This window comes from Myodes glareolus, chromosome 18 (genome assembly GCF_982192425.1).
Source record: "Myodes glareolus chromosome 18, mMyoGla1.1, whole genome shotgun sequence".
In the NCBI taxonomy this organism is placed as follows: domain Eukaryota; kingdom Metazoa; phylum Chordata; class Mammalia; order Rodentia; family Cricetidae; genus Myodes; species Myodes glareolus.
Window position 1 is genome coordinate 54,233,330 of NC_142043.1, and position 72,089 is coordinate 54,305,418.

At 41.0% G+C, this 72,089-nt stretch overlaps 1 protein-coding gene across 1 annotated transcript; it reads left to right on the forward strand.

Moving 5' to 3' along the window:
- Positions 1-632: 632 nt before the first annotated feature.
- On the forward strand, positions 633-45,899 carry Tmem26 (transmembrane protein 26). Its single transcript, XM_048451564.3, has 6 exons — positions 633-1,333; positions 17,525-17,603; positions 23,352-23,453; positions 26,066-26,286; positions 41,785-41,861; positions 45,327-45,899. The coding sequence occupies exons 1-6, from the start codon at positions 1,143-1,145 to the stop codon at positions 45,740-45,742; spliced, it is 1,086 nt and encodes a 361-aa protein (XP_048307521.3). The 5' UTR covers positions 633-1,142; the 3' UTR covers positions 45,743-45,899.
- The last annotated feature ends 26,190 nt before the right edge of the window (positions 45,900-72,089 follow it).

A 72,089-nucleotide genomic window follows, 5' to 3' on the forward strand; every position in this document is an offset into this window, starting at 1 on the left:
TGTGAATCCAATTAAGGGTGGAAAACCCTACAAAATAAATAATAATAAAAGTTCGAAGGCCATCAAACAAGGAAGCAAAAAAAATCATGCAGGACTCTGGAGCCCCGACTTCAGTTCCCTCTCTGACACTGATGCTTGAAATTTCATTACAGATTTTCATCGCAAGTGGTCTAGATCACAAACATATACCTCAAGGACTCATAATGTCCATCTCCCTCCCTCTTTCGTCCTCCCCTCTCCTATACTCCCTCCCCACACACATATACCCCATGGCAGGTAAATGCTCTAAGACTCAGCTAAAGCTTCAGCCTTCCTTTGATTTTTTTTTTTTTTTGAGTCAAAGTTTCACACTGTAGCCTGGGCTGGCCTAGAATTCACAGCAATCCCCCTGCCTCCACCTCCTGGAGTACCAGAGCCACCACCGGCTAAGTATGCCAAGGATGCACATTTCACTGAGTAAGAGGCTGGAAAAGACCAGCCTGCCTGATTGCCTCTGTTCCCTGGAAGTTTCATTTCTTCAAACTGGACAAAAACTTCGGTTCTAAAATTGCTTGGACAGCAGATTCTTTGGTTCTCTTGAGTCCCAGCTTCGCGAGTCACCACGAGGGCCAGCTGAACTCCCCTGATGTGGGAACGACCTAAAGAACACTTGGGTAGGAAAACGAAGGGGAAATGTGGGTTTGCCCTTTCCCCTTTGAGCCCTGAAGTACCTTGACAGCTCATTTGCATTTGCTCAGAGTGGGGTGGAGGGCATTCCTGCCGATTCCCTGGTGTCCTGGGGGTGGGGAAGAGGGCCAGGATGGAGGCTGGCCCCCAGCATCCGCAGGAGGATGGGCAGCGCTGCAGGAAAACACCCGGGGGAGCCTGGGTGGTGCAGCCTCCGATGCCTGCAAAGCCCAGCTGCCCGGAGAAGCTGACTTTGGACTCTGAAGAGTTCTCTGGAAGTTGGAGGGGCGGGGCGAGCAGCGCTCTCCTGTCCTACCGGAGTCCTGCGCGGGAGTGTGAGGAAGAACTCAGTTTGTAGTCTCGTAGTCCCAGTGCTGTCCAGCTACTGTCCCGCTCCTGATCAGGGGTGCACACAGGGTGCTTGCCCAAAGGGTCGGCAGGGCGCAGGCGCCGGCTTGGCAGAACGCACCGGCAGGATGGTGGGGCTGGTTTTGCTTAAGGCGCTGGTCACCAGGCTGCTGTTCGTGCTGCACTCTCTGGTCGCCGTCTGGCGAGTGACCTGGGTGAAGAAAGAGCACCGTTACTGGTTGCTGGCCCTGCTCAACCTCTTGCTGGTCCTGGAGACAGTGCTCACCCTCAAGTTCAAGCGCGGCAGAGGCTACAAATGGTGAGTGTCCTGGAAAGAGAGGAGGTAGAGGGTCCCGGGCATTGTTCATTATGGTCCTAGCAGGTGGCACCAAAGCCCTTGTCACTGCAGTGTGTGTTTTCCGCGCTGGCATTCGGGTCGGTGTGGTTCTCCTCTGAGCTCGTCAGCACGTGGGATGCGGTTACATCTTTTGGGCAAGCCAATTGTATCTTGGGTCCCAGCGTAGCGCTGGAGAGGCTGGAGTCTGGACCTTTGTACTTGGCTGATCCAGCTGATAGCCTTCACTAGAGGAGTGGAGCTGCTCACTGGGTGCGCTGCTTTGTAAGTTCGAGTGTGAGACTGACTCGGTACCAGTCCAGGATGTACGTACAAGAGTGTGCAAGAGTCGGGATGCCTTACTGGGCATCGTGATCCTGGCAGAGCTCAGCGCTCCGGAGCGTACACTGTAAGGTGGCTCCCCTGCACCCACCTTTGGTTTTAGCCCTCTTCCCTTCTTGCCAGCCCTCGGTGCGACTGTGGTTTTAGCCACTTCCAATTCCTTCCAACCCCAAACGTCCCTGGCTCTCCAGTGTGAAACCAGTTTCAGGTGTCTGCGTTTGGTGGCTTTGAAACTTGGCAGCGTACCTCATCAGGCATAGTTTATGCTAGGGATACTGGAATAGGGACCAGCAATGAATTAGTCTTAACCACACAGCATGGGAACTCAGGGTTCCTTTTGCTGGTGGCTGCATTTCCTCCTAGAGACTGAATGCAAATGAAAAAGGTTGACACAAAGATTACCCAACTCCTTGCAGAGAACACCTGCAGTCACCCACAGTTACCTTCCAGGGCAATTCCATCCCAAACGTCTCCAACTTAGGCCTTTTTCCTTGAGGAAGCCGACGGTGGTATTAGTTTCTATGTTAATTGCATACACTTTGCTGTTGTATTAAGGTGTCACATTCAGGAAGCCCCTCAGCAACGGAGGAAAGGTTGTATATTTCATGGTCACTGTGGAAGAAGATGGGCTATCTTTGAAGATGAGGTGAACATGACTTTAAACCTCTGCTTTTGAGAAATATCTAGAATTATCAATGTTCAAGTCCTTGGAGGGCTCAGGGTAGCTGGCAGAGCCAGGGTAGGCATGGTACTTCCCACCCCCCTTACCACAAACAATTTATGACGCATGAGGCTTTTGTGGTAATTTCTAAGACTTATACAGGGGAGAAAGCAAGGGGGAGAGATGTTGCGTTCACCTGCGCATTCTATAATAGAAACATTTGAGGTGTTTTCGCCTTTTTTCCCCTGAGTCATAATACACTAGACAAATCTTGCATGGCAGGAGGAAGTCTGAGGCGAAAAACTGTCCAATGTGAAGTAGTCCGGACACCAACCACGAGCGCTTCTGGGACAAATGTAGATCTCAGGAAGGAGTCAACTCAGCAAAACCTGAAGTAACCCTTTTGTCCCCAAGAGTAGGCCAGAGTCGTTCAGCTCCTGTGGTAACACCAGAACTGGCAGAATACACGTCATAGTCTTTTGTGGGTTTCCCTGACTCAGGCTGTCATGGTACTTCCAACAAAGAAGGGGAAAATAATCTGGACAAATTGTACATGGGTCAGTGAGTCAGATAAATGGGTACCAGGAGTCATGTTGGTGTTTAAGCTGTGGGCTGCAGAATTGGGCTTAAAAATAGGATAGATTGTGGGTGTTCCTTCTTACTTGCGTAAACCTCAATGGATTTACTTAGTGTCTCCAAGCTTCAGGGTCAGATCTGCAAACACGTATTTCGCAGGTTGTTGGAGAATTATGTGAACTTATATATGTTGAGAGTTAATGGATCCTAAGAGGCTCTTTTTATACCCTTATTTTTTTATTTCTTTCATATTAAAATATTCTATGCCAAAATATCAGCGAGACACATTTTATTCTTGTGTGAGTCAAAGAACTTTAACAGAGGGACTATTTACTACACCATTGGCTCAGAGTGCAAAACAGGGGGAAAATCCTTCTGTTTCAAACTATAGACCTCTGCTGTGTGTTCTGTATTACATCACTGGTTCAAGAAAAAGTTTGCTGGCTTGATATCCCAACGAATATTTAAAAGTACGCAGGCAAGAAAGTGGATACATTTGGCTCATTACAAAAGTTCATGAACAAATGGCATACATAAAGTGGTGTGAATAGTCTGCTCGCTCTAGTTCTATCCAATCCCCAGGTTACACTTTGATGTTACAGAAGGCACACTGTAAGCCAGCCTGCGAAGATTGTCATTTGCACTGTAGATAAAACCACAAACAATGGGCTGCAAAAAACATAAATTAAATTATCCTTGAAATAATATGACGACAATGGGAAAGGCTTTGATTTGGGGCCTATTTCATTCTAGGTTGGAGTCTTCTGAGAAATACACGACATATGCATTTTCTGTTTGGGAGTGTTAAGAACCATTTTCTATTCCAAATTACTAGCTGAGAGAATCAAAGAGAGAAAAACAAACACTATATCTATACTAACTATATACCATGAAACACAACAAGTATTATCTATATGGGAAATGGTAATTTTATATAGTTGTATGTGTAGATTCACATGAACTGAGATAGATAAATGGTAGGTAATTTTTTGAATCAGAGTCTTCTTTCTATTTTGCAATCTGTCCAAAGAACCAAAAGACTCTACATGTAAAGAAACAAGACAAAACATTAACTCCCCCACATATTGGTGGAAAATTATGTTGGGAAAATTATAGTGAGAAAAATATGGTTTATTCATACTGATACTATTGAAAACGGTGAGATAGAGTTTAACCACTGCAGTAGAGTACTCTCCACTGTTTATTATCAGGACAGGGCAATTATAGACTTCTTTGTTATGGCTCATTTGTTACAAGGATGGACTTGGAGGAGAATTATACATTTTCCAATTGGAAACACTTGGTACACCCATCAGAGAAGAAGAAGAAAAAGAAATGACAGAATGAGAACAATTGCAAAAAAGAAGAAACACAGGAAGAGGGGGAGAAGAGAAGAACGTATCATTTAGTTCAATGTTTTCTTGATTTTTGTTATTTCGGTTTTCTGGGAAACAGCCCAACTCATCTATGAATTGTCATTTAGATAAAGTCAAAGCACACAAGACAATGTTTCAGTCGCTTCTCAGTCAGTAGTACTAGGGAGGAGGAGGCCATCTCAGCACTAACCCTTCTTCCATATTGAAAGATGAGTTGAATCCAGTAGCATCCAGTCAATGGCTATGACAGACTGGAGGGAAGCAAGAAGAGCTCCATCCTGCAGGCAGACATATGCATGCATACAAAGGGAATATAGAAGATCCCTTTGTAATGACTATTGCATCCATGAACTTCCTTTTTACTCTTTTAGGCTAGTTTGAATATTATTCACTTTGTTAAAATTTAAACCTGGACCCTGAAAAACTTAAGGAGGGATGGCACCAATCCCGGCGTTCTAAAGGACAGTGGGGATTCGATTTCTCCATGCAGCAAGCATGTACATGTCTCCAAGGACTTCTTCCCAGCCCTTTGGAAGGGAAAGAGGAACTAGATGCTGAGCTCAGCTGCCCAGGGACAAGGAGCATTACAGCATCCTGGCTAACTTGCCAGCTGGAATGGTTAATGCTGGAATCCTATAGAATGCAGAGGGCGGACCCACCAGGGACACACCCAGAAGGAATGCCAGGGGGCTTTCTTTTCATTCCCCCAGTGTTCACACTACCTGAATCTTCATCTGTCTTTCTCCAAGTGGAAATCAGCATCACTTAGTTTAATTTGTTTCTTGACTTTTTTTTTTTTTATTTTCAGTTGTCTGGGCAAAGATCCAAGGGAATCTGTGAATTATCGTTTAGGTAAAAATCAAATACAAGACAATATTCCAATTGCTTCCCAGCCAAGAGTGATAAAATACTCCTCGGGGGATAGGAAATGTACCCAAGTTTGTGACAAGTTTGAAGCTTGTGTGCTTGGAAGGAGGTAGTAACTGAGAATAAAAAAAGAAAAATTCTAAGGTGAAATTACTGGCAAAAAGTACAGACTTTTAAACACAGGTCTTTCTTCATCAGAACATTAATAATGTGAAAGATTTGTGACCCATTGAGTTAGTGAATCCTTCGTCATCTCTCCTTTCTTTTTCCTTTATGGGTTAGTTAGGAAAAAGCTGTTTTTTGTTTTTGTTTTTGTTTTTTCTAGAAAGTTCTCTGTAGTCCTGGCATTCAACCTGTGGCATTCTTTCTTCCTCCTGAGTGTTGTGGTTGCAGATATATGCTACCTAACCAAATCGACAACGATTTGTGTGGGAAGTAACAACAATATTGTGCAAGGTACTACGGCCTGACAAAAATAACAGGGAACGAAGAAAAAAAAATAAACCTGAGAATTTTAAATAAAGTATAGCATTTTGATCCAGCGCTGTAATGTGTGGAATGAGAGCCATTGCGAATCTTTAGCGTTTATCAAGTTTCAAGGACTGCTGGATTCTACACGCGTGGTCCTATCTAATTCAACAACCGCTATGTTTTTATTGCCCTATTTTCCCCATTTTCATACGGGAAACTGAGGCACAGAGTTGCTAAATCTTTTCCCCGAAGCTTACCGAGTTGGAAAGGACGAGACAGGGAATCGTGAAGACTGCCCGCTCTCATCCTTGTCTGCTGTGCTCCTCAGTGGTCCAGAGGAGTCAGGGTGGGCGAGCATCAGTGTACAGGGCAGAGAACTTGGCAGCATCTGGGCTGCAACAGGATAAAAGGGTGAGCCTTGCATCTGGAGGGAGGGATTCAAAAATCCAGCTGGGAGGAAGGACACTCCCAGCTGGCAGAGCAGGGACCCTGGAGCCTCACCCTTCATTCAAGCACAAGACAGGCTGCCAGCACTCATTCAATGTAGCGGAGATGCAAATGTGGAAAACACGGGAAGAAACTGAAGTAAATTCCTCTCCCCCATCACTTCGTGTTTTTAATGAAGGAGATGAGAAAATTCACTAAAGAAGCACATAATTAGAAACTGGTGAACTAACATATCAAGTAAACAAAGGCTTGATATAAATAATGGGCATTTGCGGGATGCGGATGACAGAGTGAGAAACAGGCAGGTTCCGCTTCGTAGCTGAAGGGGTAGTTGGACTGGGCAGAAGTTTTCGAAGTGACATGGTCTATATTCATTGCTTTTCTGTTACTTTAAAGAACCACCATGACCAAGGCAACTTGCAGAAGACTCTGCTTTGTCTTCTGACCCCAGATGGTCAGTCCCCAATGGTGGTGAGCATGGCAGGAGGCCACGGGCATACTGGCAAAAGCAGAAGGCAGAGAGATCGCATCGTGAATCACAAAGGCAAATCAGAGAAAGCGAATTGGAAATGGTGCAAGGCCTTTAATCTCAAAGTCTGCCTTCAGTGACATACTTCCCTCAACAGGGCCACACCTCTTAAAACATCTCCAAACAGCTACATTGAAGACTGGGGGCCAAGCAGCCAATGCCTCGGGCTGTGAGAGATGTTTCTTATTCAAACCATCGCAAGACGCTGACATATTAGAATCGGACAGGGAGAAGAAATAATCAAAAGGAGATAATATTTATGTGCCTTGAGATACTAATGACACATCCCCCCAATGTGAGTCATTTTCCTGTTATGCTACTTCAGTAAAACAATTGTATTTGGTTTTCTCAGGCCTGGGTTCTGTGGTAGGTGGAAAGTAATTGGCCCTCATAATCTCTTACGGAGGACCACTATTAGGAGGTGTGGCTTTGTTGGGGTGGGTGTGTCACTGTCGGGGAGGGCTTTGAGGTTTTCTGTGCACAGGATACCTCCCAGTGTCTCTGTCAACTTCCAGCTGCCTGCAAGATGCAGGATTCTCAGTTGCTGCTCCAGCACCATGTCTACCTGCATGCAGCTGTGCTCCCCATCATGATGACAATGGACTAAACCTCTGAAACTGTAAGTGAGACACCCGAATTAAACATTTTTTTAAAAAGAGTTGTCATGGTCATGGTGTCTCTTCACAGCAATAGAATTGCTAACTCGTTAAGTCAAATCAGATACTGGTGTTCGTTTTTAATCTCACTAATCTTTGGGACCCCAGATAGGATGAAACAGACACTTTTGAAGGGAACCCCAGTAACTTCCACGTGACCAAGTCAGGCCATGGACATTCTCTCAGAAGCTGGACTGTGCTCTGCCTAATCTCAGCCTCACTGGCTGTTCATACCTCCCGAAAGTTCTCTGGAATTTTAGCTCTTTCAGTAAAATTTCCACTGTGAATCAGGTTTTCCGTCCCCGTCTGCAGTGAGTCAATGTGTAGCCCAGATCTCATAACATTATCGTCTCAATTTTCTCTTTCTTCTGGTAGGCTTGCAGGGGTTTCCGTGCTGTAGCCTGAGCCTCCATCTCGGTAGAGAAAGACGAATGAGGTGATAGCGAGTTTGGAATCACACACTGCATACCTCCCCTCCAATTGCTTTGTTTTGCATCGTTCATGTCGAGGCTCAGTCCTGGTTTTCTCTTAGAGCACTTCTGGGATGGACTGTCAAGCCAGGGGTCTCTCCTTTTCTTCCATGATGGGCTGGGGACAAATGTGATAATGACACCCAAGTTAAAGTAGGATATTAAGGAAATTGAAGCCCTGGCTGATGTCCAAACTTAGTCCGTGAAAATACACAATGGATAACTTTTAGAACTGAAATCAAGGTGGCTGATATCTTTTGATTCATTTTTGTTATCTTAGAGCAAAGCAGAGAAAAAAGAATCAATGTGGGCAGCTCAAATACATCAGCACAGACCTGGTCCTACTTCTGCATTTCCTGTTTCTCCTCAGAGCACGGAGGTTATTATGTGTGCAGCACTGGGACAAATGTGAACTGTTAGATTTTTCTATAGCAGTAGAGAAGTCCCATTCACGCCGAGGCTGAGTTTCTCGTGTGGGGGCCCCATATTGCTTATAAATTCTTCAGAAGGATTAGTATCAGGAGACTGCAGCCCCAGGTGCATCAACTATGTGGTTAGGGAAAAGCAATGTTTTTTTTTTTTTTAAAAAGTATCATTATGTATGTACCATAAGAAGTTCTTGTTTAAAGGTCACATAGAAATGATATTTAAGACACAGGAAATGGCTCATATGTGTGGTAGGGTGGGTACTGACCAGGTTCCCTTTTTCTGAATGTAAACTTATTACCCATATATATGTGTATGTGTGTATCTCCATATACATATGCATTATGTGTCTGTGTTGCATAGATGTATATAAACACACACATATATACATGTAGTACACACACACATGTATGTATATATTAGAGAATTATATTTTAGTTGTGGTTTATATGTTGGGCCTGATACAGGTAGACAATATGTAATTGACTTAATTTATGCATATATTAGAGTAAAGATTAGTCATTCTTAAGAGAATGAAATCCCTCCTTTCGTTTGCTTTCCATTTTTATGAATTCCTCTGCTTTCTACTTTCTTAGATATACTTCTTGTCTTATATAATGTTTTAGTTTACCTAAATTAGCCAACGGATAACTTGGTTGTGTTATTCTTGGGCAGTCTCTGGTAATAGTCATGAGGATGATGAAGATGGCAATCATGGGGTGATAATGGAAGTGATAACAATCACTAGTCATGGCATACTCAAGACATACCAAAGTTTTTACATAGTCATTATCTTCTGCAATTCTCAAATGACATTATCAATTCATTTTCCCTTTTTTAATGCCATCTTAGTGTGACTATCCTTATGCACAGCAAAGTGATTTGCCTAAGGTCACAGATAGTGACAATAAGCCAAGATTTCCCTTTCATTGTCTCCTCTTGCTATCAGGTATAGGATGTTTTCCATAAGGCAGAAAAGTTCATGCTAAACACATGGCTCACACATTCCTGTGCAAGCAAATGTTCTTGTTGAAACTAAATAGGTTATAAAGAAAAGAAGAAGAAACGAATTCTACATAGCTTCAGGTTGGGTCTCCAAGCAAAGACTCAACCTTGCCTGCAGAAAAGAATAAACATACATTATTATCTTTATGTATAATAAATAAATTACAATATTACATAAATAACATTCATAATATATTTTATGTTATCAGGCATCACGAAAATCCCTATAATCATGACCAACTTACTCTCGCTGATGCATTATTAAACAAACATTTATTCTCAATAAACAAACATTCCTCAGACAAGATGTCATGAGGACTATAAGGTTTGTGCAACTGCATGTGACATGTGAAGAAAACAAAAGAATATCCAACTAATTATGTCCGGGGTGCAGTAAGGCTGGAGGGTCAAGACACAATGGCACAGGCAGCCGTTGCCTGAGACTCAATGACACAGGCTGCGGAACTGTCACGACAGGAATCTTTAAGGTTTTTTCTCAGAACTGGTTCATGTAAAAAAAATGTCATGATTTCCTATGCTGAGAAATATTTTACTCTAAGAATCATACATGGATCCCCAAATCGATTCATATGCTTCCCCTGACACGGATTTAGTTGTGAGGCAAGATCCAGAAGTTCAGCTATCAGCTATCAGCTTTCAGCTATCTGATTGTAATAAAGATGGCCTTGCTTCAAACACGCTCTTGGTGATTCTGAGATTGAGTCCAGTATGGAGAGTACAAGTTTCCCTTCCCACTTACGTCATAATTTCAGGAGTATGGTTTTTATTTTAAAAATTATTAACAAATCAATAAGAATTCTAACATTCACCTCCAAAACTGTCTCTCTTAATGGAACCTCCCAGAAATCTAATGTACAAAGAATGACTTTTCTATTGCAAGGTATAGTCTAAATCCTTTCAAAAATGCCTCTTTTCTCTCTTGCCAGCATCTGTCTAGCAGACTTAAATGGGATAAATTAAAACAAATCTATTGTCTGATTGATAATCATTATCATATGCCCAGTCTGTTTCTTTGGGGATTCTTATGAGCTTATGGGCACTCAGTAATGGCTTCCCTTGCTTGTGAAAGGCACCTGTACAGCCATCTGGGAGTAGGGATGGAGGGGGAGGGTATTTTACTTTAAGAAATACAGAATGGTTTTTGGTGTCAAGACTGTGACTTCCCAGGAGTTCAGAGGCTATAGTCATGCAGAAGCCTTGGGATCACTGATGAAATGCTGCAGAAGGACAGGTTAAGTACCAAGGTGTTGACAACCATCAATCCCCTGACACTCACAGACATCGCCTGTTGAGGAGCCAGCACGGAAGTCACGTAGTCTGAAATTCATGGAGAGAACGCAGCCTACTGATGAAGATGCCAAGGAATCCTTAAATCGGAACTCAAGCCCCAAAGAAGAAGAACAACTTCCAAAAAGCAGCATTTTCAGAAATCATACTGAGCATATTTAAGGGGCCTTAACAATAGATGTTGAAATTTGAGTATGTGATCCTTGCAACTCTATTCTGTTCTATAGCGTGTCAAATACCAAGAAGTGAAATAGAAATTAAATATGTAGAAGTAATTTTTGAATGCTATTTTTTGCTTCATTTAAATATTACCCTATGTTCACATTTTTATACATGATTGGAAAGCCAGAATAAAGGAAAGCTAATGTCACAAGTGATATTATAGCTAATTTCCCTCCATGTGTGTGTATATAATGTTGTATGTCTAAAAAGGAATGGGTGTTACATTTTCAGTAAGAACAATAATTGTCATTTTTTTAGAAAGAGCAAAATTGAATCCTAATTCTAGACTAATGCTGAATTGAAATAAATAAAATCCACCCCAGCAATAAAGTGCTAAATGCCATGACATAATCATTTTATGAAAAGCGCCATAATTTGTTGAAATGACTACTTTGTATGATAAATAGCATTTTAGTTTTAGTACAAAATGAAAGGAAAAAAAATCAGCCAGTACATCTTTTGAAGAACTCGACGCTATGCTGGATGCAATGGTGCTTGCCGACAACCTCAACACCGGCAAGATGGAGGAAGAAGAAGCCAGAGTTCAATGTCAGCTTGAGTCATCCGATATCCTACTTGAATAGAGAAGAACAGAATATAGGAATAGGAAACGACGGAGCTCAGAGTAGTGTTGAGAAAGACATTGGTGCTCATATGGTCAGGAAATAAAACCAAGCCATCTAATTTATTAAGCAGCAAATAATTATGTTAGTACACATAGGAAAAGCCTAGGACATATTCCTTTGAAGAGAATTGATATGCACCAAAAAAAAATCTTAAATGAAATGTTAAGATAGAAAACACATCTGAGAAAAATAATTTGGTGTTAAAATAGTAGCACCCAACAACTTTAATTCTCTGACAATAATTGAGATTACATTGTATTTTGAGTTTCTCCAGGAAGCTAGCTCATTGGTGATAGGCTATTAGTTTTGTACAAATGTACCACTTGGATGTGTCATAGTCATTGTCCAGCAGTATAATGTGTGACATTTTCATGAAGAAGTTTCCAGAAATCTAACTCATTTGATTTCTGATCTGGCTAGGTTCTCTTGTGGCATTAATCATCAAGCAAGTTGCTTGGAACCTAATTATCCCTGAAGCTGAGACAAAAAATAAATAAATAAAAAACCAAAAAAAAAAAACAAAAACAAAAACAAAGCTCTCAAGAAAGACCATATGAATTGACTAATTACACAGCCAAACATGGGAGAAGATTCAATTTACTAATTTTAAAATCCAAACTCTCTTTGGTTCCAATACTGAATAGTATTGATGATACAAATCAATACTACAGACCTGGGACAGTAAGATGGCTTAATGGGTAAAGACACTTGCTGACAAGTCCTTGGACACGATTTCAATCCTCACAAGCCACTAAGTCCATAAATTTGTCCTCTGTCTTGCATGTATGTGTTGTGCCATGCATGCATGCAGCATACACGAAATAAATAAATTATAAAGACATTTTAGAGGATACTTCAGTCCTTCAAACTAATACAACATAGCTATCTTCTCAGGATGAGACACTGTACTTCTCCTAAGAGCAGAAAAAAAAACATTAGTTTCATTCAATAAAATTAGTTTATGGCTTTATTTCAAGAAGGTATTTCTAATCAAGTCAGGGTCCTTATCAAATCGCTGTTTGTGCTCGGCACTCCGAAGAAGCAGAGGGTGTTGCTTAATTAGGAGCAGATAGTCAAAATTGTATGTGCACTAAAATGTAGGATACTTGGGAGAAGATACATAATCCAATGATATCTAACACACTAACACCCAGATATAATTATAAATTTAGAAAGTATATGGAGAAAATGCATGAAAGGAAAGCTTGAGACTTGAGTGGCATGTCAAAGATTTCTAAGGGAGTCCCTACACCCCCACATTGTTGACATGAACTGGGGAGAAGGAAATAGTCAGGCTACATTGAAGAAAAAGAGGCAGACACATGCGCGAAAGTCTGAGACGGGGAGGTGTACGTCATCTCTAGCATTGGAAGAAGGCTGCAGAAGCTTGGTAAGGAAGAAGAATAACACAGCTCAGAAGCATGCAGGGCTCAGAGTAAGACTCATCTTAGCTAAAAATGGGCAAGTGGCCCACACACTTCTCCACTTTGCAAAGGTCAAATGTGAAGCCAGCAGTTGGGGTGTTCTAGGCCGTGCTAACTGCCTCTTCTCATTCAAGCAGCTTTAAATAGGTTTAATTGTGAGAATCATGGTTTAAAAACAGAATTGGTCCTAGGTTATCTTAAAAAGGCACTCCACTAAAGTGACCAAGTAATTGTTATGCGTCGTCACCCATGGGCAAAATTTCAGAGCTGAGTCCAGAGAAGGCAGAAGCTATGTAATCGAGCATCTGAAATGTTGGTCACATGGCTCACGTTGCTTCTCCTAACACTCTAACCAGCCTATGTCTCAAAAGGTAAAAAGTTTCCCAACATGAAGGAAACGAAGAGGCGGTATTCTGATTCAGGTCTTCCAAATGTGACCATTTCTACTGATCATTCTGCCTGAGGCACTGGACTGGAGAAGTAGGTCAGCAGTCAAGAGCACTTGCTTCTCTTCCAGAGGATGCAACTTCACTCCCTAGCCCCCATGTCAGGCAACTCACAACCACATGTAACTCCTCCAGGACCAGGAGATCTGATGCTGCATGCTGGTCTCTGTGGACACCTGCACAAATACACACACACACACACACACACACACACAAAAATGTATACCAATCTTTAAAAAACTAAATGGTAAGTAATAATTTTTCAAAGGTCTTGGCTCGAAGAGTATCTTTGGTGCTGGACTTGCAGAAATAACAGGTCCAGGTGCACGTCAGTAGATTCATCCATTTTACCCATTTATTTATTCTTGATTCATAAATACGAGCATTTAAACAGTTAAAATTTGCTGAACAAACACGAACTGAACACAAGATAGTGAGGTATCTTCGAGACAAGGAAATTAACAATCAGGGAGAGGGAAAGGTCGGGAGACCCAGGGTCTGCCTTCGGAAAGCTTCAATTCAGAATGGTGGTCTAATATCCACACCGTTGCAAAATCGCGTAGGGTCTCAGCAAGGTAGATTGTGAATATTGCCTCCCATGCCCTGCCAGAGCAAGTCCGATGTAAATGGGCAGATAGGTACAGAAGATCATTCCAAAAAAGTTTTCATTGTTTGGGGGGAGATGTCCACATTTAAAGGCATTTCACATTCTTTCTTTACAGCTCAGCCTGAGTGGGATACTGTTCTAAACCCAGGCCCACGGTTTGTTAGAGGAGGCTGTGGGTAGACTTGAGTAAATTAATTCCTCTATTGATTTTTTCTTCTCACCTCCTTCTCTATGTCAGATAACTCTACTAAAGAAGGAATGAAGAAAGGGAACCTCTCCCAAATTGTTTTTGCTTTAACAGCACTGGGGTTGGAACCCAAGATGCCAGCAAAGTACGACATCACTGACCTAATCCTCTTCCTGTTTATTTTGTTTTGCTTTGTCTTAAAAACACAGCAAGTTGGGTTATTGAATCACTAGTCTTGATGGGATGTGGTTGGGGTAAAGGAAGGTAAAACTAAAACAGATCATGGAGTCCTTGACTATCGAATGAGAGTGATTAGACTTTCTATACTACAGCAGAGAGAAAATCCTGAATCTTGAAGAGTGTGTGAGTACGTGCGTGCGAGCATGCGTACGTGCGTGCGTGCGTGCGTGCGTGTGTGTGGTGTATGTTTGAAGAGCCAGTCTCCTAATTAGGGAACATACACTGAAATGGATAATATTTTTCTAATTAAAGAAGTGAATCTAGTGCATCAAAGTCATTAAGGTCATTGTTTTATTCTCAGCTACCACTGAGAGCTAGTGTGTGCTCAGTCTAACACTTCCCCATATTACTATTGTAACAGCATTACTAGGCATTAGTCTCCAGATTAATTTGAGGGTAGCAATCTTTCACTTCAGTCAACATTCAATGCGTCCAAACAAAAACAACTGCCAGTGTGCAGCTTGCCCTCTGACCAGAATTCACTTCCTTCCCCAAGTCACATGGTAGCGCCTCCTCCCGCTTTCTGTGGTACAGAAACGGTGGTCAAACAGTTGATGGCTTCTTTCGTTTAAGAGCATGCTCAACATGGGTTTTTGACATTTTCCTGCAGCTCAGACATCTTCCATATCAGATTTTAATAATATCTGGACCCATAACCTTTTGCTTCAAAATTGGTTTTGGCAAGAAATCAAAAGTAGGAGAGTGTCTATATTAAATATTGATTTTTTAAAAGACCTCTTTCTTTTCTTGCCCTTTCTTTACAGAAGGTAAAAGAAGATAACCAAAGGGTTAATAGCCTTTTAAAACTGCACTGATTTTTTTCCCTTTATCTTTATTCTCTGGCGTATAATAGTGCAGTTTGGGTAATATTTAATCTCACTAATACAAATTTGTATCAAAAATATTTTTAATAAAATGAATCTACTACAAATTTGACTTTAAAGATACTGTATCAAGGAAGAGTTTAATCCAAAACAAAACATGCCACGTGGTGGTGGCGCACACCTTTAATCCCAGGAGGAAGAGGCAAGTGGATCTCCATGAGTTTGAGGCCAGCCTGGTCTACAGTGAGTTCAAGGATAGGCAGGGCTAGACAGAGAAACTGTGTAGTCTTCAAAAACCCAAACCAAAGCAAAACACAATGTGAAGAAATAAATTTGGAAAAAACATTTTTTATTTCACTTTATTATCACTATGATTATTGTTGTTGTTACTACTACTACTATTTGGGTTTAAAAGGAATCTTGCTGTCCATCCAAATTGCCCTCAAGTTTGCAATTCTCCTGCATAAATCTCCAGGGGACTGAGATTACAGCTGTGCATCACTGTGCCCAATTTATTATGTCAAAATTTTAAGGGTGCGTTTTCAGTGTTGTACAAGTCTCATGTCTGTTGTGATAGAAAAAAAAAAAAACACTGCCCTAAAATCAACTTAAATCAACTTAGAGAAGAAAGGATTTATTTCATCTCTGATTCTAAGGTACAACCCATTATTGTGGGGAAGTCAAGGCAAGAGTTGAATCCATCATATCCACGCTCAGAACAGAGAGAGTAAATGCTTGGATCTCTGCATGCTTTATTGCTGGCTGTCTCCATGCTGACGCAGTTCTGAGACCAGCCTTGATGGTGCTGCCCGCCACCTTCAGAGTGGATCTTCCCGAGTCAATTACCTCAGTTAAGAAACTCTCGCTCTAGCTTTCTCTCTGCCCACATACAACCTAATCCAGGCAATCCCCTGAGACTCATTCCCTGGTGGTTCCAGATTGTGAACCTAAGGAACACAGGCACAATTTCATAATAAACAGGAGTATAACCCACTTTCCACTCAGCACGTTCGCCTGCCAGACACCGGGGCCTAATGATCCCTGCCAGGTTAATGCGGCGACTGGGTGCTACCACGGTTCCCCTCCGGATTTCATAGTCAGAAATGGGACGGGGTTTGGAGATTGAATTATATCATACAAGTGATGCTAGTGCCATGAAACCGCTTTAAAAGGGGGAGGGGTGTGGAAGGGATCTTCCGGCATGTGTGCTGAGAAAAGGCTATGCAATGTCAACAGCCCAAAGTTCTCCTTGTAGGAGCCAGAATGGGAGCTGCAGCCAAACTCCACCTTGCTGACCTGCTATGGTGAGCTTCAACCTCCAGGGCTCTAAGAAAGTCAATTCCACTGACAGAGCCGTGGGAATTGACCCCTGACATTAAGAATTGACTACCAAACTTGTAGCCATTGTGTGAACTGGGACACAAATGGGTAGGTTAACAGCACAGGTCATTTGAATCTAAGGGTGTCTCTATCAGCCCACTCCTCAGCCTTCCCTCTGAACCAGGAATTAGCAAATATTGAACTAACCTCTCGAAAGTTCCCAAACCTCCGGCTATGGCATTTCTTTTAATTTTCCAGGTTTGGCAAATTCGCGGGATACCAATGAGCCATTCTCCTTTCTTGTCCTTGTCATTGGGATTTTGTGTTCTAGCGAGGAGTTGTCATCTAAGATCTCAGAATTCTACATTGAGAATAGAAAGAAAGAAAATTCCTAAAACACTCCCTGAAACTGCAATGTCGAAATAAACCCAGGATTTGTTCTGGCCGCATTTGCGTTCTGTAAAACATCTTAAACACAAAATAAGCAGTGTTGTGCCTGAAACTAATTGGCCGTGTCCCCAGTGCAATCTTACAGTCAGCTTCTATTAATTGGATTAGGGATTCGGTGCAAAGGCAGCTGGTAGAGGCTTTGCAGTTACTGTGGCTCCTCTCTGTAATCCCTGCAGCAGAAATCACGACGACAGACAGAGAGTAACCATGGTTGGTGATTGCGCTTGGGTGTCTGTTTTTCTTCTTTTGGGAAGGCCCGTGTGTGTGTGTGTGTGTGTGTGTGTGTGTGTGTGTGTGTGTGTGTGTGTGTGCGCGCACGCACGTGCACACATGTGTGGTACATGTGTATTCACATTATGGGAGTTCAGTTTAGGAGTGCGTGTGCACACGGAAGGCAAAGGGTTGATATTAGATGTCTTCCTCAGTCCCTCTTCACCTTCTATAACGAGGCAGGGTGTCACATTTGAACCTAGGATTTGTCCATTCAGCTAGCTTAGCCAGTCCTCCTGCTCAGAGAGTCCTCTGGCCTCACTTCCTGCCTTTGGGGATCACTCAAGGTCACCTGGCATTTACATAGTGGGTTGTAGCAAGCACTGTATCTGCTGAGCCCTCTCCTTGGCCCCTTCCTTATGCTTTTTTCTTGAAATTTTTTTTTAAAAAAAAAACAAAATCTCAACTCACTTTCTCTCCTTTCAGGCTTTCTCCAGCCATCTTTTTATACCTGATCAACATCATGCCGTCCTTATGGCTCCTAGAACTGCACCGCGGAAACCAGGTATGCATTCCTAAAAAGCAAACGATGATGATGTTCAGCAACATTCCACTTTCAGAACAGGACAAGATCTGTGTCATTACTGTGCCTTCCCAAGGGGTTGGAATTATCTAGAATTGAAGAAATAAGAGGCCCGGGGCAGCGGAAAGTGACATCCTAATCTATCAAAAATAAATTAAATAATCACAGTGACCTCTGAGTTGCAATTATTTAACTAGCACTTGCTGTGGGTGATTGTCTCAATTAGCTTTCTATTGCTGTAGTTAAAACCATGACCCAAAGCAGCTTGGGAAGGAAAGGGTTTATTTGGCTTTATAAGCCTGATCATAGTCCACTGAGGGAAGCCAAGACCGGAACTCAAGCAAGGCAAGAGCTTAAAGGCAGGAAGGCAGGAACTGAAGCAGAGGCCATGGAGGAGTACTGTTTACTGGCTTGCTCATCAAGGCTTGCTCAGCCTGCTTTCTTATAGACCCAGGACCACCAGCCTGAGAGGCACACTGTCCTTAGTGAACTGGGCTCTTCTATATTAATCACCGATTAAGAAATGCCTCACGAGTTTACCTACAGGTCAGTCTGATGGGGCCATTTTATCAATTGAGTTGGTCCTAGCTTGAGTTCACAGGGGGCTGAGAAAATGATCTCTTTATCTGCTTATGTTTGTATGTCCATGTGTGGGTGTGTGCATGTACATTTCTGAAACTTGGTTCTTCCTGAAGAAGCCAACAGAAGATACAGGATGTTCTCCTCCATCCCTCTCTGCCAAATTTCCTCATGGCAAGATCTGTCACTGAACTCTGTCAGCAAGCCCAAGAATTCTCCTCTGTCTGTCCTTGCCAGCTCTGGGGTCATAGGATCATGCAGAAAAACCTAGCTTTCCCATGGATGTCATTAACCACTAAGCCATCTCCCTAACTCTGTGAGTATGATCTAACACTTGTAGCTTCAGGGTGTCCCAAGAAGTTATGCTAAGAGTTTCATTATGATAAGGCCTTGATCTAGCATTACTGGGAAGATGTTCTTAAGAAATACCAAATATAAAACTACATTTTAAAAAAAACTTCTATCTGTGTCCACATGAATACTTTCAAACTTCTAGGGACCATTGAAAACACAAGGGAAGCAGATTGCAGGGGACACACTTTTGGAGTTTCGTGGGACATCATAGTAAAACAGAAATCTTTGGGTTGAAGAGAAAGCTCGGCGGTTAGGAGCACTAGCTGCTCTGGCAGATGAGTGCAGTTCAAATCCCAGCACCCACATTCGGCTGCTCACAACTGCCTGTAACATATCCAGGATCTTTAATGCCCTCTTCTGGCCTCGACAGGCACCAGCATGCATGTGGGTGCATGTGTGCGCACACACACATACATACACGCACACACAATTAAAAATAAAAGCAGAATAAAATGTACTTTTAGGGCCATGATATTAAACATAAGGGGGTAATATCATGGAGCCCAGCACAGGGAAAGGTTCCATACATATCCAACCACACCGAAGATGACCATGGCTCCTAATCCAATCCCCATTTATAAAGCAGTTCCCATCACTTATGTTTGTTTTCTCGAGTCACAGTCTAGCCTGGTATTTGCTGTGTAGCCCAGGCTGGCCCTGAACTTGAAGTAATTCTCCTGCCTCACCTTCCTGAGTTCAGACATTTCCCAGCATACCTGGTTTATATAATGTTTTAAATATCGACCTACTTCCTCTGTGAACTTGTCTTGCTCATAGACTCAAGACCGAGCCTGTCATTTGTTTTGTTAACTCTCCTGTACCAGCCTTGAAAGCTTCAATGATAAAACGCTTTAGGCAAGATTTGCTCAAAATTGACCCTGTATAGATTTCTTTACTGTGGCTGTTATTTTATATCAAGGTTGAGTTTCCAATTTATATGTAACTTTATCTGAAAATGCTTCCTGCAAACTTGAGGTACAAAGAGAGTAATTTACCTTTGCGGATCGCTTTTTAAGAAACTCCCAAGCAAATATCAATCATGTAGCCACCAATAAAGCATTTCTCCTCCTCAAACCTCTTGCTGAAATTCATTTAAGTTCAAGGCAACCTCAGTGTCTGCTTTAAAGTATTTTGGCAACTGTAGATTGGTTAATTCAAGTCACCATGGCTTTGGTAAAAAAGACCACAAAAGAGCTAGAGACCACTTGACTCTCCTGTCAGGACTACGAAAATAAGCCGTGGTGATTTAAATCAATTTATCCTCTACACATCCAATTCTATGACATGGCTATCATCCACAATAACAATTCATTTCTCCCAAATGCTCTCATAACATAAATGTATTACACAGCCAATTGATATACAGGTCAAATCCCATTACAATCAATAGTATGCAACCAAAAACTCTTTTTAATGAGAGATAGAGAGAGAGAACAAGAGAGAAAGAGAGAGAGAGAGAGAGAGAGAGAGAGAGAGAGAGAGAGAGAGAGAGAGAGAGAGAGAGAGAGAGAGAGAGAGAGAGAGAGATTTGAACCTTGGGCAGAACTTCTGTGATTTTCATACTACAAAAGAAATTGACCCCCTCATTGTTGTGATTTGCCACTGGAAATTAAAATGAATACCAAGAGATTGAAGCAGGCAGGTCAAGCAGAGATGCAAGTCATAAAAAAGAGAGACAAAAATATTGGGGTTATGTTTAAAGAAATCAGTGGCATTTCAGAATCGAGGGAGAAAAAGAAATCTCCTTTGTCCTCTAGTTGTGACAATCAATTTTGTTACATAGAACCTGAAATTTCACAGAGTTTTCAGATAGATTTTCTCACGCAGAGATTTAAGGATCCCAAGCATTAGGCCTGGTGCAGATATTTCTGTTTTATAGGAGAGAGCCATGGGGCTTAAAAGACTTAAGTTCAGAACTAACATGCGGCCCAGAAGAATACACTCTCATGTTTCAGGGGAGCTCACCTAAGAATCATCTGAGTTTTTCCATGATGGAAAAGAATCATTTCCTTGTCATTTATGAAACTAGAAAAATGGATCGGTGGTTAAGAACACTTGCTGCTTTTGCAGAGAACCCGAGTTCAGATCTCAACACCCACTGGGCCCCCACGTACTGGAGCTCCAGGTCCGGGAAATCTGACACCTTTTCTGGCCTCTTCAGTCACCTACAGGCAGGTGGCATAAAAACACAAAGAGACATAAACATACACAGAATTAAAACTAAAAGATAAATCTTAGTTTCCATTCATAGTCTCCATATTCTTGCATCCCAGTTGTTCTAGATAACCAGTTTCATCCCGTCGTTCATGAAGTAATGTGCGCTACACACATGCAAACCACAATGTCCTAAGGATTTCAACTCTAACCACACGTGAGTTCTGCTCATGAGAGATCTCACTGAAAGTGATGGAAATGCCCCGTTCTTCATGATGTCCTTGTTATCTTCGAGTCAAAGGGATATTTTAGGGTTTAATGACGTAGCCATAAACCAATGACATAGCCATGCTGGTACCAAAATTACCTTCCTAAAATCCTCTGGATGATGATGCCCACTAAAATGGCAGACAGAAAAGCAGAGCAGGTCAAATCAGGGTGAATGAATCAGCCCCCTGTTTTTGGCAGCCTTGATGTCTTGCGAAGAAAAGGTCCATCAGTCTAAAACTGAGGACCAAGAAGAGGAGAGGAGCTTAGCTAGCTTCGTGAAGCACGTGCAAAGCTGTTGGCTTCCGCATTAGTATGTAGCACCCCAGTTCCCTCGTCAGAAGAGTGGCCTCTTGGAAAGCCAAGTGGCTGTAGAGTGGCCGATCCCAGAGCAGACTGCTGGTGTTCACTGACACCAAGCCCCATGTCTAGGTTCTTCTGGGAAGTCTTGCCTCCTCCCTCCACTCTTACCCAAAACTGACTCCTGGAAGCCTGCAAAGGATTTACACCCGTATTGACATTATCTTGCCGATATCAAGTTGCTGCTCTGTCCTAAAAATTAGTTGTCTTCTTTTCCAGGACTTCTCAGAAATTTGCAGGGTGATCATATTCTAAATGTGTACCAAAAAAGAGAAAGAAATAAAGGTGCAAAGAAAGTTTAGTAATTTGGTATGGTGCTATAAAGTGAAGAAGACGAAAAAGAAGAAGGAGAAGGAAGAAGAGGAAGAGGAAGAGGAAGAGGAAGAGGAAGAGGAAGAAGGAGAAGGAGAAGGAAGAAGAGGAAGAGGAAGAGGAAGAGGAAGAGGAAGAGGAAGAGGAAGAAGAAGAAGAAGAAGAAGAAGAAGAAGAAGAAGAAGAAGAAGAAGAAGAAGAAGAAGAAGAAGAAGAAGAAGGCCCTGCCTTCAAGAGTGTCATTTTCCCTAATAACGAGATGGTTATGCAGTTTTTCAGATAAACATATTAAAGCCTAATACCTCCACACTTTTAACACACAGTATATTTTTATGCCTATAATAAACAAGTGGCTAAAGTTTTGCTCTAGCTACAATTACATAGTTAGGCTCACCAACTTACCGGACAGATGATGACTGGTGGGTTGCATCAAAGATTCAGTGTTTTGGCTACACTATCTCTTCTTTAAATGTTGGTTACATTCGAGTATACACATATATGCATGTAAACACAACATACACACATGCACATTCACTAACATGAATGTGCACACACAGTCATGCACACACATATAACACATGCACACATGTGTGCATTCACATTCACATACATATGCTTACTTGCACATTCACTTGCATGTACACACATACATGCATGCACACACACATACATGCACATACACACATAGTGTGCCTACTCCTAATCACGTTATTACACTTAGAACACTAGTCACTTAAGTTGAGAGCAGAAAATAATGGCTTCTTGGTAGACTTTATTGTCTACTTGTCAAATGACTTATGGTATAAATGGTACAGTATTGAGAATAATTAAGAAAAAAACATTTCTTATAGCTCTAGCTCTTCCCCTCCAATAACTTCTCTCTAAAGAAATGTGTCATCATGGAGTATGATAGTGATGGTGGTGATAATTGGTTGTAGTCTCTCTCTCTCTCTCTCTCTCTCTCTCTCTCTCTCTCTCTCTCTCTCTCTCTCTCGTGTGTGTGTTTATAAAACATGCCAACACTGTAGATACTTAGAGTCAATCACTCTCTAAAGCCAGTTTGTAAAGTCTATGGCTGCAGTGGCTACATTGCCAAGTGTTGTCTTATAAATTTTCCCACCTATATTCTACCTCAGTTTCCCAATATCTGGCTAGATAAGATTACAGACAGTTTGCTTGCATAATGAAGAAAGGAAAGAAGGAAATCACCCTTTAGGTCAATTATCAAATTTCCCATAGCCCTAAGTTGGCTTAGTGGCAGCACTGGCATCTGGGATGCTGGACGTGCTGACTCGTTCGTGCCAAAGCCTGGCCTGAAGGGTGAAAAGTAATTGGATTATTTATTTAACTGGAATGATATTTTTAGATAGAGAGCTTTCTTGGTAAGAAAACAAACTCATAAAATAAATGTATTCTTTGAATTTGTATCACATTTGTTTCCAAAAAGATTCAAGAAAGGGACCCCACTTACTAACCCATAGATTTTACAGCTCTCTAAGATGGTTCAGCATCTGTATCCTCCATGCATTGGGGGTCAGGCAGTGAACTCTCTCCTCGGTACCTTCCACCTCATATTTCAGTCTCAGGTAATGTTTGTAGGGTCCCTGGAAATGTCCCACATCTTCATCCTCTGTTGCATGGAGTGTAGCTGCTTTGCTGTTACCTCACTGTGACAGTTTTTCCACACCTGTTCTCAATTCTTAGAATTGCAGCACCCAGGTACAGAACGTCAGCAAAGGAGGAGATGCCAATCAAACCATGATGTCCCAGAGACACACCATCGGAATGGAAAATTTCAAAGAGTGGGTGAGAGCTTTTCTCATAATTTATGATCAGTTTCATAAAGGTGCAAAAGTTTTTGGCACAAGAATTGTAAAAGAAGATGTGTTTCCTTCATTAAACCTGTATCACCTACATGCTGATGTTCTTAACATTAATAAACACATGCATTAGAAGCACAGCTCTTACAAATATATAGAAACATAACTAAAGTGTATCATATTACAGCATATTAATTATATTGTCACAAATTTAGGTACTCTAATTATGTCTATATTTAATATATAGTTGTGCATAATAACATCTTTCTCTAATCAGAGTAAATTCAAATTTGCAGCATAAATGAGAGGAAGGTATCTGAATTACCCATAAACCTCTTCCACTCATACATACATAATCTCCTTTCTTAATATATCTTGCTTCTTAGAGATATGTTAGTCCAACATCTGTATAGATTTGGGGCAGGGTATCACATAGTGCAGTTTGGCTAAAAACTCACTATGTAGCTGAGAATGACTTTGAACTTCTAATCTTCCTGTCTCCACCTTCCACATGCTATTATAAGCGGGTACCACCATATCAGGTATATGTGGTGCTGAGGGGCTGAACATGGTTTTGTGAGCGATTTTGAATATTTTAGTTCTACATAGCATCTTTAAGACTCAGTTCCTCACCACTCACAAAATAGTTTGATGATGCTATGGTTGAGCTGGCATCAAATACATGACAAGTCATGGATCACTTGACATATTGACAATGGTGAGTCTGCTTAGCAATGAACAAGAGCCGTCTCTACAGTTAGTCCATCTTCGTTTTCAGCCTGCAAGGACTGTGGACATAGCTTAGAGCTAGAACTTAGGCCTCGTAGATAGAAGGTCCAGTGTTTGACTCTCAGTACTGTCCAGAAAACAGAAAGACTGGTTTAACTCCTCAGTATTAGTAGTGTTATTATCTATATCTCTATTTATCTGATTTATATGTATTAATATGACATGTATTTTAACATAGATGTACACACAACACACATGTACTTTAACATTTTACTAGATTCATAACCAAGTGTTTTATTTTTTAACAGTGCTAATGTGATTATGAATTTTAGTTTCAATATCTATTTCTTTACTAGTATAGAAAAAGGAGATTGACTCTTGAATATCAACCTTTATTCTACAATTTCTTCTTGAGTTCAAGGAAAGTTTTTTTTTTCTTTTCCCCACCAAATCTTTAGGACTTTCTACATACAAAAGTATGTGATGTCTGAGCAAAGACAGTTCTATATCCTTCTTTCCAATGAATATAACTCTTATTTTTTTTTATTTTGTTGAAGTAGTTGGGGATATATAAATACATATTTGTTATTATATATTCACCATATTTATATATAGGATCCATATAATAGAAAAAAATATTTGCCAAAATTCAGTGACTCTTTTTCTTCACACATCTTATATTTTGCAAGTTGATAATGACCTGTTTGAAAACTGTTTACGGAGGGGACTAAAGACAAATGAGGTCACTACCACTGAAAGATGTTTTCTAAAATAAGATACACTGTTGGGTCCCAGAGGAGAATAAAGCAATGAATACATTATCACTCAAGTTCTAGTAGGACTTCCCTATGTTACTGTGAACAAGTCACTTGCTTTTCATCTTAACTAAAATAGTAATATTTATCCTGTGAGTTAAGTGAGTTGTATGCAAAGCCACACGGGAGAGAAATCAAGAAGCAAGTTATAAAAATTTTTGACCTTCCTGCATGGACTCCATCATTTCCCTGTCTTCCTTGGTCCCTTCTCTCCCTTTGTACTGTGGATTTGGTATGGACAACTGATCAAGAGGTGTATTTAGATTTTGCACAAGAGTAGCTATACCCTTGGCAGAGGTCACCTGGAATCGTTATCCTGTCTATTTGTGACATAGCTTTTGTAGTCTTGACATATTTTAGCCTAAGCCAGTAATAACATGCTTTGAAATTTACTTAGAAATTAAATGGGAAGGGTATTCCCTCCATGATCTAATAAGGGATCTAAAATTTTCTCAAAACCTAAAAATAAAGGCAGGCTGAATATTTCTTGCTGAATTATGGATTATTGTATAATATTATATGTATTCAGAGCAAAGATAGGAAAAATTACAATTATTCTCTCCCACTAAACAAATGGACAAACATTAATTTTTTTCTGGTTAGAGGTTTAAGGCAATGTGGAACAAAAGGAAAACTGTAGTATGTTAAAAATTCCAATGTTAGTAAATTCAGATTTAAAATTAGTTAAAGTAAATCCTAGATTTTTTATAATTTTAATATGGAATGTATCAAACAGTGCTATGTATTATACTGTATTGTGAAGCATAATAAAATCCACAATGATCTTTAAAACATTATTACATTGGTGCTTTAACTATCACAAGATATTGTCTTACTAAGTGTAAGATTTAAATTAGCCACAGGGTAAGTCTGACCTTAAGGACTCCATTATATTTCCTTTTTAGGGTGTTCATTTTTCTTATTAAATTAAGAATGACTCTTGGAAAATGTTGACAGAAACACACTGTTAACTGAAATCCAGGTTGAAGTAGACAATCTTCTACATATGGCTGGTCTCTAATCCTGATGTCTGTGGGCTGTCTCTGTTCAACAGACCTCGGGGTTCATAGTAAACATATCCATGGTATGTGATCCAGTTTGGACCCTAGCACTCCATCAAACGCTGCTATTAATATTGATCCTTGGACGGTGGCTTCTACCCATTGGAGGTACCATTACTAGAGACCAACTCTCAGAACTTCTTCTGATGTTTGTGGGGACAGCAGCGGACATACTGGAATTCACCACTGAGACTCTGAAGGAAGATAACGTCAGGTAAGGTCAGAAGCACCACGCTTCTGTCTCATCATCTCAAATTTGTACTTTCCATGATAAAGGTGTTTAAAGATACCTTTATATCAGGGCTCAAGGGATGAAGTATTTAGTAAACTGTTTGCCGTGCAAGCATCAGGACCTGACTTTGGATCCCCAGTTCCCACGTAAATACTAGGCATTCTGGTGTGGGTCTATGATCCCCGCACTGGAGATGTGGAGACAGGAGAAGCTGTATGGCTTGCTGTCTATCCGTTCAAGCCAAATCAGTAAACTCCAGGTTCAGCGGGAAACTCAGAAAGTAATGCTGATAGATGACCATACCCAACATAAAACCTCTGGGCTTCATATGCACTTATACACACATGTGCAGGCACATCAAGCACATGCACACCCACGAACATGTCTTCACATACACAGCACATGTAGTATACGTACACATATATATATTTAGATACATACTAGGAACCAATCTTTATAGTAAAAAGGAAAATGCAGGATGGAGACTTTGCCTGAGAAAGGGACAGGATATATCTAGCCTGGCTTAGACCAGACCACCATCTGTTTGCCCTAGCAGTCCAGGAGAGCCAGGGCAGAACCACAGTGACTATAGGTATCTGGAGACCCTCTGGTGTCTCTTCCATCTTCAGTCAGGTGTCAGTAGTATAGTCAATGGCATTTTCTCTTAGATCACAGCGTAGTTACAAAAGACATAGAGAAATTGTCCCTTTCTGCTGCTGAAGAATTTACATTTCCCAGCGAGAAGGCAGAATGGAGCAGATGAAGTTTTATTGTATGAAATTTTATATTTAGTCAGTTTTGTTCAAAGCGCCCAAAGGCTTTCTGGTGGAGATGCCTATAAATTAAAACTTATTGAGTTGGTACTTTTATTTTTGCCACAAGCAAATAAACTCAGAATCCATGATCACATCTGTTTATGGAGCCGCTTCCTTCCCATTAGGGATTTGAGTCCCCGCGCCTGAATGTACTTTAAGCTTGGGTTGTTTTGTATGCTGCTATAAAAATAAATTGGAATGAGGCTGGCTTTTAATGTTACAGTTTACTTTATCCCACACTCCTCAAACAACATAGCATAAAGGCTGAGCAAAATGCACCAACTTATTAAATAAACTTAATTTCTCAATTATAGTGCGAATCATCATTTATAAACAAGGGATTTTTTTTTACAAGAGCACTCATTGTTTTGTGCATACTAATTTTTCTTTTAGTTTATTAAGTTGGCATTCTTTTTTGGGAAATTCAATATGAATTGGAACACCCTAGTCATAGTGTTTATTTTAGTCTGGTGGTTTCAAGGCCTTACGGTTGATCAGCGCTTTGCATTGCATAATGCTTTCAAATATGCTTCAGATAATTACAATACAATGTCATTACTAGAGGAACAAGACTGGATTGTGACGGAGCACATGCAATAATGAATGTGGAGAGTCACAGAGACACGACATCATAATGATAACAAATTACCCCTGTCTGAAAATGAATGCATACATGCTAAGTATCTACAGAGAACAGAGGCAACACGGGATAGGAAAAGGACTTGGGGAGGGCTAGGTTTTATGGTGCTCATCGTAAAATGAGAGAAATGCCAAAGCCAGTTATCGTAATGGGCTGTATGAGCCCCATCCAGAAGCATCATCAAAGAGTAATGCATCCCGTGTTTACCAATAAATGTTGATTATTAAATAAGTTTATTTAATTGGTTGACCCATAAAACGGACCCTTGGAAGTCACTAGGCATGGTTTAATTGACTCAGAACTGGTTTTATTTTGTAACATGTGCCAGGTAGTGTGTTGGGCAGACCTTGGGTAGTAAAACCATAAGCAAGTTAGGAACGAAAGAGCACTCAGTTCAGCCAGAACGGGACTGTTTTGGTTCAGCAAGAATTTGAAGAGCACTTGATATTTCAAAACATCATCAATCCCTCAGTTTTTTTCTGTCACTTACAATTCAATCTGAATACTTTCTGAGCATATATTTTGGAAAAATTGAACTTGCATTTCATGCAAGTTGATGCTTAATGGGGCTGAATAAATTATAGTTGGCCCTCATATCGGCAGGCTTTTCATCCGTGGACAGAAAGAAAGCTAGACGTGATTCCATGTATATTGTAGAATGTGTGTGGATCATTTGTTAATGTTATACAATGTTTTATAAGAACTTGAGTCCTACAAACACCCTCCCACGGAGAGTATAGGATTTTGTTACAGATTCTATTTTTAAATATCATTTTCAATTGTATCTTCTCAAACTGAAGTCATTTTGTTTAGAAGACCCCTGGACTGCACCAGTGGACTTTCTCAGTTTCCCGTCTGTACCCTACCACCTCTGTGATGCCAGTCTCCCTCATTCTACGGTCAAGTCCCAGAATGTATCTTGAGATTATTCCTCTCTTCTAATAGCTTACTTCTAAGTTCTTATCTCGGATCTTATGTATTATATAAGAAATGATACCAAAAAGGCCAATTTGTGTGCGTGTGTCCCCAGAACAAGGGGCTGGATCGCATGGAATGATAGTTACAGATGGTTGTTAGTCCCTGTGTAGTGCTGGGAATTCAACCCAAGTCTGTCACTGATGAACAGTCTTTCTAGTTCCACAATTAATATGTTATGAACAGCATAGTTTTATGTAATACATTGTGCTACCTTTTCTCTTTTGGGTCATGTTTCTTGGTAGCATATACAAGAAATAATAACAAATCCAAAATCAGAAGTGTGTTTCATTTTCTACCTATGGAAACTTTTAGTTGGTGTGTGTGTGTGTGTGTGTGTGTGTGTGTGTGTGTGTGTTTCCATTTGATTTAATTTTGTGTACACTGTGAACTAAACTTTCAATTTCAATTTATTTGGCACTGACACAGAATTGTTTGTTGTACCAGCTTGGAATAACTGACTCAAAGATATTTGTTGAAAATGCTCTTTCTGAGTTCATCTGCCTTATCTACTCAAAATCAATTGACTCCAAGTGTAAGAGCGCCAAGGATGCATTTGTTTGTCTTTATACCAACATCGCACTATTGTCACTGTGGCTTATGGTGACTTTTGAGGTAGGATACTCTAGACACTGTAGCACGGCTTCCTAAAAATATTGATTCTGGTAACCCAGGGACTTTGCATAATCGCATGGCTATGATTACCTTGCAAAGTTTTATAAACACACACACACAGACACACACATACACACACACACACACACACACACACACACACGGAAATCCTTGTGGTCTTGGCAGGAAGTAAAGGATCTTAAAGACCTGTTGGGAAGGTTCAGAATCTTGACATTATGTGGAGAGTCTGAGCTTAAATACCCTACAATTTGCCTCTGTTTTTCAATTCCTTCTCTACTTTCTAAGTGGTTCTCCTGTGTCTTTTATTATTTTTTATATCCTTTCTAATGGATTTTTTAACTTTCCTTTTCTAATTTTTAGTTGTGCTAGTAAAAAATATTTACCTATATAATGATTTTATAACTAGCAAAATGACTTTGGAACACACAAAACTTGCTTATTTTGTTTTATCTCTAAGTTTTCACTACATGTTACATCATGCTATCCATTAGCAAAGGTACTTCTGATTGTCACCATTGAATGTTCTGTGAATTCCTCTTGCCTGTCTTATTCTACAGCCTAGTATCTTTTTTCTACTTAGGACAGAAGCAGTGGGACTATACATTTTAGTCCTCAGAGATGAACATTCTGTCTGTCTCTGTTAAGGATGGTGTTGGCATTAGACATACACAGGAGATCTTTATTAACTCGAGCAAATGTCTTTTTATTTCTAGATTACTGCGTTGTTCTTACGTATGTTGAATATCATGAAGTCTGTCTGTATTAATATGATTTTATTTTGGTTGCCCTTTATTACATTAACTGATTTTCAGACATTAAACCACCGAGGATGTCAATATAAACTGAATTTAGTTGAACTGCATAATCCTTTATAACACGCTTTTTGTTCTGATGTGCCAACGATTGTCATTTCTTCTATCTTGTATATGTGGTGCGTTGTTTGCCAGTATTATGTCTAACGGTGCCTTGTTCTGATTTCTGAATCAGACTAACTCTGACTTAGAGAAACACCTCAGGAAGCAGTCCCTCTATCTTTATATTCTGAGAATAGTTTTTGTATAATTGTTATTATTTCTTTGAAGATTTTAGAATTCGCCAAAGGAGCAATCTGGGTCAAACCTCTATGAGACGCTGTTTACTTTTCCATTTCCTCTTTCTTCTCTTCCTCACCTCTCTCTTTCACTCCTTTATTTTATCTAATGACTAATTCAATAGCATTACTTCCTCTAGGACTAATTAGATATTTCACATTTTTCTGAGTTTAGGTGTGTGTTGTTCTTCCTAGAATATTTTTAAATCTTCCATCTAAGTAGTCCATCTTTTCTCATGAAGTTATAATACCGTTAATATACATTTTCTAATTTCTGTGGAGTCAGGAGTGAACCTTCCTTTTCATTCCTGGCTTAAAGCGTTTGTTCACTCGCTCTGCCTTTGTCCAAACGGGGATGGGCATGCTTGCTTGTTGTGTGAGTATAGAAAGAGGTCCCTTGTTTGTTTCCCGGCTGCCTGGCACTCAGACCCAAAATAACCACACAGAAACTGTATTATTTAAATCACTGCTTGGCCTATTAGATTTTGCTTCTTGTTGGCTAGCTCTTGCATATTAATTTTACCCATCTCCATTAAGTTGTGTATCACCACGTGGCTGTGGCTTTCCAAGTAAAGTTCTGACATCTGTCTCCCCCAGGGCTACATGACTTCTCCCTGACTCCACCTCCTTTCTCCCAGCATTCAGTTTAGTTTTCCCTACCTAGCTCTTCTCTACTCTATTACAGGCCCTAAACAGCTTCTTTATTAACCAATGGTATTCAAAGCATACAGAGGGGAATCCCACATCATATGAGGATTATTGATTCTTTTTTTTTTATTATTTTTTCCAAATAAACAGGTTTGGGTTTTACTGACTTGATTGATACTCTGTTTTACAATTTATTCCTTTCTGCTCTATTTGAGTTTTTTCTTTCTTATGGCTGCCTTGGACTATTTGCAGTTTTCATTTCTTACTGAGTCCTTAGATTACTAATCTTCCTTCTCTAGCATAACTTCCAAAGCCATGTGTTTCCTTCTCAGCATTGCCATCTTAACAGCCTATACTTTCTGATGTGTTATCCTTTGATGTAATATAATTGAAATTACCCTCCAGTTGTTCCTATTCATCTCTTCTTGGCTTGTGATTACTTGTAAGTGAGGTGTTTTAAATTCTAAGTAAATAGAGATTTCTCAAATTTTTTTTCCTTTTTATTTTAATTTCATTGTAGTCTGTTAGTATCATTAAAATTGGTTCAATATTATAAATTTATTGTGCCTTGTTTTATGGTGACAGATATATTTACCTCTGTAGCAGTGGTTTTCAAGTGTGGGTCATGGCCCCTTTATGGGGTGAATGATCTTTTCACAAGAGTCACCTAAGACCATCCAAGAACACGGATATTTACATTAGGATTAATGAACTAGAAATGAAAATAATTTTGTCATTGGGGGTAACCACAACATGAGGAACCGCATTAAAGGATTGAAGCATCAGGAAGGTTGAGAACCACTGTCCTAGAGTGTTCTTCTTGCTTAAGAAGGATGTGTTCTTGCCTACACTCTACAATAGGTTGGTGCTGATGCAGTTACAGTAAACTACAACAGCATCATTTCATTGCACTGCCAGTCCAGGCTCCGTCTGCTTCTTGAAGAACCATAGTTCCAGTTTAATCTCCTCCTTTGTTCTATTACAGCAGTACATATATTATGCATTGGTATGTTATAGCACACAATATAGTTTTGTCCTTTACAACAGTTTCATTTTAAGAACAGTGAGAAGCCTTCCCATCCTGCATGGCATCATTTGGTGTTTCTAAGATAGATTTTTCAAGTCCTTCTTTAGCTGGAAAAAACATATGTTTATTTTGTCTTTGTGTTTGAAGAAGAGCTTTGTTTTATACAGAATATATGGTCAACAAACTTTCCTTTATAGCATACACATACATGATATAAATATCTACATTACTTATCTATATTACATATTCAACCATCCAATGGTTTTCTGAACATTCTTTTCTACTATCAGATGTTAGTTCTTGCTTATTCGTGGTCATCTTACATATTGAGAATCAGTCTGCTCTTGCTGACTTCAGGGTTTCCTTTTCTCCATCTACCAACAATTTGTCTGTGCTGCTAGGCGCATACCTCCACCATCATCTCTAAACGCTTGCTCTGCTTTCTTTCTCCTCCCCTTCCTAAGGTTTCTGTTGAATGTGTGTGTGACTGAATATTTAGGAAGTATTGATCTTTTCTTCTTGAACACATTTGACTCTCTGAGCTTCAGATCAGAGATTTCCTATGGCTCTGTCTTCCAGATCACTCATCCTCTCTTTTACTCTCTCCTATCTAGATGTGAAGTCATACTGTAGAGTCTTTTTAGTTGATTCTTCACATCAATCCCTTACTGTTGACTCTGGGGGAATCTTTATAGTCATTTCATCAGTTGCTATATGTTTACTTAAATAGTGAATTTGTTGAGTCTTTTATATGCCACATTTCTTTAATTTATGCACTTAACTGTTTTTTATTTCAGAAAATACTAGCTGCTTTGATGCCCTATTTTTTGCCAAATCCTCTGAGCTCTAGTTACAGGCTCTTCACTTCTGTTCTTGACATATCACATATCACATTTTCCAAACATCTCTAACACCATCACAAACTTCATTTATCACCTTTGAAATGCTTTATTTTAAGCATATGAGCTTGCATGATCATATGTATTACTCCACATGTGTTCTGTGCCTGCAGAGATCAGAAGACAGTTCATGGAGTTGGAGATATAGATGGATGTTGGGAACTAGACCTGGGTCCTCTAAGAGAATAGCAAGTGTTCCCAAACTCTGAGACATTTCTCCAGCATTCTATTCTGCCTTTGTTTTATTAATTGAAGAATCTACCAATGTTTGGGTGACACTGGTTAATATCTATCTATCTATCTATCTATCTATCTATCTATCTATCTATCTCCTATCTATCATCTCTCATCTATCAATCATCTATCTACCTATCTATCATATATCTATCTATGTCTCTATCTATTATCTATCTATTATTTATCTATCTAACACCAGAGTTACTTTTAGCTTGAGTCATGCACAGTTCCAGTAAAATGATGCAGTTTGTAGTCAGTCTGTAATTTGAGCAGAAATGATGATGAAACCTTTAAACTCTTAGAGTTGTACCCACTGAAGACATATACTAAGAGGTGCATTTAGGATCAGGAAATGTTTGTGTGATCTTTATTTTTTCATTTAAACCAGGCACTGCTGGGTCTTCACTGAACATGCCTACAATTTCTTAAACAGCTGAGTGCACAGAATTTATCACATTCCTCCATAACTTCCTTGCTTTTAGAAATTCTCTACTGAAGTTGAATTCTATTCATCACTCATATGAGTGGACTTACAGCCTTGAAGCAGAAGGTGTACATTTCTCCTTTTATTTCTAATCAAGCCCATCATCTGTGGACGACCACATTTCTTAGTATGAACTAACTTTCTTTTCCTTCCTTCCTTCCTTCCTTCCTTCCTTCCTTCCTTCCTTCCTTCCTCCTTTCCTCCTCCTCCTCTCTCCCTCCCTTCTTTCTTTCCTACTTTCTCTTTTCCTTCTTTCTTTCTTTGAGACAGGGTCTCTGTAACTTTGGCTATCCTGTAACTCACTATACAGACTGGGCAAGCATTGAACTTACAGAGCTCCATCTACCTCTGCCTCTGCTTCCTCAATGCTGGGGTTAACATACCAACATGCTTAGCCTGAGTGTCAGTCTTCATATGGCATTCTAAGTTCGTTCTGTTCTTTCAAGACTAAGTCTTCTCCTGTAACATTCTACTCTAATTGACCAAGTTGGCCTTAATACAGTTAACATTTACATAAGCTTTAGAGATGTGGCTCTCCCTCCCTTCCTCTCTCCCTTTCTTCCTTTCTTCCTCCCTTCTTCCATTCTGCTTTCCTCCCCTCCTTCCTCCGTTTCTCCCTTTTTACATCCCTTCCTTTCTTTCTCCCTTCCTCCCTTCCAAAACAGTTAGCATTACTTTCCTGTTGGCATAGTACAATACCCCAACAACAGAAAGCAACCTAGGGGCAAGAGGTGTTTATTCAGCTTACGGTTCCTGACAGGATACCATCCATCATACTGGGGAAGACATGGCTGCAGAACAGGAAGCTGGCCCAGAAACAAAAAGAAACAGAGACAGAAGAGAAGCAGTAAAAACCTCAAACTTCATCTCCAGTGACATACTTCCTCTAGCTAGGCTTCATCTCCTAAAGTTTCCACAACTTCCCAAACAATGCCATCAGCAGGGGACTAAGTGCTCAAACACTGGAGCCTATGGAGTATGGGGGGGTGACATTTCATATTCAAATCGCAATTAGCCTTGGTTTCCTCTTCCTTGGAGCCTGTCTTTAGGGAAATGGCACTGTACTTCTCTGTGCTGTTGAATTTATTCTTCTTCTAGCTCTTGTCTTTCTCAAGGACCAAGGATGTAGGATCCATGTCTTCCAAATGAATTAAAGATTCTAATAAGGAGCAATGTCATCGATAAAAACGGGGTTCCATCTTGCAGTGTTTGGGGGGAACACTTTAAATCCCAATTAGCAAACGGAAATCCTCCACACACATCAATCAGCTGCCACCCAAGGGTCCTCCAGGGCTTCCTTTCTTAGGTTTAAAATCTCTTCCACTTTTTGGTGCAGCATATTAGAGTCAGACTTCCCACCAACTCCAATCATCTGGAATAAATTCTTCTCTGCCACTTTAACACCATCTTATACAATTCTTTCACAGAACTGAGCCACGAGAGTGGATGCCACAGATTCTCACTGCTGTTAACCTGAGATTCCGCCCCACTAAGGAGAGCCAATGTTACCGAATTTGTTGCTTGTCTCCGGTTCATGTGCACAGCATGGATGGTGATCTTTGACAGCGTGTCTAATATAAGCCATATTTGTGAAGGGGGAGAGGCATCTGTTGACCTTTTCATTTGCTGTAGCTTCCCTTCCAAAATGCTCATGAGTCTAAATCCAGCATCTTCGGGAGAAACAGTTCATCACCTCTGGGAAGCACTCTGTATGGTTTCTGAACACAGATCGTTTATTAAAAAGAAAAAGTCTATTCCCACACCGTTACTATATCTCGGAAGATTGGACAATGCAGAGGAGACCTCCCCAAGTTTTCCCATGCTTAGTCTCTCTATTTTGCGTTTTTTTCAGTGCACTGTTCCTTCTGAAAGTTCTGTGCTTTGTGCCCACCCTTCTTCTTCCCCCTTTCTCTCCTTCATTATCTTAACATGTTTATCACGTTTTTAACCATACGTGAATCCCATTCACTGACTATCTCTTTTATATAAAAACACTTTGTATTCCAAAAAGAATTAGTTAAGAACGTAATCAAACTGTTACTTCTTTTGTCCATGTTGTTTTAAATTTACTTTTTGTGTGTGTGTGGGGGGTGTTTTGCTTATATGCATATCTGTGCATCATGTGTGTGCCTGATATTCGGTTGATCAGAATACAGTGTCCCATTCCCTGGGACTAGAGCTGGTTATGAGTCTCCATGTGGGTGTTGAGAGTCAAACCTGGGTCCTCTGGAAGAGTGCCCCATGCTCTTCATCACTGAGCCATCACCCCAATCCTTGGGGCTTCGAATGTTTAATGTTCACCTACTATGGTGTTTTTGTTGATCCAGCAAAAGCTAGTAACTTATTTCCCTGATTACCAAAAAGGAAAAGTATATACTTGCCTCAGTAACATTACTTCTGAAGATCTTTTGTTTCATGATGGGATGACCTGAAATTCAGGTACCGCCCCGAATATAGATTGTACCATTTCATGGGCTGAGATCTGAGGCTGAACAGGAAAAGGAAAACAAAACAAAACTAAAACAAAACGAAGCAACAAGCTGAGCATTACTGTTTGTCTGTGTCTGTTTCCAGACTATGGATACAATGCAAAGCCCATTGTATGTCGTGTTTCTTGGATAATATTTCTAAAGGTCAATTGGTATTACAACAGTAGTAGATAAATCTGCTCCATAGTCCTTTGAGATTCTTTTTTCTTTTAAACGTGTATTTTTGTTCCTTTTTTTCTTTTTTATTAAGTTTTCTTAAATATAATCTTTTCTCATTTTACATAGCTATTCCTACTCCCTCTCTTCCTCCCACTCCACCCTTCTCTCTTCCGCCTCCCTCATCCGCTCCTCAGAAAGGGTAAGGCTTCCCATGGGGAGTCTACAAGGTCTGACACTTCACCTCGCCATATAAAAATCAAAACACTAAACATACAGGGAAAAAAGAAAGAATATTAAGAGCTGCAAAGAAAAAAGGCCAAGTAACATATAAAGGCCTCAGAATTGCACCTTACTTCTCAATGGAAACTCTGAAACCCAGAAGGTCCTGGTCAGAGATGTGCTGCAGACACTAAGAGATCACGGATGCAAGCCCAGACTACTATACCCAGCAACGCTTTCAATCATCATAGACAGAGAAAACAGGACATTCCGTGAGAAAACAAAATTTAAAAATTACCTATCCACAAATCCAGCACTACAGAAAGTGCTAGAAGGAAAACTTCAACCCAAGGAAGTTAGCTGCACCCACGGAAACACAGGCAACCAGTAATCTCACACCTCACAGTAGCTGTCCTTGAGATTCTTGACTGCAGCTTAAGTTCAGCAACTTATTTACATTCCAACATTCACCTCCTTGGGTTTACTCTCTGGTCTAATAATTCATTATTCTTCTTTAGATTAATATTTTACCTGTGCCTTTCCAAAATTATTTTTTGCTATTTTTTTTTTTCCTTCGCACTCACTTTTTTCCATCCTTTGTGTGTGGACAGGTCATGTGTACATAAGTAAAGCTTTGCAGTCACTATCTGTGATTCTGAATCTTGTCTACCAACTTGATGGGACTTGAAATCACCTAGAAGATATATATTGGGGTGTGTCTTTGAGGGGCCTTCTGGAGAGGTTTAGCAGAGGAGGAAACACTCTTCCTGAATGTGGTGGCTCCATTTACTTCCTGGGTGGAGTTCTGAGACTGAAAAACAAAGAAAACCTGAAGAAACAGAATTTAGGACTAGCTTTCATCTCATCTGTATCCTGACTGTGGATACAATGTGGATACAATGTAGCCAGTCATCTTCCCCTCGGCTCTAAGATTCTGCGCAAGGCTGAATCACACCCTTAAACTGTGAGTGTATATCCACCATAATTTCCTTCTATGGACTGCTTTTGTCACAGCAATGGAAAAAGTAACTAATTTAGAAAATGATATGGTTACAGTTAGGTATGTTTAGATATAGGGGTAGTCTACAGTTTATCTCTCTATAATGAGATGAAATTGAGATACCAAGTATTTTAGACAGAAGATAGAAGGTAGCATAAAAATAAAATATTCATCAAATAAATAACAGTCCCAGCTATTGCTTATTTACTATGATGTGTTCCTGGAACTGTTATAAAGTCTTTAGGTCAATAAGTTAGTTTTGACATTCGTACTGTGGCAGACACTGTTACTATTATCTTATAAATATACGCAATAAGATAAAAGCAACCAATATGCATCGCTCCCGCATACACAGCCTGAGTCGGGTGCTGCATCAAGATACGTTTCACAGTAAAATAATACACCAAAAAAATCCTATGAAATCCATTAGCGATTGTAATTGTCATCCTCATGACGCAGACGAGTACACAAAAGCGCACAGATGTCAAGCGTGGATATGAGGAAGCTTGTAAGCATCAGGCTAGCATTAGAGGCTTTATGCCGCCTCTCCGGGGGTAGTGGAACTGATGTTTGCATTCCTGTCCCTAGGATCCAGAGACTGTGCACTGCCATTGCCCGCTACTGTCTTAGAGACAAATGCTTTGGGTCGAATTATTGAAGTTTGAGATTGCAAGAAACTTCAAAAATGACCGTTTTCAGAAAACTCCCTTTGCCTTCAGTTTTAAAAATCCTTTCTAAAATATCAGCCATTTTCTTGCAAGCTCTGTGGGATTAATCCTAACAGAGGCTATCCACCCCGGAAGTGACATGTTCCGTCTTTAGGCAATATTATTAGACATGCTAGATGCATCTCAACTCCGTTGGGGCTGAATTTTTGCTCTGAACTCACAAGACCCGAGTTTATTTTATTTCCCTCACTGGATCCCATTAAGCACAGAAGGGAATAAACATTTAGCTCCTTGATCTGTTCCATGTCCAACATCGTTCTATGCTTCCCGGCAATCATAGGCTCTGTCCTTTTGTGCAAGTTAACTTACACATTTCTATCCTCCAGAAGCATGTTTCAGATGTGTGCTGAACAGCCTAAAACACAGTAGGACTAACGATTCCCCTTTAATTCCTGGAGATGTTGCAGGAAGTTGGTGTGATGGATGGTTCTGGATTGTCAGCTTGGTGGGTTTTAGAGCCACCTAGGAGACATGTGTCTGGGATATCAGTGTGGGTACCTCCAAACAGATTAACTGAGAAAGAAGACATACTCGGAATGTGGGTGACACAGTACAGTCTCTAGTGAGTTGTTTAGTTGTTACACGAGGTGTCAGGGGACTGAGATGAATGATAACACCAAAAAATAGAGAGTGAGCAGAGCGCCAACATTCACCTGGGCCGATTTCCTAGCTGCAGAATGCCTGCCCCGCCATTATGGGTGGCATCACTCAAACCATGAGCCAAGATAAATCCTTCTTGCTTTCACGAGCTTTGGTTATCTGGTTTTCTCACAACCAGGAGAAAATGAACTCTCAGAACTAGAGCTAAAGGGCTGGGTGTGGATGTGAGAGACATCTCAGCAGTTAGGAGTGCAAACTGCTCTTCCAGAAGGCTGGAGTTCTGTTCCTAGCACCTGAGTGAGGCCGCTTGCAACAGGTGCCTCCAGCTCCAGAGGGTCTGACGTCTCCTCGTGGCTCAGTCCACGAGAATGGAAATCTGCACACACACACACACACACACACACACACACACGTGCACACAGCTACACATATATACAGAAAAATTAAAAAATTAAAAACAACTCTCTTAAGAGGATAGTGACTGAACTCTGCATCTAGCTTTATTTTTCCAACAAAATCAATTTGGACATATTTCCCCAGCTCTCTAGGTTCCCATTTCCTTCTTGATCAAACATGAATAACATATGTGCCTTCTTTGTTGAGTTACTAGAGGATTAAGTGTAATCACCGAGTTAGACACGGAGAAAATTGCCTGCTGGGTAAGCCTGAAATCAGAAACCATATATAATATTAGTTAAAAATGGGAGGTTTGCTATGTATAGACATTGACACAGTAAAGAAGAGGGTTAGTCTACTTTCTCAAAGGACTTCCACTTAAAATTCATTTTCATATTTCTTGTGAATTGACCTATGGTTGCATTGGACTCTGGAAAGCCATAAATCACGTCACGCCATGGGCGCATAATTGGATATCAAGGGAAAACCCACAAGCTGCTTCTGGGAAATGGAATCTTTTCTATTCTGTCCCACCCCAATTTAGGCTGTTCAGTCACATCCTTGGGACTCATGATCGGGTTTTCTGGAGAACAGCTCTCTGTCTCTGTGTGTTACGTGCACACGAGGAGTCTTCCTCTGCATCATTCACAAGGTCACTGATCAAACACTTGGAGGAGCAGAGTCTGGTTCAGAGCCTGCGGCCATCAACTAGAGCACTCCATTCCAGGAGTCGTTGGCTCAGTCAGAAAACCACCTAGCCTTACTCACTCACAATATGGCTTAATTTTGTTAATAAGACACTGTGGGAGATATCTGAGGGAGGCTTATCTAGATCCAAACGTCTGTTATCAATTTATGGCATTGCCCCCTTGGTAATCCCAAGTCAGTTTTTGGAAGATGGATGAACTAAGCTTATCAAAGAGCAGTTATTCTCCGAGAACCCTCACGACACTGGTAATTACCACCTTCTCTGAGGGCTCTCGGAGGCCTGCTGGAGACTCAGTTATATAATCCAAAGAGGTATTAATGGCAACTCGCTGTCTGTACCTGGAGACCTGTCTCTGTTTCATTTTGAAAGTAAAATCTTCATTTTTTTCTTTTTAATTTCTGTCATCAATCCCTTCACCACAGTAGCTACTGAGGCAGGCCAGAGCAGTTCAGAATGTTTCCTTCAGAAATTCCGACTTTTGAGGTTTCACTTCTCAAGGTCTCCTCACTCAGTGTGTTTACTGAGACGCCTCAAGACCACCAGTGTGCTAGGGATCACGCTGCCTCATGTTCCACTGGCCCTCTCCAGTCAGCACTCCCACTGGAGAAAACTGCAAGCACAAGCTGGAACCACAAGACATGTGGTCTTGGTTTTGTTTTGTTTGGTTTTGTTTGTCTGCCTGTTTCTTCTTTAGGACCTTTGCATTGATGCCATTTCTATTCTTTCGGACTCGAGATTTCCAGATTGTTCTCCTAGGTCTGTGACATTTGGGGATTTCTTTAAACACGGACCCTTCCTTTGTGTGTCCAATCAAAATTTTTTATATTATATTCTGAGTATATATCAGGGCCAGGTACTATTCCAGGCATTGAGTGTACAATAGTGAAGGACACACACACACTTCCCTTTACTTGTAGTCTATTCTCTGCTGCACATCGTTTTTAGTGAAGTTGTCCCTGTATTTTCCCCACCTGACGATGTTTTTCTTTCATTATGACAGGCTTTGGGTAGATGAACATCATTCTGCCCTTTTGAGTTGTCTCTTTGTAAGGATATTTTTAAAATGATATATATATATATGTTTCCTTGTGTTAATGTGTGTGCTTGGTACCAGAGGTCAAAGGAGTCTGTCAGATTCCTGTGGGCTGTAGTTATAGATGGTTATGAGCCACCCTAGGGGTGCTAGTAACCCAAACCAGGTCCTCTGCAATAGCAGCAAGTGCTCTAACCACTAAGCAATCCCTCCAACCCTTTGAATTATATTTTTATTACAGTCTTGGAGTCTTGGTGCTATAGTCTGCTTTTCTGGGACATCGTTATTGTAGTTGTGAGTCTGAATGCTTATGTCTGTATCTAGATGTTTTTTTTATAGCATTTCTCTCCTGTAATGTTTCTACAGTGTTAGCAGATTAGAAAAGAATTTGGGATCAGTAGGCTGTGTTCTCATTTCTGTTTATTATGATTTATTTTTTTTTTTCATTTTTCTTTTTACAGACAAGATCACAGGTAGACCAGGATGGTCTCAAACTTGCTATGCAGCCAAGGATCATATATTTTGTATGGTTCCATTATCAGGCATGGTTATTTTTTCATGGACTTATTATAACACTAGATATTTGCCAACTCCAAAAAGCTTTATTTAGTACATAACAAGCTGCAATTTAGCTGATCTCTCTCTTCTGCATGCGGTCATGTTTTATTGATGATTTAAAATGCTCTTGTCTTCCAGGACTAACCCTACACTGGTCTGTGGCATCCTTGCCGTATGGACATGGAGTATGCTACAGTTTCCCCTGGACCTGGCAGGTAAAAGTATTCATATTTACACAAAGAAACAGAAAAGTATGACTCTTAAATATAAACCACACGCGTACAAAGGAGGCAGTGTTAGCTCTTACTGTAACTTAGAAGGAGGGTAGGTTGAAATTCAGGAAAGCCAATTGTAGACCCACTTGGTGTGTGGCTGAGCTTAAGGTAAATGACTGTAGCCAGGTATGGGGATGTGTTCCTTTAAGCCCAGCACTCTAGTGGCAGAGACAGGAGGAGCAGAAGTTCAATGTCATCTTTGGCTATACAGCAAGTTTGAGATCAGTCTGGTCGATGTAAGATTTGATTTCCAAAAAAAAAAAATCCAAAATTAATAACGATAAGTGCTTGAGCTGTTGACTGTGCTGTTTTATATCTGACTCCACTAATACTTCTATTATTCATTATCTGTAATCCTGCCAAAATGTATTAAGATATGTGCCTCAGCTTTTCACCTGTGAAATGGGATGATACTCACAGCATCTTATATCATTATGACTCAATAATACAGTGAGTGTCTACTGACCTCTCGATGTGCAGCCTCCATGTTTCCAGCCAGTCACATTGTGAGATGTCCCATACAAGGTAAGAGGTGCAGTTCCAAGCCCCATGTGGGAAGTTATGATTTCCTTTCATGGCAGCCCTTATTCTAATTTTAATGAACACATCAGCCTTTAAGGGTGAGAAAGAAGTAAACCGTTTGGCTGGAATGCCATGATACTGACGTCCTATAGCTGCGCTGTCCTACGGTACGGTACCCACCAATCACACATAGCTGGACGGCTTGATAGTCAATAAAGCTCAAGGAGCGACTTTTCAGTGACGCCGGCCATATTTTGCCTTCTCCCTTGCCGCATGTGGCTCCCATGCTGGGCAGCAAAGATGTGAAACAGTCTTAGCATCATAGAGAGCTCTGTGGAACGGCTGCTGCTTGGATTCACACTGTGGTTTTTTGGTCTGCTGGAACTATGACTTGGCAGTTCTTGTCCTTGGTTCGTTACTCTCGAGGAGGCCCAGACTTTAACAGTTCTCTTCTCTTCATCTATTTTATTCTGCACAACGCTCTTTCTGCTGGCTTCAGGGTGAGACTAAGACAGAATATGTGAATTTGGGGGTCCACATTAAGAGACTCGGAGGTCTTCCGAACGCTCTAGATCTTAAGCTCAGACTTTCTTGGATAAAATTGTTTCCTGAATTGATGGAAAGAGTTGCCAGACTTTTTCAAATTAGAAAAAGAGAAAGAAAAGGGTTGGGTATGGTTGGGCATGGTTGGGCATGGCAGTGCACTCCCTTGATCCTAGAACTCTGAAGACGGTGGGGTGGGAGGGTGGGGGGCGTGCATGAGGCTCTCTGGGTTTGGGGCTAGCCTGGTCTGCTTTGTGTCTTCTAGGCCAGCCACAGCTACATATTGAACTCCTTTCTCAAAAAGGAAACAAAAAAAGAGGAAAATACCCATCCAATTAATAATCACAAACAAATATATGCAAACAGCACGCAGATGTTTCGCTGAGGTCTGCCTTAGGTACATGGTGCTCGTTACCCAGCTAGAAGCCAGCCAGCTGCTCTTCAGCTAGACTCCAGGGCTCCATCCTTTATACCCTGGGCGGGAGGGGGGGGGGAGTGTGGTCCACCAGGAGGGTTTCCCTGAGTGTGGCTTCTCAAGAAAGGCACTCGCTGACCTTAAGTTTGTCTTTCCTTTGTCATTCGCTCGCCCTCTCCTGTCTTGTGGTTCGCAGACTTGCTAAGAAAATTTTTATTCAAGAAAGAAATTGTGTAAACGTTCAGAGGTGATAACGCTATGCAGCTGTTTGGAAAACAAAGACCAAATGTCACTTCTGACTACACTGCTATTGTGTTCTCCAACAAGTAGTACATTATGCTCGACCCAATCAAAGTCGCTTCGTATTTGCACGCCCTTGCCAGATTGAGACATTCTTTGTTGGAAAACTCCGAAAGGAAGGTTTTATTATTACAAAGAGGATTATTTTCTACCCTTGACCCTGAATTAAATTTACATCTTTGAAATTAAAACAAAAGTTTCATCTGTTGATGGAGTCTCCTTTTGTTCAACTAACACACACACACAAACATCTGCCATTATTCTCAGTCTTGCTTATAAACTGGGAGACAAAGGCAGAAGAAATGGGGACAAAATAGAATAATGGCCATTATTATTTGAGCTCCCACACCAGACACACGCCATCACCAACATAGAAAATGATGTTTAATGTGAGTTCGATTTATATTTGAATTCTAAGCACTTGAGTGAAATATGGAAATAAGGGCCTGCTAGAGAAAGCATCCTGGACGGTCTGGCTGGGGACTCTGCCTTTCATATAGTGTACTTATCAGTCAAGAGAGTCCCTCATTCCTCCAGGAAGACTGAAGGAAGAAGCAGAGAGCAGAAAAAGAGACAGGGTGCTATTCCAATAGAAAGAAGACCAAATGAGGAGCAGAAGGAGGGAGAACATGAACAAGGAAGTCAGGACCACGAGGGGTGCGTCCACCCACTGAGACGGTGGGACTGATCTAATGGGAGCTCACCAAGGCCAGCTGGACTGGGGGTGATGGAGCATGTGATCAAACTGGACACTCTGTGGCTGACAATGAAGGCTGACTGAGAAGCCAAGGACAATGGCACTGGGTTTTGATTCTACAGCATGGCCTAATTTTGTGGGAGCCTGGTTTGTTTGGAGGCTCACCTTTATAGACCTGGATGGAGGGGGGAGGACCTTGGACTTCCCGTGGGGTAGGGAACCCTGACTTCTCTTAGGACTAGAGAGGAAGGGGGAGGTGGGGAGGGGAAGGAAAAAGGGAGGCGGGGAGGAGGTGGAAATTCTTAATTAAAAAGAAAATAAAACAAAAAAAGAAAAGAAAAAAGAAAACAAAAAAAGAAAAAAGAAAACAAAACAAAAAAAGAAAGAAAGAAGATGTGTAAAGAAAGAGCATGTGTAAAGGATCTATTTACACATGTATTCCAAAGAAGCTGATAAACAGAGACCCAGGTCCTAGGAGTCAGGCTTGTCGGTGTTTCAAGGGAGAAACTGACATGCTTGTAGGTTATGCAACGTGGCCAGTATCTCAATGCTAGAGAGTGAGGCAACCAAGGGTAGTACCAGGCTCCCTTACTTGAGACCCCCAAGTACAGACAGGTCTCTGCTGCCTGTTCCCCCTGCAGATCCCCAAACACACACATAGCAGTTTCCTTTGTATCTTATGTTCTTCAGTCTGTTTAATTGGTCATTCAATACCAGGAGGCTGGGAGATGGTGCAAGGCCTTTCTTTAAAGGGGATGGAAGCACAGGGCCAGGATGTGGAGGGCTGAGGTCGAGAGACATCTCCCCCATTCCTCCCAGGCTTACACTGCACAGACGTTCTCCATCCTTCACAACCAGACCATCTATATAGATGTCTCTTCCTGTCTTTCATCTCAGAATGTTAATTGTTGTTTCTTTCATTTTTCAGTCCAGCTAAAACTGGTTTGCCCCTCTTCTGTGAAAGCCAGGGGCTTCCTCAGGCTCTTCCTGTGCCAGTACAGTGCAGATCTATGGGCCATCGGGCTCAGCTTCTTCATCCAAGATGGCCCCTTCCTTGTGGTGCGCCTCGTCCTGATGATCTACTTCCAAGTGATCAACCACATGCTGGTGTTCTTTGCCGTGAAGAATTCCCTGGTGATGGCGCTGCACTTCTATCGGCTGGTGGCTTTGATCATGGCCACCCGTGCCTCCATGCAAGGTGGTCCAGAAAGGCTCCAAGCACCACCCAGTGGCCCATACCAGCCCTCTGAGAGCAGTCCCAGTGAGTGGGAGGACACCTCCAGGGAGGCTGTGCCTTTGCAGACCTCACCTGTCACCTCTGAGGAGTCCTACCCCATACCTTAGGTGCTTGTTCCCATCATGTAGCCAGGAACTTAACTCATTTTCTTCTTAGAGCCTGGTTCTCTTTCTACCCCCACCCACATCCAATTTTCACCTACAACAGCTTTTAAGGAAGCAACATGAACAAATGATCTTGGATTACAGTCAACCTACTCTTTAATGTTTCATCTGAATGGGAGAAACTGACGCGTGCCTACTGTTACAACCTCCTACCATGGTAGCAGACATTTACCCAACTCTGAGAAATACTTGTAAGTAGTTGGTTCTCATGGAACTGTTTGGAAGGTTGTAGACAGGGCTGTCATGGCACGCCTTCCAAAGATTTAGGGCTGACAATCATCAACCTTGCCATCAACCCTCTAGGGTGACGTGGTTATACAGAGCCTCTAACCGTGGTGGGAACGTCACACTCTCTCATTGGGTGTTCTCTGCATTGCCTCTCTGATACATACATATATATCAATGTATGTATCATATATATATACATATATTGAATATATATATTCAATGAGTGCAGAACAAATGGGGGAAATGTTTTCAAAACCAGCTTGCTGTGAAGTAGAAGCTGGGAACTCATGCTGTCCAGCTTATTCAGTGAAAAAAAAATATAGCCATGGTAGCTTCACAGTCCCACCAAGGAATATCCTTCTTCTGGATCAAGGTGGTGTTCTGCCATGGTACATATGTTCTTACAGAATAGTGGTAACTTCGGGCTTGGGTGCAAGAAGTTGATAGCAGGCCATTTAGGTTCGAATACCAAGTTAGTTTGCTTTTTCTGCATTGTCAAAGTGCATCACATGACCAGGTTCCAGGGAACTCCGGCAGGCAGTGATGGAGGTGTTTGTGGCCTTTAGTGTTGCCATGGTTTCCAGTGGCTGCCAACAGCCACTGCAGGAGCAGCACCTGTAGAAGAGTGAGTCACAGCTCCCGAGAAATATGGCCCCTGGTTTCAAGAACAAGGTGATGACGGCAGCGCCAGCCACATGCACAGGGTCTCCATTGATGTTGAACATCACCACAAGGCACCCCATCACCTCTGGGGATCATGGTGGATTTGTTTCCCGTGCCTGAAATAGTCTTGATCTTTCTTTACACATCTCTGGACATTCTGGGTGGAAAATATTCCAAACCTTTGAAAGCAGCTCTTGTTGTTAAATATGTGGTGAAAACTGGGCATGGCAATCTAGCAAACAACTCTAAAACTCTACTAGAGTTCAAAGCATGAATCAACCCACACTAGCGTTCCCAGGAACTCTGAGTCATTTATTCAGGGGACTTCCTAAATTGGACGTGACCATTAGATGATCAGTTGGGACATTTGTTTTTAAGGATGAATTTCTAGTATGGTATAGTATTTATCTACCACATTTGATAACATGTTTTATAAACAAGTTCTATTTTGTACACAACCACAACCATTTGCTAGTAATATCTACTTCTTTGATTTCTTGTGCTTTCCATTTTAGCAATGTCATGGTTGTAAACTGTGCAGGAAAAAAAGTGGAATGCACTCCTGACTTTTCATAATAATTGTATGCAAGTTAAGATTGTATTTATATCAAGTGGAGAATGCGACAGCTTTGAAGGTATATTATTGAACATTCTTAGCAATGAGACTGGAGGCGATGTCTCAAGGTTAAGAGCAGGTACTGCCCTGGCAGAGGACTGGGGTTCATCCTAACACCCACACCCCAGGGCCTGCAGTGTCCTCTTCTGGTCTCTGTGGGCACTGACTATGCTCATGCACACACACACACACACACAAAAAAATAAATAAATAAATAAATAAATAAATAAATAAATAAATAAAAATATTTTTAAAATAAAACACCCAGCAATGGGACACAGAAAGGGAACAAATAGGCAATACCTGAAATTTGTCAAACCGCCTCAGCCTTTTCTCACTGTGCTGCCTGCTCTGTCTTGACTCCCTTCACCCATGACATGTATGGGCCTCTCCTCACTGCCCATTTGCCCACAGCATATTTTTACGGGATTTATCTTTTTCCCCAGAAAAACAAACACTGAGCTTCCAAAAATAGAACATAAAGTAGTATGACTATTGCAAGGATATTTTTAAGTGCTTTCAAATCTGAGGCTTGGCTTGGTTTCATGAAAGACTTTCTAGTGTTTAAATAAAGTATTTTGTAATTAGCCCTCCCTCCTCAGGCCTGTCCAAAATCTGGCTTAACTTAGAATGCCAGGAAGTCAGAGAGCACCCAGGACCAGCTTTGTAATTAATGGATGGTCAAAAATAGACACGCAGTCTTCAAGGTTTTTCCAGGAAAATCTGCTAAAGGCAGCATTTAACCTAACTGCCAGTGTTTCCGTTTTCTTATGCTGGCTGCTTTGATCATAGCGAAAATGTCTGTTGCTTAGTCCAGGTTTTATCTCTGATAAAAGCTTAAAAATGTATTCAGTTAGTTGTGTGTTTGTAATTATTACTATTATTTTACCCTTTAAAATGTATGTTTTTATCATAGATTGGTGCTCATTGTAATCTTTTTTAGATCTCCAAGTGCTTGTCATAAACTGATTGAGCATCAGTCATCTCCCGTATGCCGGCATCTTGAGACGTGTTTACCTTTTATTTGTAGAGAGAAAGCTTACATCACGTAGGAAGCAGACTCCACCCTCTGCTCCCAGGCACAGTGCACACTAAGCCCCTGAGGAGGAGGGGGCTTCACTTGCAGTTGCTGGAGCCATTGCTGATTGGCTAAAGCGCAGTCAAATATCCTTCCTATAGACATGTTCTTCCACTTGTGGGAAAGCCCGGGTTCTGTGTTTACATGACGCTGTGTGTGAACACACCTCAGGATCCTCTTAGGCCTTCTACATAGTGACTGAGTCTTAAATGCCACAACTCTGTGGCATTTGATGCTCAAGACAAGCATACGGCTCTGTGTTTGGTTATTCTGCCAAGTTCTATTGCAGCTATAAATGACGGCGTTAGAAATGGGGAGGCTGGAACTGATCAATAACATTGGACGCTTCCAGGGCGATGTGTAAGTGAATTCTGCCACTGGCTCTGTTCTCCCGCCACACAGCGCTTCAGCAGCCATGAAGATGTATCCAGATGACGATGGCATTCACTACTCTCAACACCCTTCCTTATTCGACAGGAGCCTTTTGGAGCCCTGGGAAGGCACGCCTCACATGCGTGAACCCATTAGGAGGGCCACAATTCAGAATCCAGCGTGGACTCTAATCATCTTGGGTATTTAGCATCAAGAACTCTTAGCCAGTTTCTCCTGGGGAAAGGGAGAACTGTAGAGATGAGGCCTGCCGACCTCCAGTCCACTCCGAGATTCCTTAAAATAGACGTCACAGCCTCAGAGATCAAACAGCCTTGGATTGTGAGATAAAAAGACACTGTTAGCTCCTTTGCTGTCCTCTAATTCTAGGTTTTGCTTTTCACTCACGGGAACTTTTGATCTGTTCTCGGACATATCTGATTAGGGTTAGACCAGGCAGCTGGAGGCTCCACATAACTTTCAGCACGGCAAGAGCAGCTTGACAGGGACAGAGGAATGAGTGGCCATGGCCTTCTACTTTATCAGTTTTTATCTTTGAGGTCTTTTTTTTTTAATGAAATGGCATATGAGTGTATTTTCTTTGAGTATTTCTACTATTTTGTTGCAAATGTCCTTTTTGTTTTATTATAGACATTAAATGCTTGTGTACATCTTTCTTCCACTGCCTTTTTTTTTTTGCCTCCTTTGTGTTTCTCTACTGTAACTCATTTCCTTCATGGTTTTTAAGCCCTGGCTTAATAAGTAAAACTGATCTATTTAGAACATGATTAAAGTGGCATTTCCAAGCAGCGAGCAGAGAATGACCAATTTTATAACTGATGTCGGAAAATGTTGCTATCCATCTGGAAAACATAAAGTGGGATTTTTATCTCATGAAATCTATAGAAATAAATTCCAGATGGATTAAATCTCATTGTAAAATGAAAACTATAAATATTGGATGGAAATACGGAATGCGTCCTGAGCATGTGGGGGATGGGCAACTTTCTCTGAAGCAAGACCCCAAACCCAGAAACGATTGACTGACAGACTTTTCTAGGTGAAGGCTTCACTTCTCTGAGTGCTAAAGCATGACATGAACGTACCAGTTTGAAAAGAAAGAAAAATAAACCTGGGGTAGTCAAGAAAGAGAAGGGTAGATATTGAGAAGGAAGCGCCAAAGGTGTATTTATCTGTAAAAGACTGAGCATCTAAAAGTTACTAAGACCAAGAGCATACACAAGCAAGCAAAATGCAACAAACTTTTGAACAGATTTTCCTTACAAATGAATTAAGGCCTTAAAACATGTAAGTTTGAACTTCAGAATTTTAAGGAAAGTTTCCAATGATGCTGAGAGTCATAAGTGAGGAAGTTACCAAATAGACATTCTAAGAGGCACTGAAAATTTAAAGAATCAAATTCTCTTAAGTTCATCTGTAGACCTAACAACATCTCCACCGTGTTATAAGATCCCTTTTGCATGTATATATTGTGTGTACTATGCATGCGTGTGTGTGTTCAAAACTGTGAGCATGTGTGAAAGTCATCCCAGTTATCAGACGTCTCCCTTAGTTGCTTTACACATTTTATTCACTAAAGCAGGATCTTGCCAGGAACCCAGCACTAGCAAATTCAGTCAATACAGCCAGCCAGTTTGCTTGTTTCTACCTTCCAGCACTGGATTGCCAAGTGCCTGCCGTAGAGGAAGGCATGTTCATGTAACCTATGGATTCAAATTTTGCTTCTTGCTCTTTTAGGGCAAGTGCCTTACTCACTGGACCATCTCCCAGCTCTAAGACACTAATTTCTAGTGACTACTATTGATTTTAACAAGTCTTACATTCTAGTGACTGCTTCTTATGCTAAAATGTTTTATAGTGAAATAAGCACAAAAAATAGCTGGAACATGTTTTTAACAGACAAATGAGAGAGTGATTTCAGTATACTTAACTACATTACACAGTTACAATAGCCAAGAGAATTTGGTTCTGTCATATGAATAGACATGCCAAAAATTTGAATGGAATAAAGTCAATAAATATGCTGAACTACGTAAGGGATTTGGCTACATGATAAATCACAGGCCAAAGAAGTAGAATATTATGAATAGTTTAGGTTTTGTAAAATATTAAATTGGATCTTTACTTCAATCCATATGTTGAAAATACTTCCAGATGGATCAAGTGATTAAAGATTTAAAGTAAAAAAAAAAAGAGGGAGAGAGAATGATGCCTTTGTACTTAAAATGGCAAGAATGACTTTTTAATAAGACATAAAACAAGGATGCAGAGGGGATTCACACAGCGGCTCATGGAAAATTACACATCATAAGAGCATCATAAGCAAAGAAATCTGAACAACAAACTAGGTCAATAGAAAAATAAAACAATTAACTGGGTGCATGGGCTTGCAAGAAGTATGTCTAAGCATGAGTTTTTCAAGAACAAACAGCTCTCCCAAATAAGAAAAAATGTAAAATGCCACTGAAAACCAAAAACATGAGCAAAGGACTTAGCATATGATTCAATGCACAGTGAATAAAGTCATGAAATAAACCCCAACCAAATGCCATTTGTCAAACGAAACCTGAACCGTAAGTAAGAACTTTTCACATGTTGTACAGAAAAGGCGGCCACATGTCTTTGCCGGTGCTGCAGAAGGAGAAGGCTGGGAGAAGTAGGTGCCATTCTCCATGGGCAGTGAGGGTCCACACCTGTTCGCTTTGGCAACAGAGATGAAAATTAATATCTGTGATCTGACCTAGCAACACACAGCCTAAACAACCACCCTATGATTATAAGTATATAAAAATGTGAAAGCCGGCAGTCTCTGGAATAAGGGATAGACAATGGGAGTGTGATACCCAATCAAGTTTACAAAGATTGAGTGCTCTAAAATCATTGGTAGGAAAAAAACACTTAGAGATTTTGTTAAAATTAAGGATGGATGCTACATTGTGTGTTGCTTGTTTTGTGTTATCACCACCTTCATTTGAAAACTACTCATTTTAAAGATGGTAGACATTTCCATCTCAATTTTTATAGCTTTATGACAGATTTACTTATTGTTATTAAGGGTATGATTTTTGGTTTTGCCTGCATGGTGCATGTGCACCATATGCATGCAGTGCCTGTGGAAGCCAGAAGAGGGTGTCAGATCCCATGGTACTGCAGTTGCGGAAGGCTGTTGGGAACCAAGCCTGGTCCTCCAGAAGAGTAGGAAGGGCTCTTAGTAGATGAGTCATCTCTTCATCTCTTATGCTTTTTGCAGTTTAGGTTTAGGAATTGACAGATTTCTTCCATACATTATATAAAAAAAGCAGTTACCAAGGAAATCTTGCTACCATATAATTTTTGCAAGCATCTTCTCTTCTGTATAGAAATATTGATATAATTTTATGAAGAAAATAGCAATCGTTTCTTTTTAACCCAAGAAAACAGAGGCCTTACCATTGTAACCAAGAAAACAAGAAAAAAATCCCATAAAACACTTGATAAATCAAGGCCTTAGACCATATCAAATTCTGCTGGCCTCGTGGAGTATTGAATACATGAGAAATGAAATCATGAAGAGATCTATAATAGCCCAGAAAATCAAACTGACTAAAGGATTCACTTAGTCCCGATTGACAAACATCACAGAGATGGTGTTGTAATTACTAGTCTGACAAATCCTTACCCTCCGACATTTGTGGAGCCACCAAAACAAACCAGACAGCAATGTAGCTTTCAATTACACAGCAAAACTTATTTTCTGAAGAGAGGCTGAGAATTGAATAGGGCCCCGGGGGGAGCAGGCTTCTGAAAGCATCAATGTGTTTCTTTCCGAGTCTGTTTTCACAGCTCATCTACTCTGAGTATGTAGTCATTCTAGATTTGGTCAAATATTTGCTGAATGTACAATGGGTTGTGGTGCATGGTCTAACAGGTCATATGCAAATCTGATCAAATCATGGAGCAAAACAAAAATTCCTAAGCCAACCATATGTCAGATACCGTATAGACTTTGTGTCCAATGAAGAGTCTGGGCCAAGGAAAATTGGAACTATAAGACAAATATGTTTTCTCTGTGGAGACGGTGCTCAGTTCCTGCCAATCATGTGGCTGGAAAATTCAGATGGCTGTGGTTCTGGTGTCTTGGGGGTTGTTCCTACCTTCTGGCAAAGACAGCCACTCTCTATTACTTAAGGGTTCCTACGTGACCTGCGTGACAGCTGATAGCTGGATCAAAAGCTGAAATTATGTCATCAGGTGTCTCGATTTCAACTGGTTCAGATGACTAGTGGGTTTGACTGGTTTATCTAAATCAAAGCATTTTATAGAAGCCGTGCTTACTCACGCCCTGGTTGTTCTACAAGTGTCACAGATGCAACATGCACACTCTATAAGAATTCACTGGCTCTTCTGCTCAAGTACCCATGACAGAATCAGACGCACCCACGACCCTTTCTCTTTGTCCTTGCTTCTTCTTCCTAAACAGCCCTCAGTTTTGCAAGGTGTTTCTGTGGTTGTTTCTCCTCCTGCTTTCTCCTGCTATGGATAAATCCAGGGTTTTGTCGAAGAACAAAATTGAGTCAACAAACTCATAATACAAAGGGAATTTATTTGATTGACTTGCAAAACACAGGCTGGAGGCTGGACAGGTCAGCCATGGTTATCTGCCCACTAGAGAGCCAGAAAACTGACAGCTACTCGGGACATGAGGCTCAAGATCTCAGGAGTTGCAAGGCGTTGCTAGAGGCGTAGCTAGGTGTTTCCCTGAGAGTCCCTGGTCCTCAGTCTATGTTGGAGGGATGGAGATGCTGGGTTTCTGTGTTAGTGAGGGATAAGGACAGCACTAACAACAACATAATAGATGCAATTCCTGCAAAGAATACAGGCAAGCAGGCAAAAGCTGTCCTGCTTTTTCCTCAGACATATTTTTACCTGGGCTGCTGCCCCAATGAAGGTATTGCTTACTCTAGAAGGGTCGTTCCTGTCCACTCATCCTTTCGGGAAGTAATCTCCCAGAGACAACCTGCTTAGTTGATTCCAGATCCAAACACACATGTCTAAAGAACAAAATCAAAGTCTCTAAGATATTCGTAAAGGCATGCTAGCCTGGACACAATGCTTCAGCTCCATTCCACGGCACGGCAAGCAGCCTCTACCTTTCACTGAGTAGCTACCATAGCAAACTTCTTTGAACCTGTCTTCTACACCATGTCCTGGTAAGCAGAGTTTTTTTTTTTTATTTGTTTGGGTTTTATTATTGTTGTTATTTCTCCCAGCAAACTTCCTGCAACTCCCGTTTTTACTGGTAAATTCCCGTGTAATTGCCTACAGACAGTCCTAGTGTCCAAGGGAAGAAAGAAACTCAGCAGCCATTCTGCCATCCTGGGAGCAGAGTCCCCAGTCCTGACTCTTAATTTATGAAGTTTGCATTGGATCCCCAATGGCAGGGAAGATAAAGCAGACAAGGGGCTGTGACTGCTTAGTTATCACGAACCTCAGCTACAGTTTCTGGAGAAGCAAGAAGCCCATGAACTCTCAAAATTTCCTCTTCTGGACTCTTGGATAAGCTGTGCATTTCCTCCAGTGTTCACTGCTCTTCAACTCGTACTTAGACCGCCTTGGCTTTGCCTGCTCACTGACTCCTGATCCCTACAAAGATTTTGTTTTGCTTTTCTGACAGTATCTCTCAATCAAGGTTTACCAGCTTGTTGGCGCCACCCTCCACAAAGCTTGTGAAGGCTTAGCGCAAACATTGCACTTTCCTGCTCCCAGAATCCAGTGGCCTCCGCTTCAGCGGTGGTTTGCAGCACGGCGGGCTTGCCTCCATCCCCGTTCTCATCATCTGCATTGTGACCCTGTGATGATGAGTCTGTCTCTGCTCTCAGGCTTGCAGCTGCCTTGAGGTCACAGGTTATGATTTACACTCCCTTAGAATAACCACAGGATTTAGTTCCCAGAATTCAGCAGGATTTTTTTTTAACTTTCTGCTACTTTGGGGGACACCCCTGCCCCTATCTCCCTACTCTGGGCCTTCTACTAGTCATGTGATCACAGTTTACATGCAAGATCCTCAGGAAGGAGACTACCACATTTCTCTTTCCCCAGTATTCTCTTACATCTTCCTATTAATTTATTCTCCATATATATATATATATATATATATATATATATATATATATATGTAAAATATTTGTATATGGTTATATTCATTCTTCATTATTCTTTCTTGTCCTGCTCTTCTTTCACTCTGTATGGCCCTTTCTTCTTCAAAACAAGTCTCCCTCATGTGTGTGTGTGTGTGTGTGTGTGTGTGTGCATACATGTGTGTTTAAAAAGGTCACTTGCATGATCATGAATGGTACTTATTTACTAAAGTAAGAGCAACTTGCTAGTGGTTACACCACAGAGGAAAGCAATCTCACCCTCATTCCCCAGAAATCATTAACTGCTTACAGTCCCTCAGGCAGGAAAGAGACCTCAGAGTTCTTCTATGATAGACAGTTGATGGGACTTGTCTTGTGACGATAACTGCAGCTTAAGTGAGTTCCTGACTATGACAGCCATGACACACACAGAAGGCAGCGTTTCACAACACTCCTTCCTATCTCCACACCCTTGTATTCTGTCCATGTGCTTTTCCTTGGTATTTCCTGAGCCTTGGAGAAAGGGGTGTGAAATAAACTCTTGTTGAGGAATAAGCACTGAACAGTCACGTATTCTCACAACATCAATCCATCACAGGTCTCTTCATTAACCTCTGTCCAGTGTGAACAGAACCTCACCAAGGCTGAGGGCAGCACTGTCTTTAGACACAAGCATTAAGAAGGCGGTTTGACAAAACAGCTATAGTTGGCTCTTGCCTATGACCTCCTCAGCCATAGGCTTTCAAATGGGTTTTTACAGTAGTAAATGTAGTCTCCTTCCTGTAAAAGAGGCCTCAAGTATAACCAGAAAATGTTTGGTTAAACCATAATAGGTTACACCCCTAATGCATCTGTGGGCACACATTGCCTGCAATGTTACTATTATTGTAGCACCTAGGGTCCAAAGCAGAGTAAGTTCATTGCTGACTGCTCTCCCCCACCCCCACCCCCACCCCACCCCCGCTGCCTAGCGCCTTCCAGCACTGTGAAGGCTAGTCAGCAGGGAGAAAGTGCTGTGGAATATGTTCATTGTTAATTAAAAAAAAAACTTGATTGACTGGTAGCAGGATAGAACAAGATTAGTCAAGACAGTCAGATGCAGAGAGAACGATGGAAAGAAGAAGGGCAGAGTGGAACAGAATCAGGAATATCCCAGTCAACTCGTAAGGAAGCAGGATATCTACAAAATGAGTTAACAAGCCACGAGTCACATGGCAAAGCATAGATAAGAAATATGTGTTAATTTAAATGTAAGCGTTAGCTACTAATAAGCCTGAGCAAGCATTTATAATTAACACAAGCCTCAGTGTGTTTATTTGGGAACTGGCAGACAGGACAGAAGTGTCAACTACATATAGCACCCACCATCTGGCGAGGACCCACATAAGACCTGAGAAAGCTTTTAAAAGATTCTAAACACACAGAAACAGAGCCATACTGAAAGTCTAGTCTTTCATGCTGGTTGCAGGACAGAGATGCCACTCTGGACAACTGCCCACGAGATGGAGCCAACTCCCATGAGCAAAGCAGCCTGGCAGATTTTCACAGTCTCTCAGACAGGCCACAGTACAGAGCAACTTCTCCCAGTTACTGCCTTTAGACTCGAGCTGCAAACACCAGCTTGCTGCATGACAGATTTGGGGTTTTGTTTCTGCAGACAGAAAAGGTCACAAATACACAGTAAGAAAAGATTCAGATGGTAAAAACTTCTAAATGGGTTACAGTGTATCTAAAAATATACAAAAATTTGGTAGCAAGAAGAGAAAAAGTATATAAAAATAGTTTAAGAATAAAATAGTAAGGTCCTTTAAAAAGAAATAGAGTGATAAAAATATAATTAGCCACATAAAAAAAGAAAATACACAAAGAATTTGGAGTCTGTATGTTATTGTGTTGCCTTTAATTTTTTTTTTTGGGCTGCTAAGAGACCATGGATTATGGAAACTGCTAAATTAAACCAACCCATATATTTAAAAAATATCTTACCTTCAAATTTTAAGTCAAAAGGTGTGTTGTTTTTGGGGAGAGATTATGTTTTTGCTTCTATAGGAAATAAGAAATGTGGATTAATTCTGGGTTAGGAAAAATCAGGCTTGATCAAGAAGGACTCCCTGAAAAATATCTAATGAGAGCAGATGACCCAGATGATCCAACATCTTGGAGCACCTTTGTAGCAGTTTCCTCTGAATTTTGCATCCAGAACAGCTTCAAGATGGCTGACTAAGACAGCCCAGTCCCACAGATTACTCCAGACAAGATTTAACCCTTGTTCTGAGTTTTTACAGAGTCCCTCAAAGATAGCAGTGCCCCCAAAACAACAAAAGTAGTCTGGAAGACAACATCCACATCCCTTCAAAATAGATTAAGGATATTTGTCATTGTTTGAGGGATTTGGTTACAAATTGTTATTAGTCATAGGAAAAGGGCTAAACAAAAGAGTTAAATTCAAAGATTTCTTTCTAAGTGTAAAAAGAGGTATAGGATATAGAAATGATAGGATAAAAGGGTAGATTATCACATCTACTAAAAAGAACAAATTTTAATCTCAAAAGATTTTCCATTAGTATAGGTTTTAGTTTATTCAAATTTAAAGTTATTTCTGTTATTCTATAAGTGTGTTTCTACTGTTGTTTGGGATACTGTGCTTAAGCAACTCATTTAAAAATATAATTTATAGTTAAGAAATATAGGTTATTTAGTTAGTCATCTATAATAGTCAAACTTATAGTCATATTAGGTATGGTCTCAAGGTTGAACAGACATATTTAAATAGATGGTCTTCAAACACTTCAAAGACCTATAGAATATGGCACTTAGAATATTTAAAAACATAAGGATTACTATGGCGGTGAGACATGTCTGGGCTTAGCAACACCAATCCACTTCAGAGAAGATGATGGTATACTGTCCAAACTGAAGTAAGAGAATACAAAGGAAAGCAACTGCCAAACTTTGCCAAGACAAGGCAAAGAACAGTCCTTTAGAATTCCCCACTTTACATGAAAATCTGTCGGACATGCTAGGCCTGTAGGTCAAAGTTGAATTTCACAACATTACCAGCCAGTGAGGAAGTAGGATGTGTAGAAAATGTGGTGACAAGTCATGAGCCAATGGCAAAGCATAGATAAAAAACACGGGTTAATTTAAATGTAAGAGTTAGCTAGTTATAAGCCTGAGCTTTTGGCCAAACATTTAAAATTAATGCAAGTCTCAGTGTGTTTATTTCAGAACTGGTGGACAGAAGAAAAAAGTCTAACAAGGAAGCGTAAGTAAGTTACAGTTTGGTTTCTTTTTGCCACCAAAGCATGTGGCAACTTCAGCAAGAGTCTTACGATAGTTCTGGTGGGCCTTCAAGAGCAATGGAAGTAGCTTGCATTGCTTGGTGGAGTTCTGAAACCTTCATGATTAATGTCCCACAGGGAAGCATCCCCTCTCACCCACTGGCATTTTCATAGTTTTTACTTAAAAGTCACATTTATCTTTATTTCCTTCCTAACATTTTGACAAGTCAAATTTCTTATTTGATAAGTTTATACTGTCTAGCTTACATACAATAAAAATTTTAAGATTAAAAGTATCTGTCTTGTTCATCTCTGTCTATTGGCAAGCACATTAGAAGTTGCTCACACGTTCATTTCTAGAGTATTATGTTTATTATGCTCATGTATACAATAATTCTTTTATGTGAGAATCATACTTTATAGTTATATTTATGAATATATTAATTGTTATCCTTGTTTGTACAGTCCCTAATGTGAACTGTTATTTTTTTCTTAAGAGTATTTATTTCTTGGCTGGGTAGTGGTGGTGTACGCCTTTAAATCCAGTCCTTTGGAGGCAGACATGGGAAGGATCTCTGTGAGTTTGAGGACAACCTGATTTACAGAGCAAGTTCCATGAAAGCCAGAGATACATAGTGAAACCCAGCCTCAAAAATAAAGAAAGGAAGGAAGGAAGGAAGGAAGGAAGGAAGGAAGGAAGGAAGGAAGAAAGGAAAGAAAGAAAGAAAGAAAGAAAGAAAGAAAGAAAGAAAGAAAGAAAGAAAGGTGAAGAGGAGAGAGAAAGGGAGGAAGTGGGAGAGGGAGGAAGGAGAGAAGCAATGAGCATCTACTCTCACCTATCTACTCTACTCCTGCATGTGACCACAGAAAAGATCCAATCATAGTGACTGTAGGTTTTCCCACTCTTATCATTCCCAGTTTGCTGCCTTTTCTTTGTGGCTTCCATGCATTTCCCCAAGTGATGTGAGAACCATCACCTACTAAGCACTCATCATATTTTCACAGTATCAGCACCAGTCCCTCTATCCCAATGGGTCTGGTTGTTCCATCATTCACAGAATACAGAAGTCTCATCTTATCTACCTGAGTGAAGCTCTCCTTTCTTGCCTCCCCCTCTCACTGCCTCATTGAAGAGCCATTTGCCATCATCACCTGCTTCCTCCCAACCTTCTATGTGTCTACATATATACCCCAACTCATCACATACAGGTTTAAATCCTCTCCCAAATCCTCCTCTTGCCTTCCCTTCTATTTATGTTGCCAGTAGGAGTCCCCCTTTCCCAGTCATTTCAGCTCAACATTTGCACTCCTCTATGGTTAACTTCCTTCTTGTACCTGTTGGATTCTAACAACCCTAATCTTGTTTTATAGTTAGCACAGTTGCCTTACTTTCTCTGATTCTATAAGTCACACATCCATTGCCAATGTTTCAGGTGTACAAACAAGCATGAAGGTCAGGGTGAAATGATCTCAAACCCCACTCTGCTACTGTACTCATTATCAGCAATTTAGTAAAAATGATTTCATGAATTGCTGAAGATAAATGATAGCTGGAAAGACAGAGAAAAATGAGATAACACATTACTATTATTAAAGACAAAATTGCATCAGACTGCAAGAATTAGGAAAAAAAGTGAGACTTAAATTTGTATCCTAAAGAACTTCAGCTCTCAATCTTATCGATACCACCTATCTGAACACAAATACAACCTCATTGGCAAAAATGAAAAATGTCTTAAAACTCTGCATTTGAAGCTGGGACCAAATGGTCCACCCCTGTGGCAAATGAAAGTTTAGACTTCATTTTATTCATGACCTATGTCCTGCGGACACTGTCACGTTACATGAAGAATGCATTTATTCTTTCCGAATGTTCAATGGCACCAACAAATATCTTTGAAGATAGATTCTATATGAGCCATTGACCATTGTGGGAGAAACGTAAAAGTGAGTAAGACACTGGCTTCGAGGAGATTTATATGAGCGCTCTTTCAAAGCAGCCACTATGATGCTGCAAGCTTTCCTCTGTGCTCTCCTTCTTCATTCCCAGAAAGGACTCCCTTTGGTCCTCTCTGGGTTTTGTATCGAATCTGAAGCTCCTGGCTTTGCTTCCATCGTGCCCTTTGAAACATGAGAGAGGAGGCAAACAGGAAAGGAGATCTGAGGAGGCTGGTTTGAAAGAGATGAAAGTTGTTTGTTTTTTGAAAACACATTTTTGTAGGTGGATAGCAGTTGATTTCCGGAGGATGGCCACTGTTGGAACCCCAAATATTGCAGAATCTCATCTTAGGCCCGTCATTTGGGCAATAATCTGTAGTCTTCTCTTCAGAGAATATAGCTCTTCTGGAGGAGGCTTTTGTCTGAACTCAGTCATGTTTCCACAGTCAAAGTCAAAAGACCATTTATGTGAAAACATTATGGAAGACTTGAAAGCATCACCTACACCTTCAGAGAGCCCAAAGTGAGCTCCTGGGAGATTTCCAGGACAGAAGATGCTATTTGGTCACAGGTGAGTGAGAAGTGGAATTTATTTTCTTAGAAAATCATATGAACATTGAAAGCAAGACCATTGCTACCATCAGAGCCCAGGAATCTCAATCGTAACATAACAATCTTATTTGAGGATTACAATTTCTTTCAGAATGCTCTCCAATCACTTTGCATAATACTTACAACTATACTTAAGGAGCTTGTGGGATAGAAGCCTTCAAGGAAACCAGCTTTAAGGAGCATGTCAGTCTAGCTAAGGGCAAGTGTTCATCACTGCACTCCAGGTAAGCACATTCAACCACATGCTGTTAAACTGGATATGAGAAAACAAACCACTGGCTACTGTTCATTTTGCTTGGGAGTGAGTCGACAGCAGAAAAGGAATGGTTGATGTTTCTGAGTCAATCTGGCTTCTTAATAAGTTATCAAATTATACAATATGGAATGCACATTCACCTCCAGCTCTGTTGTACACAGGACTCTATGGACTGAGCACTTGGGACGCCGCTTCGTAGTAATTTGGATTTTGAAATTGTATACCTGCTTGTAAAACAGCACCAGCCAAAAGAAACTGGCCATGGAACCTCTGTGTTCACTGATCTTCCGTAGAAGGCTGAATATCCAGGAGCGAATCCATTTATTATACTATCCGTGGCATCTCCTGGGTGACAGCCACATTCATCAAAGCTCCAGCCCTTGCAAAGGGATAATGTTCAGGAAATATTTGAGCAGCTATCAGAGAATTCATTCTTGCCCCATGGCTCTTCTCAAACTTAATTTTAAAAAACCCTCCTTTCTATCAGTCTTCCAAAGAATACAAATTTCTTGTCTCCAACTTCTTGGAGAAGCCAAAGCAAACATCAACTGTTATAACTTCTATTTTTTTTTAGGCTACAGATCCCTCAAAGGGGCTCTTTGTTTTAGCGTCATGCTTTGACTTCCTGTCAGGGGTAGTCTTCTAAGGAGTTTACCATTTCAGACTCCATTTTCTAGGTTTATTTTGAGTGCTGGGCTCCCAAAGTATTGAATTTAGACTACAATATTGTATTTCCTTAGCTTTTGGAAGGCTGGGAAAGGGTAGCTAAAAGAAGGGTCCCCTGGTCATAACCCAGTAAAGCGCAAATTCAAGATAACAGTGGCCTGTGTACAAAGGCAATTTTACAAAACAGAACAAAATTAAGCACTTTGAGTATTTTACTGTCACATCCTGTCTCTAGTGTCCTTGAAATATTCTTATCTATGGTGTGAAAGTTTAGGCAGTAATTTCATATTTTTATATCCACTTCTACAACTGCTCTGGAAGCAAGTTAGAAAAAAATAAGGAAGTGAACAGCAAGGCAAGGGGTTTATGTGAGGCCAAGCCGTCTGAGTTTGAATATTCGGCTTTGTGAAGTAGTTGTGTTCCATCAGTGAGTAGGTGTGAGCACAAGACAAAATGAAGTATATTTGCCTTCCCTATTGATCTTAGGTTTGATTAGCAAAACTAATCTGTTGTCCTCCTAATTGGGTCCAAATGCATCCATAGAAGTGATGACTACAGTAGCTAGGGAGATGGCTCCATCCATTAAGGGCTACCCTGCAAACAAAGGGACCTGAGTTTCTATTACCAGAATCATGCAATGGCAAGGAAAAACAGTGCATATCTGTAACCCCAAAGCTTGGGTCAGGGGTGACAATAGGTGGATACTTGGAGGTCATTGGCTAGTTAGCCTAGCTGGATAGATTAACTTGAAAATATAAGATGGCGGGCAAGGAAGGAAGATGCCTGATTTTGACCTCAAGCCATTACACACACACACACACACACACACACACACACACACACGCGCGCGCGCGCGCGCGCGCGCTTCTGTATACACAAGTGCACAAATCTGCATTAATACACACCATGCACTCACACATACATCTGCACACAGATAACAACTACTCTATGGTTGCAATCAGCGTGGGGTTATAGTCTCTGACCTTAAATCGCTAACTAGTGTGCTGTCAACAGCTTCCACCTCCTAGAATATTCTAACGCTACCTAAAAAATGAGAAGCATAGCTCGACGGCCTCTTTCCAAAGAATTGGTTGACTCGTGCCCATTTGTTCAAAGAAAACTCTTGCCATTGTTTCTGTGGTCCTGGGATTAATTAGGTCAGAACATTTTCTTCTGATTGTCTCCCTTGTCTGTATTTCATTAAGGTGGAAAAGGAAATAAAGCGAGTTTTCCCTTTACACACGCTAAAGCCTTCAGCACATCTGTAGGACAATTAAGAGCACTAAGAGCACATGAGATGGCCTCCGAGGCAGAAAGTAGGCAGGGCTCTGGTGACTGACGTGGGGATGATGTCATCTCCTACGACATGAGTACCCCTTCTCGCCCAGTCTTCCTACCTATGCACTTGAAGTTATCCTCACGGAAACCGGAAACGGGAGGCTTCCATTCTCAGACCTCATTTGCATAAAACGAAACACCAACTGCCTTGCCTTCGCTTTGCCACCATGTTCTTCTGGCACTTAGGCAGCAGTCCTGAGGTCCGCCTCGTTCTGCTCTCTGCTTCCTGAAGTTTTTCCCTCAACTTCCTCGGGCTTATCTCTCATCAAACTGGTATAAGTCTTTCTCTAAAAGCTCAGTTGGTAACCTTGGGAAGTCAGAACGGCATCCAAAAGGAATTCATTACTGTGTTGGGGTGACATTGACTTTCATGAAAATGAACGGTCTGAAACAAACCACCGGCTTTGGAAAATAACTCATTACTCTTTCTTTTGGTGGGGAGGGGGAATAAAATGCCTCACATGAAAAGACCTCTTGTGTGGGTATCCTGTGTGACCCGTCTGTCATGAAAGCATTAGGACAGTCGGCTGTTTGGGAGCCTGGAACATGGACGCTTTCATGCTGACTTTCAGGAGAACAAGGGGAATCATGAAATGCTCGAAATTATTCTCCTGTGGGTCTGTTTAAATCAGAATCTCATTGTCTCTGAGTGTGTACCCAGGAGATGTTGTAGGCAGTGCAGAGATGGGAGGTGGGGTTCCCGGGCTCTGTACAGTTCGCTGGGTATTGGCAATGACACTTTTGATGTCTCCCTCTCAGCCACTCATTGTCTGAGCAAAAACTATCACCATTTGTTTCTTCTCAAGATGACAGAAGACTTACTGATGGTCCCAGGATTTGAAGGTTAACAAAATACCTTCAATGATTTTTTTTTTAAAAATCTTGAAGCACTATAGTAAAGTTATTTTTATTAATGCCTAAGATTAATGTGTCTAGCCTTCAAGAGAGTTTATTTGGCAAAGGCACTTGCTGACAGACCTGATGACCTGAGTTTGATCCCCAGAACCCACATGGTAGAAGGGGAAACTTGACTCCCAAGTTGTCCTTTGTCCTCTACATACTTGCTGTGGTGCCTGCACACACACACACACACACACACACACACACACACACACACACACACTAAATACTTGGCAAAGTCAGAAAAAAAATTGTGTGTCTAATAGTCATGATTAAACATTATTATGTCATATTTACCTTGCAGTTTACTTATTCAAAAGAAGGTGGGGAATTTATTTTAGTATTGAAATGTATGTATGTGCACGTCTGTGTGGGCACATGCATATAAGTGTAGGTGCCTTCAGTGACCAGAAGAGGGAGCTGGGTCCCCTGAAACTGGGGATACACGTAGTTATGAAGCATTATGTGGGTGCTGGGAATCAAACCCAGGTCCTCTGCAAGAGTAGTAAGTGCTTGTAACTATTCCATGTTTTTCTTTTTTCTCTCTCCCCCTCCCTCCTCTCCACCCTTCATTTCTTCCTCCTTTCTTACTATATTTAAGTATTAATGATGTGCGTGTGGGTACCCTTACCAAGGTGTACAGTGGAGGTCAGGGGACAGCTTGATGATATCGTTTGTCTTCTTCCACCTTCATTTGGTTCCAGGAATCAAAGTCAGATCACCAGGCTTCTGCTGGAAGCAATACTATACCATTTGGGCTGCCTCAGACTTTCTCTTCACAGAAACATACAAATTATCGAGAGATTAAGTGAAAACCTTTGTCCTCCACAATTGTATTCCCCTTTCTCCCACCCTGGAGACAAGCGTTCTCATGAATTTGGAATGTGCCCTCTCGGTCCATGCCCACAGAGCTTCACTGCCCATCTTTAAAATATAGTATCTAAAAAACATGCGATTCCACTCCTGTGTCTGGTTGTTAGGATTCCATTTTCCATTCTTTCAGAATTCTGGCAAGCTCCGGGAAGACCCGTTCATTTCCCTTCCTCAGTTCGGTGGCCTCTAGTTAAAGGGTGAGGTAATGGATAAGAGATGACAAAACTTAGTTTTGGCTGGGGGCCTACCATAAAGGTATAAAAGCTGGGCTTCCTAGAAAGTCTTTGTTTTTTGATATAGTATGCAGGAACCTCAGAGTCAATCCCAGGCCCAGTTCCCCTTTGACTCCCAGAGAGAGCTAATTGCCTGAGCCTCCTGTCCCTCACTTTGTGGGATCAGACTGGTTGGTGGCATCTACTAGTCACCTTTATGTAGGCCACCTTCGGCCACACTGTAACAGAACGAGAGTCTAAGCCTGTATTGGATCGGGACAGTGTCATACATGTCTGTCTTGAAGTGCAGCCAAGTGGTCATAACTGGTGGCGTGTCACTTTGATTTGGGAATTTTTTTTTAGAAATTATATTATCCTAACATGTTGTTCCAAAACTTACTTTTTCCATTAAATATTTTGTTTGCCCCCCCTCTGCCATGATACCTATGTAGGTGTGTATGTGTGTATGTGTGTGTGTGTGTGTGTGTGTGTGTGTGTGTGTGTGTGTGTGTTTATGGCTAATGACTGAACACACTTCATGAATGCTTGGAAGGTGCTGCGGGAGCGCCTTCCGCTCCATCAGCCAATAGCCGCTCGCTGAAATATCAGCCCACTGGGGCGTGGTATATTTCTCTTTTAAAAAGAGCCACAGAGCTAAACTCGGGTCTCTTGGTCCCGGCGCTTGGTCCCGGCTCCTGCTCCAGCGACTAGGCTCCCTTCCTGACGGTTTATGGTGTATGTAAGTTTTACCCCCCCCCAAATAAATAACCCCTTAAAACATAACTGGTGTGGGATTGATTCACCGTTAGGAAGGTACACTACCACAGAGCTCTATCCCCAGCCCTCTGTTTACCTTTGAGACATTTCACCAAGCTGCGCAGCCTGTCCTTGAATTCATTCAGTAGCTCGGGCCTGCCTTGAACATGTTGCATTCCTTCTGCCTCATCTTTTCTAGTAGCTGGCATTACAGCCTACAGCAGCAGACCTGGCTAGATCATATACTACTAGATTCAGTCTTATGAGCCATTTCATTTCTTATTAAGTATTTTTAGGTTATATCCAACTTTTCACAGTTATCTCTTATACTGCCACAGGATCCTGGTCACTTGCACAGATGAGAGTGTCTTTGAAACACACAGTGTAGGCTCTGATTGACAGTTTTGAGGTTCTTGCTTGCTGCCAAGTGGCTCTTTATTAATGGTAGTTGTGTGTCTTTATGGAATATGATAAGATGTTTGAGGACATGTTTGTAATGTGTAATGATCAACTCAAAATACTTATGTCTTCCTTTATCTTCTATATGTATCATTTATCTGCAATGAGACTATTCAGTCCAGATCGTCTCTCGCAGCTCTTTTAAATTACTCAATATAACACTATTAACTGAATCATCCCCCCTTAATAGGATCTCACATATTATCCTGCCTGTCTGTCTGTGGCATTGTTCCCGTCAGTCATTCCCGCCAAGTGGATTTCTAAAAGTCAAATTATTTGTGAATCAGCATTTGTCTGTACTTGTGTATAAATATTCATAGGAGCATAATGGTAGCTTCCGGGCATCTTTAAACTATACTGGGTCAAATTTTCTTGTTTTTCTTACTTCATTCATTAAGATTGGGATGAGAACTGTGATGAGAATTACCTAAAACTGATTTTTGTTGGGACCTAATGGAGTCCTGGCTTTCCTACTCACATCCCCTGTTGGTGTCCTTTCTTGCCCTTGTTGTTCTGGGTTTCTGAGAAACTTGCAAATTCTATACTCTCAAAGTTGTTTACCAACCCTGCTTCCTGAGTACGCATTGCCTTGGCTCTGCCCCAAGGATTTAGCTAACAGGTCTCCATCCTGTTGACCCCACTGTCTGGATTAGGTGATGTACAATAAAGGGCTTCTGATTCTGCAACATCCAGAGGGCGTGTTTCACTAATCCTGGCGTCCTTTGCTCGAACTTGGCATCCAGACTGCGCTGGCGAGGCAGATTTTGACTTTCACAAACTCCACATTTTACCTTTTGGAGGCAAAAATCCTCGACTGTGACATTTTTGACCTTTGGGGCCAAGTCATTCTTGCTGGTAGGCTGTCCTGTGTCTTACAGAACATGGAGTGGCCTCCACTGACTAAATACCGGTAGCATATGCCTGTTCATGTGTGAACACCAAAAGTCACTCTAGGCATCGCCAAATGTTCCCGTTGGACATATGGCACAAAATAACCCCAGGTTTATCATTCTAGATGAATACACTGAAATAGAGACTGAACTCACACAGTCTTCTGGTCCAACAGTCGGATGCACAACAAAGACCCAATGGTACTTAACTGGGAGATGGTAGGCAATTCGAGCGCATGTAGATCAGTCTATGAACATGATCCAAATCAAGACTGGCCTTTACTTACGGAGGCTATTTTGCATTACAGTCAATTAAATTTCTCAAGCAGAATATAATCACTTTTTAAATGATAAATCTGGGAGAATTAGAGTCTATAATCTGTTATAGGAAACCATGTTTGAGGCTGGGCTTACGGATTTCAATTTTCTTCCTCTTTTTTCTCTTTCCCAGCCTCCACATTCTTTCTGCAAAGACCTAAGGGAGGCAGCCAGGCAGATAGATAAAGGTAACCACACACAATAAAACTTGGCGTTGGAACAAAGAGTCGATCTGGGAGCAACGAGAAAAACACTCACTGAAAGACCTGCAAGCTGCTAGAAGAAAGCTATAAATTAACACTCTGTCCTTTCATGACCAGTCAGCAAAAGGAAACCTAGTCAGTCACCGTCCTCAGGGACCACCTGTCAGAGGCAATGCTGCTAGTCCTGAGACCTAGGTCGGACAGGAAGTCATCCCACTGGGCTTGACAAGTCACCCTGCACACCGTGCATCAATCAGAATCCACTCACAAACACTGCAATACATTGTGCAAGACTGGATGGAGCTGTAAATGCTTTTCAAAAATACCAATTGCCATTTACAACTCTCACGAACCTTCTAAAGTCACCCAAACACCAAATGATTAAGACTTTTCTCTGTAGTACTTCAAAAATAATTCTTTCGGTCTACGTAGTACTTCAAAAATAATCCTTTCAAGTGTCTATTTGACTCTCTGCAAACATTTTGACAAATTTATGTAGTTTTGACCATATTCTTACAGGCTTTTAAAATTCCATGATTTGCGCTTTGACTCCCCACCCCCACCCCCCAAAAATACTCAATGGAGCCATTGTAGGGTCACTGTGGCTCGAGCTACTAACTTAATAGCGATTTATGTAACTTCATTTCCCCAGTCTGCTCAGTCGCTCACACGCTGTAAGTCTCAGGGGCACCTTATAAATTAATAATTTTTAAAAAGCCTACAATAATAGCTGTAAAACCAGCAAGACCCACACTGGGCAGGTTTCACTTTCTGTTCCAAATTGCTCGCACAGGTCTATTAGCAAGCAGAGCAATCACGCGATGCCGAGCGACTTTGCCTGCAGTACATCCTTAAGAGTCTGCAGGGTCGGTCCAGGTGAAAGAGCTGAAACTTTCACTTCCCGCTGTAATTCAGAAAGCACCGGTATTCATCATCGTCGTCGTCATTATTGTTGCTCTCATTGCAAAGAGTGGAAGCTGGGATGCATACCTAAAGCCTGCCCCAGGGGCAGCCTGGAGCCATATCCCAGCAAGTTACTGGGTGACTGTATTAGGAGAATTTTATCCGTCATCAATAAAAAATGAGCGGCTCCATTATTATGGCAGTTTTCCACAGTGATGGCTGCTTCTGCTATTACATCTCTTCGTCAAAGGGTGATTCTCTTCCCCCATTATATGGTGTCAACTCATCCACCTTTCCGACACCAAAACACAATGCACAGTCCTACACGGATTTCTCTAGGGAAGCCATATTCCCATGAAGTCAGGGGCACCACCACAACGCTACTAAATCGTGAGCAGAAAGTAAAAGTAGATTGCATTTTTTCAAAAAAAAATATAATAAACCAAAAACAGCACTGAAATACTTCCATTCCTTTATCTGTAAAGGAATAGGATTGAAATGGATTGGATAAAATACATATTTTACAGAGTGGGCCTGGGCTCCTTAGTGGCAGAATTCTGCCACACCAATGCACTAGATGCCACACTGGACATGCTGTCTCGAAATCCAATAGAAGCATATCCTTCAGCGTGCTCAGGCTCTCAGGAGTCAGGGTTGTGGGATGGTGCTGAAAGCAAGTAATCTTTCCAGCAGCGTGGGAGCTAGAGGCCCCACCCTCCACCATTCTTTGATTCCCCCCCCCAAACATTTTGTATTTTTTTATTTATTATTATTTTAACCCAATAAGCCCAAATAATGTCATCAAAGGTATGGACAAGACTTAGTGGGTAAATTCATGAAGAGTATAAATAGGAAAGTTACAGAAGATTAAGATTAATTCAGAAGAGAATTTCTGAGTAAAGGACCGCCCCTTCTTAGCAGGGTCTCTTTGCGATGCCTTCACCTCTTTCGTACAAACGCACCTGGCCAGATCACGTGATTCCCTACGCTAAGAAGCGGTGGCAACCTTGGTTGCACGCTCTGCAGCCAGTTGGACTGTCTAAGTCAGATTTTTCTCTTCCAATGGGTTTGGCATTAGGTCGGTTGTGAAAAGCTTGGTTCTTTTACAGGGACAGGATCAGCACACGCTAAGCTGCACAAAGAAAAGAACGCTGAAGAAATAAAGAAAAAAGACAGATACAAGAATATGCAGCAGCATTCAGGTGCCCGCACACAGTCACACTAAGTAAATAAATATGATAAAAAATTTAGAAATAAAAGTCGAGGTTTACTGTATCAATAGGTTATCCTGAGGTGGGGTAGCGGGGAGAGATGATGTTCGTAGGCTCCCACTATACAGTCCTTACAAGGTTCCTCTTAACAGCATCCCTGCCTCAGATCTGTAAGACCCCAAGGCTTAGGTGCCAGGGTTCTATTGTGCTTCTGAATTTGTATGGGGTTTAACAGCTGCACCTACAAAAAGTCCTAAGACTGTATTTGAAACTTTGACTTGTCAAGGGTAAGACTTCTTGACCCAGGGCCTTCTCCGGGCCACCCTTTGGGGAATAATGACTCTATACGTGGGCTGTGGCATCCACATGTGTCCATATGTGGCATGCAAGCCCACACATGTACATACACCAAAATAAATAAGCAAAAATTAAAAAATAATAACTAAGGTGTAGTCCTTTAAAATCAGAGATTTGGAAGAGAAACAAGAGAATTTACTTATTTATTTCACAGCCCCAATGAACATCCTTGGTTTTCTGCAATTAGTTTGGGTCAGCATATCTTTTATCTCTGAACAAAACACAATCAGTGGCAAAGTATCTCTTATCTATAAATAAACTCTTAGTAAACACGTGGGACTTCTGAGTCAGAAAAATACAGAGATTGTTGTGATAATAATTAACAAATTACTCTTTGATGTATGAATGAGAGATAAGCATATCAAAGATGGAACATTTATTAAAGTGCTGTTTTTTGCTGTTGCCAGAGTCTAATAAAGATTAAGATTCTTAAGAAATAAATCCTTGACGAATAACTTTGGATAAATAGATGAATGCAAAAATGACAATTACACTTAAATTTAAGGAAAAACAAATCCTTGCCTTTAGCAAATATAAAAGAGACCTTAGAATCTGGCTTATTTCCAGGTATAGGTTTTAATGAATAGAAAAATTTGAAAAAATATATATCTTTGTTTTCTACTATTATTTTTGAAAAATTAACTTATTCTATGGTATGTCTACTGGGATAAGCAATCTATTAGGCAGAGAGTTGTGTTGCAAGACATGTTTCAATGATCCAGTACAGCCCACGATTGGATACACAGCTGAGAACCATGAAGGCCATGCAGCTTAGTGTAAAGAAAGCAGAACAGAGCAGATTTCTTAATTCCACTCATCAGGCCACCGAGGAACCATATTAAATGCGTTGACGTGGCACACTCCCATGCCTCTCTGAAGCCAAAGATCCAACAATAATCCCACAATCCCATTGTACCCTTCTCCTGTCTCTGAACCTCCAAAGCATCCTTGCTTTCCAATGGTTCTGTTCTTTAGTCCTTAAGTGGAGTCTCCATAGAAACTCAAAATCATGGTGATACTTAATTTTCAGATGGCAATCATGATCACAGCTCACATCATGTCTCACCTCTAGGTTTTGTACCTTCATATTAAGTTTAACAAAAAGTCATAAAGAACAAAAGTAGCCATTGCCTCCAAGCAGGGAGAAACCACACAGAGAAGATATTACAGGGAACCTGCAGAAGGGTATCCCTGCCTGGAATGCAAAGAACTCTCCCTAAAAGACAGTTGTCAATTCACGCGCATCAGCAAGGACTTGGAAGGTAAGTCTTAGATGAAAGGTAGACTTACAAGAGTAAAAGAAAATTTATAAAAACTAAAAATTTTACAACTAAGGATGATGCAGAGGCCAAGAGACAAGAAGCCCAGCATGGAAAGAAAGGCTATTTCTAGATAGAACCTTCAAACATTATTTCGTCAGTTGCATGGGATTGTGGGCTGTTGGAATGTAAATTCAAGATGGGACATCATGAAAAATGCAACTAGGAGGACAGTGGAATCTTGGCGGCTGAAGGTAGAATCCATGGGCTCAGTTCTCTTCCTGAGGTACTGTCCTTCTCTAAGATAACACAAATCTTCTGGAGAGTCTGGGAGGATACAGAGTGTGTTAAATTACTAAGAACTCAATAAGTAAATTTTATAGATCTGCAGACATTTCTTCTTTTATGTTTTCCAGATGCCCAGGGATGATTGGAGCAAATAGCAAGCAAATAAATTCAAAGGAAATTAATTAATTAGCAAACTGCTTGTAGTTCAGCATCAGAATTAACGATACTTGCTACAAACATCTTTCAAGTTTGTTTATTGCAGATTATAACCAGAAAGCATAAATGCAAAGTCAATGGACCTTGGGAGTCCATTCTAACAGTTTTGTAATTTGATTATTAGAGCCTGACTGTTCTCTATGTTCCGGGGACGAGCAAAAAGGATAATATTTCTGAAGACAAACACTCGGTCTCAGCCCATAGTACAATATTTCTCTGTTTTGGGGGCTTACTTCCCAGCAAGCCAGGAGGGTGTTCATTAA

Excerpts from the sequence above, each read along its gene's own strand:
- Tmem26 (XM_048451564.3), top strand. The coding sequence starts at position 1,143 with ATGGTGGGGCTGGTTTTGCTTAAGGCGCTGGTCACCAGGCTGCTGTTC. Across the intron at positions 17,604-23,351 it reads AACTGCACCGCGGAAACCAG|AATTGCAGCACCCAGGTACA; the intron begins GTATGCATTCCT and ends CTCAATTCTTAG. Across the intron at positions 23,454-26,065 it reads TGGAAAATTTCAAAGAGTGG|ACCTCGGGGTTCATAGTAAA; the intron begins GTGAGAGCTTTT and ends TCTGTTCAACAG.